Here is a 71,452-nt window from a genome sequence, read left to right as displayed (position 1 = left end):
TATCAAGACTAGAACTAATAAACTGAAAACTATAAATAAAAACAAGATTATAACCAAGCATGAAAGCCATATATTTTTCCATATTATTTGGAATTGCATTAATCTTCATTTCTTTTTTCTCTCATTTCTTATTAGTGTAGGTCTTATTTTTAGCTATCTGACCAATCTGCTGCATGATAAAATGACTGTCATATCCCCTCAGATTATGAAATATAACTGGTATCTTGTCAGTTAATTGAAAATTCAGATTACAAGCTTCCTGAGCTGATCCACGGTATTTACCTGTCACATGGCAATGATCTCTTGCTCTCGCATCGTCTTCAATGTACTTTTTACCACAAATATGGCACTCATCAGCATTTTTAAAATTCTCTTTATCAACAGAAGTCATCTTAATTGGTTTATTGAACTTATATTTGATTGTATTTTAACAATATCTGACCTCATCAAGCATCTTTTCCATAAACTTATACACAGCATTTGGTCCACGATAATACTGGACAGGTTTAGTATATTTATCATCATATGCACAAACTACTTTATAACCATACCCACAATCGGTACGTTTTTGATAAGCTTCAGTATATGAATCATTATCATTTGGTTTACATGAATCTACATTTTCAGTGATGGCCTCGAAATCAGCATGAATAAAACATGGTGCTTGTAACTCTCTATGATAATTTTTAAACACTACTTTTTCTCTGGCATTTTAATAGCTTGTTTACCATTAATTACAAGACATTCAGTTTCATGTTTAGTTAGATTATCTTCTGAACTGAAACACTGAAGCCAGTGCATACAAAGGTGTTTTTTATGCTCATGTTTCGTTTGATTAAACATAAATCTGTTGAAGTCTTTGATCAGCACATAATGTTCATTTTCATTTTCAGTTATCAATAATGAATTCAAATTATCATTAAACTTTTCCTTTGAAACATAAATTGGGAAAGCTTGTTTGTTTTCATAGCCGAAGACATTTATTCGGATACTATTCTGTTTTTCAATTTTATTGAAATCATTGATTTAACAGGAAATTCAACATTAGAATAATCTAACTTATGATTTCTCTTGAGGATTAATATGCCTGATATGACACCAGCGAAAGTATTCATTCATTATCCTTATTTTTCATATTGATGAGGCCTTTCGATGAGTTTCTCAACTCTTTTGGAAGCTGGATATATGATTTACCCTTCATCGGTCTATATTTGATAATATTCAAATAATGGTTATCAATTTTATCGATTATCCATCCAGATCCTTCAGATAGCCATTGTGCGATCTTTTTCAAAATCTCTTCCTGGGTAATTTTCAGTTGCTGATTTGAATCGATGGTGTTAGTAACAGTCTTGGCTTTACTATTGAAGTGAGCAGCTTTATGCTTCAAATAATGCTCACCACCGGCAGCATCAATTTCAACTTCAACATCATCATCATTTTGTTCATTATCAGGTACTTCTTTGATGAAAGTCATTTTCATGGACTCATAAAATTTAATTTTTTTTTATTTTTTACCAAGTGAGATTTAATGAAATGATGATTAATTGCTTGTCTAGTATTTTGCAGCTGAACCAGCGGATCACTTTTATTTTTCAAACCAATCTCATATGTTTCAACAGCATCTTTCAAAGCCAGCTTAATGGGCGTTATTTTAGTTCTCGGTGCTGGTATTGGTCTTTTAGATTTAACACGAGGTTTAGCTACTGGTTTTTCTATCTTAAACATAGCACCAATAGGTAATTCCACTATTCTTGTTCTTGGTTCTGGAACAGGTTTAATTGTTCGAGGTTTTGGAACTGGTTTATCGCTAAACTCGAGAGGTGGCGCAATTATATTTTCCTGGTAATCATGTACCATCTGCTTCACGCTTTTTCGTGGTACTGGAATAGGTTTTTTCGATTTTTGTTGATCTTTTAACAATAGATCAACTAATTGTTTTTTTGTCAATTTATTCAATTCGGATTTATTCATCTCCATTATAATATGGCTAGATAATTTTTTATTCTTATAATTTATATTTTTCATATTATTCTCATTATACTTATTCATACTATTACAGTTATATATATAGTTTTCTCTTTAAGTAATTTTTGTTTTTTGTGAAACGTGTTTTTGCTCTCAGGAGAAGCCGTTGGGTGAGGAAAAATAGATTGGAAACAGTGAATGGTGACTCCAGGATGAACAGATGGAGAAGCATTTTTGATTCTCAGGGGGGCTGGGAGACATAAAATGAGCTCAGGAGAAGGCTTTCCATGAAGTTGCTCAGAGAGGCCTGAAAATGCACTTTTCGAAATAGGGCCTGCGTGAGCATTTTTTGGTCAGGAGAGGCCGTTGGTGGCCGTTTTTTGGTAAAGTGCGCTCGTACCGCCATCTGTTATACTACCCAGAAGAGTTATTTGCTGTTATTTGCGCTACGATAAGCCCTGTGGAAAGCTAGCTCTAGAGCACAATTGTATCAAGATTATCAGTGACAAGTCAAATTCTGTGGCTATGTTTTTGCGAGTCCAGGCAAAATTATTGAAATTAAATGTCACGTAAAGGCTACTTTTTCGCTGAAATATAGAGGTAAATAACCGATTCCACTTCTTATCATGCTCTTGTTACCATGATTGGCTAATTTAAGCCTCAGTAAAGACATAGTGAGGTCATTTAGGTGGAATCTCAGAGGTTAAGCCTGCCTAAATTAGTGCCGCGAGTCAAATGATCAATTTAAGCTGTAATTTAGCTTTGTTTGGCCCGTTGGACTCATTTGCAGCGACTTCAAAAGCTTGTATAGGCATGGTATGGACTCTATTAAGAGTACACGAGGTAGATAGCACTCTCAGTACGACATGGCCATATTTATGTACACTTTCTGACCGATTTTCCAAAAACATGCCCGCTATTTTGGTGCAAAGTCTTTAACACGGTTTTCATAAATCGAGACATATATATATATACCTGATGTTTTGAAAACCAGGTCCGAACAGCCCAATAACAGCTGGTGCCTAATAGAGTCATGTAAGCAGTGCTTACCAAGTTCCGCACTCCACACTTCATCTAGTGCAAAAAGGAAATGACACTAGAATCTCTGGGCCACCTGTGGATGAATTCAGGCTTAACTGTCATCATATCAGATAAAAGCTCCTTGCAAGCATAACTTAATGACAACAAACTAAAGTGCCTTTAAATCTCCCCCTCCCCCCGGGGGTCAGGTACCACTCCGCACATATCAGCCCCCCCCCCCCCTCATTACAATAGTGGAACCTTCTGCCAAGGCAATAAACCCACTCAGCTTTGGGAAATTCCGGGCACTTTAAGGGTTGTGTCACGTCGGACAGCTTAGTACATACCCAGCCGTCAGACTGACTTGAGACTATGGACACAAGTTCAAACCGACCCCACCCCCCTGGATTAAGGGCCAGGGACCCCAAAGAGGTATCCACAATTAGCCACACTCCTGTAGATGTCTCCAGACTTTCCGGTAACGGAGTCCCCCCTGGAAAATAATGTGCTACGCTAAGCTGAAATCGATGCCTGCGGCATCGATTTCAGTACAGCTCGCGGAGTAAAATTAGGTATGCGTTTTTCAAAACTTCAAGGAAAAGTGCAATTGTAATGGCTCTATGTTTCCATGTCATGCATTTCCTGTAAAACAACATGTCCTTTTGCACTCAGATTAAGTCACTGTCTGAGCCCATGTAGGGTTGACCCGCCCGTCGGCTTGGAGAAGTAAGATCAGTACATTATAGTAACCCCGTTGTGCTTACAAAATTTACCTTTGGCTTCAACTTTATAACAAACCAGTTTGATTTTGACAGTGTGGCATGTTTATGATCTACAGCCCCTACCTTCATCTAGAAAAACCAGACTCAAATTGAAAATGAAAACAAGAAAATCCAAAAGACTATTAATCAAGTCAAACTGGTTTGAAAAGTTTACCAACAAAAATAACTTCACAGCACAATTGACAGACCCCTTTTTCAAAACTGCTGGTAGATATCTCTTGTGAAAATTCACTAACTCTTTTCAGTGTGAAAGTCGTGCCTCTGCAACCTATTGTCATTGTGGCTTTGCCTCTTTTTCCACTAAAAGGTCATATTTTGCCCTGCAAAACAGCATCTCGGTAATCGATCAAGAGCTTATTACCAGCAGTTTCTGCTCTATCTTGTCAAAATTCACCGATTCTTTTCAGTGTAAAACTCATGCCTCTGCAACCTATCATCACTCTGGTTTTTCCTCTTTTTTCATTAAAAGGTCATATTTTAGCATGCGAAACAGCCTCTCGGTAATCGATCAAGAGCTTATTACAAGCAATTTCTGCTCTAGCCACTGATATATGACGATATATACCTGATGTTTTGAAAACCAGGTCCGAACAGCCCAATAACAGCTGGTGCCTAATAGAGTCATGTAAGCAGTGCTTACCAAGTTCCGCACTCCACACTTCATCTAGTGCAAAAAGGAAATGATACTAGAATCTCTGGGCCACCTGTGGATGAATTCAGGCTTAACTGTCATCATATTAAATAAAAGCTCTTTGCCAGCATAACTTAATGACAGCAAACTAAAGTGCCTTGAAATCTCCCCCTCCCCCCGGGGGTCAGGTACCACTCCGCACATATCAGTACAAATTGATATAACAAAAAAATGTTGAAAAAAATATCGAGTGTTTAGAGTTCGAGAGTGATCGTCGTCACTATAAATTTTTCTGGAATAACAGAGATGAGAAACTTTTATTAATTTACCTTGTTAAAGTGAACTCTCGACTAACTAAAAACATATTACGGAATTTCTTTCCCTTGAGTAAGTTGCACTGTAACAGTATTTACTTATTAAAATTACGTAAATCGATACAGCAGGGAATCACCCAGACCACAAGACTGAATAAAAACAATCTCGCTTCAGAACCTCTCAAAAGTTAAAGACGGCAAATAAATAGCATAATGGGCGCCCTTCTGGATATGAATATTTAATGACAGACTTATGGATAAATACTTACCACTATAAACGTTTTTGTAGACTTCTGACCTTTCTCCATCTTTTGCTTACTGCTTACTTGTACGTTCGGCTATTCTGCGAAAAACTTGTTTTGTTCTTACTATCGAGTCTCTCAAGAGGTTCCTGTTTGGTGTTTTCTGGGAGATGGAACGATAAAACTAAAAAATCCGAACAAATTTATCTCCGGCCCACCCGGACTGACGTAAAGTTACTCGCACTAGAAACCTCTATGCACTCAACAACCGCCATATTTTAGACCGCAGTGCGACTCGCGCCAGTCTACAAGTGTTAAGATTGGCTAATACGCTCGACTCATTTGCCCTAGTGGGTACTTCCCGGCAAATTTTTTCCATCGATGTTGACACTTCGTAAAACATAATTCCTATTTTTCTTCTCCTTAAATATGGAAAAATCTAATAATTCTTCCGGAGACGAGAAATATTATTCCTGTGAGCTACCAAATTTCGAGCTTAAGTTTTTTGCCGGGCCTCGAATTTAAGCGAGCAGGAGTTGAATCAGCTGGTTGAACAAAGACACTCGGTACTCGGAAACGGACCCAAAAAACAACAAACTGGTCTGTATCAAAAATGAATGCGTTCCCAGAGAGACTGCATAGCAACGAAAAAGAGTTTCTCTTGGAGTTACTCCACCCCGACCAAATGGAACACGAAACCCGTGTTAGCCACAAATTCCCGTGCTTTTGAATAAATTTAAGGCCCATGTGAAGTTTCTGTGGGAAAATATTCATTGGCACTTGTATGTAACCTATCTTGCCATTAAGGAGCAGAGAGGTTCTTCGTAAAAGTCCGCAGGGTAATGCTTAAGCACAAAAGAGGGGTTAAATGTCCACTTCTAGTTAAATTTTTGTCTTCTTGCGTGGAGCAAAGCCCGGGTAACTTTGTGTCCACGGCCGAGATTTTCGAGGCCTGCGAAAGCGCGGTTAGAGTGTGGATGGACAACGACAGTGTTAGCGGCCAAACAAAGTTTTTAACGAAGAGAAACAGTTTTAACAGAGTAAGTATTTTGCTGCGATCATTGCTTTAAAATTTGCTTCGTTTATAGGTCTGTGATTCTATGTTTCAAACAAGAGTGAAGAGAATGAAATAGATATTTTTTTGAACGAATGAATGAATGAATCGCGTCAAAGATCAGAGTATTTAGCTATAGAAAGGAACTAATTGGGGACACTATTTGCACATTTAACGCGTTTTTTTTTTTTTTATTTTTTTTATTTTTTATTTTTTTTTACAGCAACTGAAAAACGCCATTTCGACTCACAGTCAACTTAAGGGATGGCAAGTGAGGACAGAGATGAGCAACCACGTTCGCGGATACCGAGGACTTAAACTCCGCCGCGCTCGTCGGACTCGCCCAGGATATGAATTTGGTGGGCGTGACACCCAACAACGGGTTCAAAAATACATAGCCGCAAATCCTCCACCATTACCCCCGATAGAGGTGAGTTTTATTTTACCAACCAAAGCAAAAGATTTTTCAAGGGTTTTTTTTTTTTTTTTTTTTTTTTTTTTTTTTTTAACAGCGATAGCTATTTATTACATGTACCATACAAACCAAGGAGGCAATACCATATATAATTTACTTGCGAATGATATGAGATCACTTTTCCAACATAATCCGAAGTATTCCGAAGATGAATAACAACCACTGGAAGGCTTCCGAATATCACGGGAGGCCATCCGATTTTTTTCAACAAAGATTGGCCAAGTTTGCCTAAACGCAACCGAAAATTTAGAATATTTCCCAAGGTTACAGAGAAACATCCAAAGAATATCGAAAGTCATGAAAGCTATTCCGAAGATTTCTAAACGAAGCTAAGGCTGTATACGAAGTTTCCCGAGTCAAACAAGGTTTTTTTAATGTTTTTACTAACATGTTTTGTCATCTTCCTGAATATTTATCCCATTCTTTCATTTTACAGATCCATGATGTTCCCAGTGACCCCAGAGGGGCAGGTCGCTGTGCGTTTGCAAACCGCGACATCGAAAGGGGCGAAATAGTGGTAGAATATCAAGGGGAGCATGTTTCAATGGTAGAAGCGGCCACGCGCGAGGAGAAATACGCCAGGGAGGGCAAAATTTGCACTCTGATGGTCATTGAAAATGGAGGCCGCCAAATTGCGTAAGTACCTTGTTTGACGTAAGATCTTCAAAAGGCGTTTCATTAACAGAGCTATCTCAACAACCATCGCGACCCTTAGTATAATTAATGGTAACTTGAAAAATGAAACGAGTTTGATCAATTTGTCTATATGAGTCAAGACTAATTAAACCTATAGCCACGGCTGAAATACAAGTATACACGATTTAATAATGCGCATTATTTGTTTTATATTTTGTTTTTAGGATCGATCCCTACCAAGGAAACGAAGAAACCGGGCCGACTTGGGGGGCACTGATCAACCACTCTCGAAACCACGCAAATTTGAGACCCTTCGTAGCGTTAAAAAAATTCAGGAAGACCGAGAGTGTTTTTGGTTGCCTTGCATGATATTCCCGAAACCGTAGAGTTCCTATGGAACTACAACGATACGGATTGGGAATGTCATGCAGACAGTCAAACTATTCCCTCTCAAGCCCTTTAAGGCCTGGATCAAGAATTTAACGGGAAACAGCAGAACCTGAGTAGTCACGCGGGTTATGGTTATCCTGAATTGTTTTACTAAGCTGACATGTATATTTTCTTCTGCTAAAAACTAAATTGGACTCCTTTTTTACATGTCGGTGAAATCGAATTGGCATAGACTTCCACTCTTGTTGGTCAATAACGCAGGCTTTTTTTAATTACGTTTAGAATGGAGTGTACTTGATTTCGTATTAAAGAGTGGTGTAGGTTTTTGGGGGAAATTAGTGACCTTCGACCATCGCAAAACGAGGGATACGCTAATTCCAAACATTACAGGACCGAAATGGTTGACCTGCTTCTTTGTCAACCACCACCAATTCCTTAAATGTTGGGTACACTTGAAAATGTTGACGAGGTTAAGTAGGCAGAACTGCTAAATTTTGTTCCACTGACATTTTCATGAATCAACTATTTGCTATGATCCAGACCTTAATGTGCTTGAACTCTAATTAACAATTACATTATGAGCTCGAGATTTCTACGAGTTGATAGCTGATGAGGCCGTAGGCCGAATCAAATATCGCCTCTTAGTATAAATCTACTAGCGTTCTATCACGAATACCGTTCTCTGATTGGCTACGCTTCTCACTAGCTACTTTGTGATCGATAGATAATGAGTAGCGTAGTAGTGTGCCCGTGTTAACAAATTGACGGCCACTTCTTTCGAAGTGTCTGCGAGGAGGATTTCAATAAGAGATTTTTTGAAATCTCGAGCTCGTAATCTAATTGTTAAATAGAAATCGAGGGCGAGTAATCTAATTATTTTAGTAGAATTCTAACTGAAATTTCTTTCAAGTAACGGTTCTAATTATTTCTGGTCTTAGTGTTAAACTTCTCGCTTTAGGGAATTCGCGCGGACTGAATTAATTGTCAGTTTGACATTTGCAGTTGTATACGCGCGCTTATCAGTATCTTTCAAACATTTCGACCTTTTTTAATTCAAGAAACCGCACGTAAATACCCTCCTTTTAGTCTTCTCAGGAATTTTGTTTATCCATTTGTTTCTGAATGCTCTTTGAAAACTTCGTAGAATCGAGGAAACGTTGCAATGTTGTCGACCAACCAAGCTACTGCACACTAATGCATGATAGTGTGCAGTGGCTCAGCCAATCAGATTACAGCATTTTCATTAGTATAGTAGTAGAATTCTACTAAAGAATCTTAGGGTATGACTTGAACCAGAGTATTGGACTAATTTGTGACCCTTCTCTAGACCGTAATTTATAGGCCTGGTTCATGCCTTAATTTTCGTGAGTAAAAATTGTCCCCACCCCCTTCAAACAAAGTGTAACTTTATACACGTTTATATGGAAACGTTTCATTGCGTCTAACTAATTAGCAAGTGTACAAACGCATTTTCCGGATTCTGATGTAATGCCTCTCATCCTGAACTGCATCCCTTTCAATTTCTTACGAATTATTTAAATACTTAGCCACCTACTAATAGCAAAAACGAAGTTACTGTTATATAGTTGTATACTGTTATATATACTGTTTCATATAGATAATGGTGAACAGAGCGCAGTCAGGAAAAGAGTTAAACTAATTAGTAGATTTTTTTTTTATTAAAATACACGTGATAATAAACCTTGCATTTGGCTTGACTGATTTTTTTCTGACTGATCATGGCCTGCAGTGGGCCAGCTAAAACCACTAACCCAACATGAGTTATTCGTGAGCAAGAGTTATGTTTCTCTTGTCTCAAAACTTTTGACACAGAGGCAATCTCGTTCCCAAAGTCTTCGTTCCCCTCGACCAGCGGTCGGAAAACGAGAGCTCTGGAAGCAACCATTTTGAAATAACCGAATTCTGCCCATCCTTTTTTACTGCGCAGTCTGCATCTATGGCGCAGGCCTGAAATGGTTGCTCCCAGGGCTCTCATTTCCGATCGCTGGTCAAGGGGATGACCAAGACTCTGGGAACGAGATTGACATTGAGGCTAAATACCTATTATTGTTACTTATTTCGCCGGGTCCTATTTACTCGAAAGTGGAATCGAGTGGGTAAATTTCGCGAGTCTGAAATATTATCCATTTGTTATAAAAAAAGTCGTCATTGTTTATAGCTAACTAGATATTTTAGAAAATTTCAACAAATGGCAGTCCTTATTAGCAAACGGGTACTCAGAATCGTAGGCAATCGCGAAAACCGTTCAAATTTAACCCAACGAAAGGAAGAAACAGTACTGAAGGTGTCAACATTATAGATAAATAATAAATCCTTCTAAAAAAATGGAATTCAATTGGAAATCATCTTCAATAAGCAATAACCAAAAACGCAATTTTTTACCCGCCATTACCGTGAAAGCTTTTGTCACTTTAAGTGTGATATGCAATCCAATTGTGTTTGGTTTCGCTGGTAGTGTGGTAAAAGTTGAATTTAAAACTCACAAGTTGGAATGATACTACTTTTCTTTGGATCTGAATTTCTAAGTTAGCACCCTACGGACATTATACGACCAAGAAAATTACTTCATTGCGATTGGCTAAGAGCTATGGGGCGCCGTTTGTAAAAAAATTATTTAGCTTAATTTTATCATTCGTTTTCGTTATTTACTAAATAAAGTTTTGTGATATGAAATCATGTATTTATGATTTGATATAATAAATTACTATTTTAAATCAAGGCGTCCACCATAGCCGCCGTTAGGAGTTTGTCGGAGCGACACAGGCACTTTGCGAATTCTTTGGGATTTTATTTTATTTTTTCGTATACCCCCAATGCGCACAAACCATTTATCAGTTCTTCCAAAAGGTATCGCGAACTATCCAAAAGGACGTGGCGAGAAATTATTTTTACGAAGTGGTCCTTTTCACCGGTGTTGGTTGCTTGTGTCTTGGACCCTAGCGCAAGCAAAATTTCCTGAACATGGACATCCTGTAAAACTGCGTTGAGCTCTTCTATGTCGTTTGCGGTTGCTATCTAAAAAGTGAATAGAACCAAAGCTGTTACTTAATCATAATTTCAAGAGTAATAGTGATCCTTTGCTTCAAAGAGTGCCGATTAAGTGTTACAAGTGGTGCTTTGCGGAGACAGTTCGATATTGTAGTTGTACAGCATTAGTTTACCTTTGACAGGGAGTCCGACAACCGATCGTCATGGATGTCGTTGACGTCTGCCTTAGGGAAGTCGACACCGTGTGCTATGGCGTGGTACAGAGTTGGGCTCAGGAAGCTGCCACCGGGGCCTCCGTGTACAAGTGACCAGGCCAAAATTACACCCACAAGGCGATAGTGTCCCTTTTCCCTTGCTAGAAAAATGGGTTAATTAGTTACCTTCACGCAATACATGCATATAAAGCCAAAGTAGTAGAACTACTTGTACGTTGTGATTTACCGTTTGAGTTGGGCACGAGAACGCGTCTATCTGCTGGTCCACCAAAAATCCCTGAATGTTCATTCGCGGCCTTTACCAGCAAACGATGAAATTCCCTGCGAGGTCCACTGATGTCAACGGCACCTTCGCTGTTCCCAAAATCGTCCACGAAACAGACGGAAATGATTGCGCCTGGACTGAAACGTTTCCTCTGCAAACATCGGCAGGAATCTTCCCAGATGTGACCGTGCCTAACATTGACTATGGTTCTCCCCTCATTATTGACTCGAGCTGTTCTTAACTCCTGCAGTATTTCCTCCAGGTCTCGTCCAGGATTGCTGTCTCTGTGACGTATTGAAAGACCAGCCGTGATAATTATCACATTAATCACGAAAATAATCAACATGAAAAAAATCACCAGGCATACATAATAGCCATTTGTAGTCAAAATATCAAATGTAATATAATCACGGACCTCAGTCTCCGTAATAACGACATGGTCTGTATGTTAAGAGAATTACCTTGCGCTGAGCTCCAGTGCAAGCAGTACGTCCCGTTGGTACTCCTCTTCCTCGTCACTGAGGTTTGGAAAAGGGTCGTCGTTCAGTAGTGTGACATAAGAGCTGCGTTAACAAAAGCAACATTTACCAAAGTAAATCGATAGGCGCACAAAAAACTACCTCGTTTTATCGTCGCTTAACTACCTAGGAGTGTCGAAAATAGATCGACGCCCAATTGTGAGTGGCGGCAAAGAACTTCGATGATACCCATTCGCTAATTGTACAGAGATCGAACGCTGTTTCAATTTTGTAATGTTTGAATGAAGAACCACTTTCCGTGCCAGTCAGAAAAGGTTCAACAATAGAATTATTTCGGTGTATTTTTCCTTGAAAAAAAAAACATTCAAACAGAGGAAGGGGGAGAAGCGTTGCGTGACGACCGTAATAACGGCTGTGGAGGAGACTAATTAATCTCAGGTTTGATTGGTTTTCTCTCATGGGCAAATACGAAACCCAGAAATAATTGTGCAATAATCCTACGCATTTGCGCGTGTTTGAAAATGATATATTTACCTGTAAGAACCCGGCTCACTTTGACTTGTTGTAGTACTTGTAGTGCTTCCGCCTCCTGTGGTACTTGTTTTGTCTAAAGTACTTTCAGTACGTGCATCACTTATCGTGCTCATAGAACTTGAAGTGCTCGCAGGGCTTGCTGTGCTTGTGGTACCGGAAGTGTCCCGTGTACTTGTGGTATCTGAAATTTCCAACTGAGATGGCAAATCAGGCATACTGTCGTATATGGTAAGCTGGTATGGGTCATCCTAAAGTTGAGAAAAGGAGAAACGTGGTAAGAAACCATAGTGTTTGATATGGACATTCCAGGTATACTACTTAGTACAAGAGAGTGTTTACTGCCTTCTTTTCTATTTATTTTTGGGTTTTGTGTCAAGTATGACAGGAACATTACTGAAACTCTTTTACCTAAAATCGCCATGCTCAAAAACACAATACAATTTGTTTCCGGGTGGAGTCAAAGAAGAAAGAAGTAAGAATAGTAACCTACATTTTCACCTGGCTACATCAATGGAAGTCTCTTTGCCATTATGTATAGAGATCTCTGTGAGCACAGAGAGACAACCTCGGGAGCGTTCCATTGAAAAGAACTCGACGTTTGTGGGACTGTTAACTTTTTGGTTCCTGCCATAGTACTGAGGGAAAAGAAAAACGGTGAACAAAGCCATCAGTCAATTAGACACACATCTGACAGTTGTTAACAACACCAAACCTAGTCTGCGAACGCAGACGGATTCCCGGTCGTTGTTTCACACAACCACAGTAAATCCGTCTACTTTCGCAGGCTACACAAAACCCAGTGAGTGTGGTACCTCAAATAGATATAAGGCAATACTTCGCCCTGAGACAGGCCAAACGCAGAGGCGAAAACGCTGCTGACTTCTGCCTCTACTTGTGCAGCTTGCCATACAGAGTGTAATGCTATTTTCCCAATAAGGCCCATTTCCGCTAGTTTCGACCTTTTCTCTCCGCGAGGAATCGGAATGAGGACATTGTCGCCCAGTTCATGAGGAAGGCAGATGATGTCCTTGTTATAAATTTTCACTGGCCTCGGTGTATTACTCTTTTTTTTCGTTTAGTTGGCGGCGGCAGACATCCTGGCGCGCCACAAAAAACGGTCGGTAGTGGAGGTCGCCTTTCCAATGCTGTAGTCCTCCCATTCTACAGTAGTCTCCTCCGCAGCCGTTTTTTTGGGATGTCACGCAACGCTCCCCCCAAAGAAACGGCTGCTCACATCCGAGCCACATTCTTTTCCTTTTGTGTTTGTGGTTTGTTTGCGCTCCGTTGAACAGACCAATCACATAATAGCAAAGTGTGAATGACGTAAGCTTTCGCGCGGAAGGTCTACGGTGCGAACACGCGAGGAATTTCTGGCTTTTGTTTCACGCCGCACGTCGCCAAAAATAGGCGGTGTTCGCAGGTTACGATCATGACGGACGAAAAAAATTGTAAATGAAAGTCCTAAGTACAAGTGCTTCATGTGCTCATCGCTATGTTCAGCTATAAATGAGACGATATATATTTTCTCGAAATGTCAAATTGTAAGCGTCAATCAAGGGCCAAACGCTTCCTACAGATTGTAATCAGGCCGGAAAGAGCGGCATTCAGAACTCGATGTCAACAAATCGAGCGAAGCTACTTGATTTCCTGGTTCCTTTATTAAGTTAAAATAGATATCTTCCTTCTCGACAGTAATTTTTTGAGTTTAAAGTTTCTAATAATTAACTTGAACTTTGAAGAGTCTTCAGCTTCATAGAAAGCTCGTTCAAGCGTCGCCGGTATTTTTCGGCGTCCCTAAACAAAAGCCGGAAATCTGTATGTTTATTTGTGACATCTCCCACGACGGGATACAACGATAAAAAACATTCCCTGATTGGACAAGTTTCAAAGGGCGAATTTGGCGCGAAAACGTTCTTGAAAATGTAACGGAAGCGGTGATTGGTTAATTTCGTGAAAGGAATGTTGTTCGGATGTGAGCAGCCGTTTCTTTGGGGGGAGCGTTGCGTGACATCCCAAAAAACGGCTGCGGAGGAGACTAATTCTACAGATGAACAACCGAAATGTCATTCGCCTTTTTAAACATGCAATAAAACCTTTGTTCACTTATGTGTGACGTAATTCAAAACAGCAAGAGACAGTTTCTTTAAGAGTAACCTAATATCATCGATGGTTGCTGTGAGGTTTCGTTTCAACTCGTCGAAGAGCGATAACCTGGCGACTATCAACAAAGTCACGCAACAGTGAGAAAATACAATGTGTAAAAGACGGGGGATTTCCGTTCAAAACGCAGCTTTTATAGAGCTGCTGGAACAACATGCAAATCACAGGAACCAGCATCAAAAAATACAGTAAGTCAGGAAAATTGAAAATGGCTAAATATTCAGTATTGAATAACACACTAGATTTCAGAGGAACACAAGGACTGTTTGCCGGCCAGCACATGTACGTACCTCTTGAGAATTTGAATTTGAGCTCGATGTGGAGATCGAGGTCGAGCTTGAGGTGGAGCTTGAACTTGCTGAAGTGACTGCCTGACTTGGGAGACGCGATAGAGCCTCATCGACGGCCCTTTGAACTGCCTGGGATACGGCAGAAGCTATTGACCTTGAAAGTTCATCCGACATGTTTGTGTTTTCCCGCGCAATAGATGATCATGTGACTTGTCACATGTCCTCGCTCGCGCGGATTATGTATTAAGTTAAATCATACTTATTAAGTTAAATCATGATTTCACTGATATCAAATGTGAAAGTTTAATTTAAATCATGAAGTCGTGATTTCAAATCATAGACGCATGATATGAAACCAGGATTTATTATATCAAACCATGAACACATGATTTGAAATCAGAATTTATTATATCAAATCATAGACGCATGATATGAAACCAGGATTTATTATATCAAACCATGAACACATGATTTGAAATCAGGATTTATCATATCAAATCATAAACCCATGATTTAAAATAGTAATTTATTATATCAAATCATAAATACATGATTTCATATCACAAAACTTTATTTAGTAAATAACGAAAACAAATGATAAAATTAAACTAAATAATTTTTTTACAAACGGCGCCCCATAAAGAGCAGGCTAATTTGTCGTTAATTCTTAATTTGCACTTCAGTACAAATCAACGCGCGGGCGTTCGCAATTTTCTCAGTCATATAATAAATAAGTAATTGTATGAGAGCTTAAGCAATTAAGGACTTACACTACTCCTGATATTGGAAAATTCTTTCAAATCGCACTCGCCTAAAGGCTTGTGCAATTTTGAGAGAATTTTCAAATATAAGGAGTAGTGTAAATCGTATGAATGCACTCCCATTCATACGATTACCTATACTAACACTAACTTCATTCTTCGGGGGTAAATGTTTCAGTCGTCATCGTCATCCATGTCTTGATCAGAGCTTGCTGGTAATGAGGCGTAGAAACGTTTTGCAGTTTCAGATAAATATTTCTGAGCTAGCTTTATATAGTCTTACTTAACATCATCGCGAATGGGTTTCTTTTCTAGTCTCACTGGAACCAAATGTTCAGCCGCATTCAATTCCACGCCTTGCGTTTTCCTCAGAAACGAGACAATTCTCGGCTTTTCTTTCGTATCCATTGTAAACCTTATAAATGGGGTTTCCGGATGCCAGCTTAGTTGTAAGTTCTCATCCTGATCGGTTATTTCTCCAGAACCAAAATTGATAAACGCGATCTTCCTTACTTCGAATTTCTCGCGTTCAATGTCCTCGCTTCTAGCAACGTACTTCATTATTAGAAAGCTTTTATAGCTCATAATCCAATCCAAATTCACCCAGTAACTTTTAACGTTATTTAAGCGGCTGTTTCGTAGTGTCGTTTCCCACTCCTGTGGAGTTTCAATTTTTTCTTTGGTGTTAAAGAATTGCTGAATACAGCCAAACCGTCTGTCACAAATTGAAAATGAGTGTCTCTCCAGTAGGAATTTAAGGTCTACTCTTCGAAACTCTCCCTTTCTAACAATACGGTCTAGGTAAAAAAATAAGTAGGATTCTTTAAACTGAGCCGGCGAGTTATCTGCCCACAGTATAAGGTGATGGAATTTACCGTATTTTTCCTGAAGGCTTTTCAGAAGATAGTTCAGCAGAGATATTACCTCGTTTGGACCGCTTCCTCCAATAGATTCATCATAGAAGAAACAATGAATGATGTCCTCGTTGGCACAATAGATCCCGAAAAGGTTAGTCCGTAGCTTCCTCGCGTAAAAGCCATCCTGAGAAGAAACTTTTGGTGTCCGTAAGCACTTATGGTAATCCATTTGGAGAGTTAACACCCTCGGTAACATATTTCAGGCAGGATTTATTATTTATCTTGTTGGCTTGTTGTTTATCTTGTTGGCCCGCACGCGACGTTGCGCACGTAATAACTTCGAGCATAAACTTTAGTAGGTTTTGTCGACGGTAAGTCCGCTCGGTCGGATATAGAGATTAGCTCAACCATATACCCGACTTGTGTGCTTAGAGGACAAAGGGCAAAGCTATTTAGCAACGCTGGTTACGCCGCAAAATTGCAGAAAAATGCTTTGAAATCTTACTTTCATGTACTTTTGCATCAGACCAAATAAAGGAAGAGAGCAACAAAATTTTCTTTTTGATTTCTTTGGAGCAACTTTGAGAAACATTTATAGAAATTGCGGGAAACTTTTTGGGAAATCTTGAACAACTTGTGGAAAGCCCTAGCTACGCCATAGAAAACGCATATCTGTAAGAGCGCGCGCGCGACAGTGCGCGCGTAATAACTTCGGGCGTAAACGTAACTTCAGTAGCTTTTGTCGACGTAAAGTCCGTTCGGTCGGGTATAGAGATTAACTCAATCATATACCTGACTTGTGTGCTTAGACAGACCTTAGAGTGCCTATAGATTGATTTGTAACATGTTGCGTCCTACTCATCAAGTAAATGCAGAGCGCAGAGGCACAGATGATATTGATTTCCACCTACTTGTGTACAAATTTGATGCGGCAAAACCATGGCAACATTTTAAGGAAGGTCATCCCGTTGCAAGTTCAGTGGAAAGAGGGAGAAGAAAATTGAACTCTAACAAGTTAAGAAGGGTCTACCTGCCAAAGAAAAAAGCGTGGACAAGACGTAAAAATGGAGCTTTTAAAGACTTGTACCAGTTGGAATTCACATGCTGCGACAGTGGTTGTCTCTTAAAAGAAGGCTTATACAATATTAGAAGCATTGCACGACAGCAAAGAAACTTGCTATACCAGAAATGTTATAATGAACAGAACTACCTTTTGTCAAAGCTCATGGAATTGAAACTGACATTCAGTGGCGTACGGAAAATTTCGTATCATGTACCATCGCTCGGAAAAGTTTGCAAGACTGCGTTCCGGAAAGTATACGAAATTTCTAAGAGCAAAATTGAAGTTTTGCTTAAAAAGATCGACCAAGACGGGTTGTTCATAGAACCAGACAAAAGGGGACAGAAGACTCCTCGGAAACTTCTACCCGAGGCGAGAGATGCTGTCATGGACTTCATATTATCTTACGAGGCTACAGAATCACACTTTCGGAGAGCAAGAAGTGGGTGCAAGAAATATTTTGATTCTAACATTTCGATGCGCCAGATGTGGTCTGAATTCGTCCGTGAACACCCTAATTTAACGACAACCAGCTTAAAAAACAAAACTAGTGGACCTGTAATTATTTTTTCAACTTTTAGAAATATATTTAACAGGGAACTGAAAGACGTTCTAAGTTTTAGAAAGTTTAGGGTTGATACTTGTCAAGAGTGTGACAAATGTAAGAACAGGCTTGACAACCTACGATCGTTGACCAATCGATCTAGCAAGCAAGACGACGAAATTCGTGACCTGATAACTCGTCGGAGCCTACACCTTCGAGAAAGTGAGGTCAGATTTGGGTCCTTGAGATATGAAGTCACAGTTCTAGCTGAAAAAGTGTATTGAATGTAGTGAGATAGCTCGGATGAGGACGGTTTATCGGAGCTCACAAAATAAACAGGAACAAAAAAAAAAAACGTAGATTGTTGTATTGTTAAGTTTTTTCCCAAGCATAACCAGAAACTGAAAATGTTTGAAATTTATTACAAAACCGATCGGATCTCGGTGAAAAACGGGTAAGGGCTCTTTTTATGACTGGATATGTCGTATACGAGCACACTGACAAGACTCAACATCTGAGACGTTATCAGATGTGATACTGTCAAACAAACCGCAACTCTTTAAACAATGTGTGGCCATAAATTTACTTTGACTTTTATCCAGAATGCCCAGGGGGTAATGGCCGGACGTCCATAAATTACTTACGAGTAATTAGTCAACAAGAATTGCAAGCTTGGTTAAGAGGGGATTTATTACGCAACTGAAAATGTTCAGAAAAATGCCACGATCACAAACTGGGGAGACATTGCAAACTTCAAACGCGCAATTCTGACCGGAAGCCGACTAGTCGCATACTCGCGCCTGATGTTAAACAAAACAGAAGGGAAAGAGAGTTGGAAACAAAATAAAAGGAGTGTCTCGTGTGATCAAAGCAAGTTCTTTCAGAAACGCCATTAACACTAACAAAAATCTTTAACAGTGATCGTGCGGGATCATCCTGGACACTGCCCGGTCCAATATTTAAAGAATATTGTGCCAGCAATAAAGCAATCTGATTGGCTGATTTGACTTCCTAGCCCTCTAAATTAACTTGGGGGTGAAATATAAACTAGCTATGTAACGCTTTCTCTTGGTATACATTGGAATATCCCACTTGTATTCACTTGGTATATATACCAAGAAAATACAAGTGACAATAGAGAAAGCGCTGCATAAGCGTTGCGTGGGAAAGGATACCCCTTATTCCCTCCCCGTTTACACCTGGTATGCAGGATATGAATGAATGAATGAATGAATGAATGAATGAATGAATGAATGGTTTATTTAACGTGGATATACGCTTAGCTTGAGAGCTAGTTTACAGGTGTTCCATCTAATAACTAATGAGAACCTAACAACTAAACAACGATAATATCACAATTCATCAGGTGAAAATCACAAATTAAATACTGATTAAAACTATTCAAAACTATTATTACAATATTACCGCCGCAGTCAAAATACTATTAAAACTAATGTCACAAATTTACTAATCCCCGAAATTTAGCGATCTAATTCTGTTCACTATTTCATTGGTGCCTACTTTAATTCTACTGTCATTTGATAGTTCATTCCATATCTTGGCTCCAAAATATCTCAATGACTTGAGTCCATATATGGTAGTGTTAACTTTAGGTAAAGATAAAACATATTCTTGGCGCCTGAGATTGTACTTAAATGAGCGTAAATTAATAAGGTTCCTAATTGCCCGTGGTGCTTTTTTCGATATGCTATTATGTATTGTCAATAACATGTCTTGAATTCTTCGAGATTCCATGGAGGGTAGTCTTATCCTGTCCAAGAGATGCTGATAGGATGCATGTTTATCATTATAGACATATCTCAACGCCCTTCCGTTGACTTTTTCGATTTTTGTAGTGTTTCTTTTCCCGCAATGGTGCCAAACTTGGTGGCAGTAATAAAAATTTGGTAGTATGAACGAACGATATAACGATTCCTTGGTTTTAAGTGGTAAAATGTTTTTCAGTCTATTAAGGGCGTTTATTTGAGCACTCACTTAAGTAAGGCAAATACTCGACACAAGATCGTCAAATTTTAGCTTACTGTCAAGTACAACCCCCAAGAGGTTAGTCGTTTCTGTGGTCCTAACATCAATATTACCCGATTTAAGGAGTAGCTGTTCCTCTGTTCTATTTAACAATTAGACCCGTAGCCCGCAAGCTTCGCCTCATGGGCTATTGACCCGTGGCCCTTGAGGGCGAAGGGTCTAATTGTTTTAGTATCACCCAACTAGTCGGACAGAAAAGGTAATAATAAAGTTAGCAAATGCAAGTTGAAGAAATATTTATTTGGGAATAAAACGAAAGAAAACGTCACGCTCGATGGCGCCAATTTCGCTACTCGAGGACTATTACTAATAGTCCCCTAGTAGCGTAGCCAATCAAAATGCAGGATTTGCATTAGTCCACTAGTTGGGTGATACTAAATATATATATACATGGCTTATCGTTATAAGAATATTAAAAATACTATTACAGCAGAAAAATAATGTTTTCAGTGACACTGCAGCAAAAGCAACAAAAAAGAAATACCACAATGTACAGAAAACAAAAATTAATTTTCATACCTAAAACATTCCAAAGCAAACAAAGTATGGCATTATTATCCAAAAAACTCTGGAAACACATCCATGTCTACAATAAGGGACAGAACAGAAGCAATGTCAATAATAACGACTAATAAATGGCTTATAGCACTAGCTAGCACAACGAAAAGGCCAAAAATACTCCAATATTTCTCATAAACACTACTATTAATCTACACTTAGCCAAGTCTTGCCATAATCTTAAATATTCCTCTTTTTTATTGAAATCTCATATTTTACCATGCAAAACAACCTTTCGGTTATCGATCAAGAGCTTATTACAAGCAATTTCTGCTCTAGCCACTGATACATTGACGATAATTATCTCTTGTGGAAATTCACCAACTCTTTTCAGTGTGAAAGTCATGCCTGTGCAATCTATTTTCATCCTGGCTTTGCCTCTTTTTTCACTAAAAGGTCATATTTTGCCCTGCAAAACAGCATCTCGGTAATCAATTAAGAGCTTATTACCAGCAGTTTCTGCTCTATCTTGTCAAAATTCACCGATTCTTTTCAGTGTAAAACTCATGCCTCTGCAACCTATCATCACTCTGGTTTTTCCTCTTTTTTCATTAAAAGGTCATATTTTAGCATGCGAAACAGCCTCTCGGTAATCGATCAAGAGCTTATTACAAGCAATTTCTGCTCTAGCCACTGATACATTGACGATATATACCTGATGTTTTGAAAACCAGGTCCGAAGAGCCCAATAACAGCTGGTGCCTAATAGAGTCATGTAAGCAGTGCTTACCAAGTTCCGCACTCCACACTTCACCTAGTGCAAAAAGGAAGTGACACTAGAATCTCTGGGCCACCTGTGGATGAATTCAGGCTTAACTGTCATCATATCAGATAAAAGCTCTTTGCCAGCATAACTTAATGACAGCAAACTAAAGTGCCTTGAAATCTCCCCCTCCCCCCGGGGGTCAGTTACCACTCGGCACATATCAGCTCCCCCCCCCCTCACGACAACAATGGAACCTTCTGCCAAGGCAATAAACCCACTCAGCTTTGGGAAATTCCGTGCACTTTAAGGATTGTGTCACGTCGGACAGCTAAGTACATACCCAGCGCTCAGACTGACTTGAGACTATGGACACAAGTTCAAACCGACCCCACCCCCCTGGATTAAGGGCCAGGGACCCCAAAGAGGTATCCACAATTAGCCACACTCCTGTAGATGTCTCCAGCCTTTCCGGTAACGGAGCCCCCCCCCCCCGGAAAATAACGTGCTACGCTAAGCTGAAATCGATGCCTGCGGCATCGATTTCAGCACAGCTCGCGGAGTAAAATTAGGTATGCGTTTTTCAAAACTTCAAGGAAAAGTGCAATTGTAATGGCTCTATGTTTCAAGGTCATGCATTTTCTGTAAAACAACATGTCCTTTTGCACTCAGATTAAGTCACTGTCTGAGCCCATGTAGGGTTGACCCGCCCGTCGACTTGGAGAGGTAAGATCAGTACATTATAACAGCCCCGTTCTGCTAACAAAATTTACCTTTGGCTTCAACTTTATAACAAACCAGTTTGATTTTGACAGTGTGGCATGTTTATGATCTACAGCCCCTACCTTCATCTAGAAAAACCAAACTCAAATTGAAAATGAAAACAAGAAAATCCAAAAGACTATTAATCAAGTCAAACTGGTTTGAAAAGTTTACCAACAAAAATAACTTCACAGCACAATTGACAGACCCCTTTTTCAAAACTGCAGGTATATATATATATATATATATATATATATACATACATACATACATACATACATACATATATATATATATATATATATATATATATATATATATGTATACAATTGTGGAAAACGAGGACGGACAACTTCGAGCGAAAAAAAAATATATATATATACAGTAAAAAATCTAAGAAATCTAAAAAAAGGTTTAAAAATTTAATAAATTTATATATATATGTATATATATATATAAAAAGTTAAGATGCTTCGAGCCAACAGGGATGCCACGCGCCAGAAGGATCCAAAAGGATTCGTAGTCCAAACCTCGAGTAATGAAATTTGTAGGCAATTGTGGAAAACGAGGACGGACAACTTCGAGCGAAAAAAATATATATATACAGTAAAAAATCTAAGAAATCTAAAAAAAAGTTTAAAAATTTAATAAAAATAAACGTTTCGGTCAAAGACCTTCATCAGTTGCAGTGCCTACTTTTTGTTGTCCGTCCTCGTTTTCCACAATTGCCTATATATATATATATATATATATATATATATATATATATATATATATGTATATATAGTCAAACATAAACTCACAATGAAGCATCAAACGAACAAGATTTAGGTTTGGGTTTCAGACCTCTCAGCGTGACTGCGTGACATTTCTCAGAAAGACCAGATGTCATTCTCACTAAGACGGGAAGCATATCCGCGGGACTTTCCCAAGGAAATGAGTCATCATTGACCAATCATATTTTGACAAAATTACAAATATAAACTTTTCTACAAGAATTTATTATAAAGTTTACTCTAAATTTTTACTTGAAAGTTTATAAAAATGCCGGAGTCTTGGACCACAATCAAAGATCAACTCACAACATGTGAAAGGAATATGCAGACGTGTGTTGGGAAGGCCGTTTTTTTGAAAAATGGTCCAAAAATATATTTTCAAATAGTGAGCGATTTTTTGATTTCTGGAGGGTTGGGAAGGTTATTTTTTTTGCTTACGAGCGGACATGCTCTAAGTGCTTGAAAATAGGGTTTTCACGATTTGCAAATGGCGGGCCATTTTTTGATTTCTGGAATGGTGGGAAGGCTGTTGTTTTGTATAATGTGCTCGTAACCCCATTTCCCATACTACTTCCGACAAAATATATATATATATATATATATATATATATATATATATATATATATATATATATATATAAACGGTTATAAAATGCCTCAAGCCAACAAAGAATGCCACTGCGTCAGGAGGATCAATGAAGATTCACAGTCCAAGCCTCACCGCAAAAATGAATTTAAAAACGTTTGATAAAGCAAGGACGGACAACTTCTGACGGTAAAAAAAGTTAAAAAGTTAAAAATTTAATAGAAAAACGTTTCGGTCTTAGACCTTCATCAGTTACAAGAGAAAAAGGACGAAAACTAAGTTTAAATACGGTTACAGTGTGGGAGATTACGTAACGAAATGAAAAATACAATATTGTGCTATTAATACATCGTGACAGCAGCCATAATCGGGGACGGAGACCGTCTCTCTCTGTGACCCACCCCACCCCCCTGGGGTTAGCTCCTGGCAGCCCCGCTTGGTATCAGCGGGTAGCCAGGTCCCAGGGCTATCTTCCCCCACCCTGCTTGACGGAAGCCCCCCTGGCTTTTCAAGCACCGCAAAGGCCTCCCTGCCGGCTATCGCCGGCAGGCAGGCGCGAAAGTTTTGGCCCAAATTTGACACGGTTTTCATAAATTCAGACATATATATATATATATATATATATATATATATATATATATATATATATATATATATTATATATATAAACGTTTGATAAAGCAAGGACGGACAACTTCTGACGGTAAAAAAAGTTAAAAAGTTAAAAATTTAATAGAAAAGCGTTTCGGTCTTAGACCTTCATCAGTTACAAGAGAAAAAGGACGAAAACTAAGTTTAAATACGGTTACAGTGTGGGAGATTACGTAACGAAATGAAAAATACAATATTGTGCTATTAATACATCGTGACAGCAGCCATAATCGGGGACGGAGACCGTTAGTCTTGGGATCCGCGCGCACCTATGATATGGGACAATTTTTCTATTTTTAGAACAAATTGCGCCATCCTGACGTCATATATCCGCGCGGATCCACGCACATGTCGGGGGTTCTCGTGTGGATGTTGTCACGTTGCATGATCAAATGGTGAGAGTTGAGAGATTCTCTTGCGTATCTTTCACAGCGGTGGCAGGGAATAAGACAGGGACTAAGAACCAGGGCGCTTATATGTAGTTTTATGCTCTGAGCCAACGGAAAAGGTGGGTTTTTCGGGGTCGAAAACAAGACTTCAATCTCGCGCTGGGAATGAATAATAAGATCTGCTCGCGCTAGTTGTAAGCTTATGCATATGTTTTTGTGTTTGTTCTGACTTAAGAATATAGCAAGAAAACTCTCTACTCTGGTATCGAGTTAATTTGTGAGTTTCTCGGACAATGGTTAATCATAACCAAAACCTGTTTTGATGGTTTCTTATTGTTTCTGCTTGTTTGGTGAGTTTGCAAAAGTTTTTGAAAGGAAAGTCTGACGCGTACAATTAGCTCATTTGCATAGTGCGGCTCGTGCACTTTCAAGTCCGAGTCGTTGTTTTCAATTGTCAACAAATCTTGACAAAGATTTCTTTCGTTATCTTTTCTGCTGAGATGCTGCAACAAATTTCACGAACGCAAAAAAGGCTACTAACATCATGTATGTTTCTTCAACATAAGCATAGTGAAGTTTTACACTGCGAAAATGGAAATAGACAAGGAGTTTGATAACTCGATCAACAAAATCGAAATGGTTATTCGAAGTTGATTAAAGAAAGCGTCATCGTAACTTTGCTGATTATTTCTGCTTTATTCGCATATTTTCAGCTTAGCTTTTAATATGTTCTCAAACATTTATCAAGCTTAAACATATTTAAAAACTATAGAGTTATTGTTTGAGTTCGATGTACGCTTTCAGAAAGTGCGGCGGAAGTACAATTTGTCATGTTTATTGACTGTACAAAACACGCATCGGCGGGCGCTCTCATTCATCGACAACAGAGAATTTACTGGATTTTTACACGAATGAAACTGAGCGGTATCTACGGACGTAAAGTTATTGGGCCTTAATGAAACATCAAGCGTTGCTTACAATTCAGGCGAAACTCAAACTAGCAATTATTTTGTTTTACTTTTCGGTCGCGATAGACTGGCAAATTCCTCGGAAGCGTGTGGCAAGAGGAGCTAGGAAACTATGAGGTCCTGAAGCTCTGCTATATCTAAATATATCGAGCTAGTTTTTTGTTGTGTAATGGAAAAGCTGTTAATCTTTAACATATGTGAAATTTAAAGTGGAGTAATGTGCAGCTCATGTAAAAGAAGCATCCGTCAGAACACAACTTGGTCAGCGATATATATCTAAGCTTAAAGCGGAACGTACCCAAATTCGACACTGTCTTACTTCACTCAAACTGGAGCAGCTTACGACGAAAATACTTAGGCAAAATTCCAACAGACGTAAACGCGTTGAGTTGTGGGCCAAAAACATAAAAAATATCGGGAATTTCGGACGCCATTTCCCCCGCGCGACATCCGCAAAAATCCTCGCAGCATGTACGCGCGTGTGCCGCAGGCGATGGCGCAATTTGTTCTAAAAATAGAATTATTGTCCCATATCATGGGGACAACCCCAATACTAGAAATGGCGCGCGCTTACGGTCTCCGTCCCCGATTATGGCTCCTGATCGTGATTAATACAATACAGGAAGAAAATGCAAAACGAGAAATACAATGCTGTACTATAAATTGCGTCATACAGGGTGATAATTAATAGACCAAACGAAAAGAATACAATACTGTGCATAAATTACATTATAGAGCGTGATAATTGCAGAACTAGGTTAAATTCAACCTAAAAACTAAAAGAGTTAAAATAGATAAAACGGATTCTTGCAATGCGGTAAATATAACGGGAAAAATAGTTTGCAAAGATAAGCAGAAGAAACCTACGTTTACGCTGGACAAGGTTAATAACAAAATCCCAAATCGAGGCCTTTGGAGCATTAAAGGGTTGACAAACAACAAAATCCCTGGAGGGGCCCTTAAACAATAAGCTGTAATAAGATCCCAGGCAGGGCCTTTGAGCATATCTAACACCCAAAAAGCTGACAAAATCCAAGGAAGGGCCTTTGAACTGCCTTATGGCAGATATGGGAGATTAGCACCATCTCGTTTTAAAACCGCCGATGAGGGACAAACAATTCAGCCAAACAATGGCTGCTTTAAATGTGAAAGAAATAGATGCGATCTCTGTCGAAATTTCTTTGTTGAATCTAAATCATTTCTAAGTTTTAAAACGGGCAGAAAATACACCATTCATTCAAGGCTTTCTTGTGATTCTAAAAACGTGATCTATTTAGTTTCCCGCAAGAAATGTCGTTTACAGTACATAGGATCAACTACCACCGATTTTCGGGTTAGGTTTCGTAACCACAAGTCTGCTATGCTCACAAACAAAACCACTTGTGAGGTAGCAGTACATTTCAATAAAATCCCACACTCCTTGGATGATTTTGAATTCCAATGCATTGATCAGGTGCAGGCCCCTAATGACTCAGACGAGATCGATAGGTTTTTCATTACGAAAGAGGCTTATTGGAGTGCTCAACTGTTCTCTTTGGCTCCCCATGGCTTAAATAAAAGAAAAGAATTTCACTCCAAAAACAGAATTTGTTATAATTAACTTTCTCTTGTGTAAATATGCGTTCGCGCCATAAGGCAGTTCAAAGGCCCTTCCTTGGATTTTGTCAGCTTTTTGGGTGTTAGGTATGCTCAAAGGCCCTGCCTGGGATCTTATTACAGCTTATTGTTTAAGGGCCCCTCCAGGGATTTTGTTGTTTGTCAACCCTTTAATGCTCCAAAGACCTCGATTTGGGATTTTGTTATTAACCTTGTCCAGCGTAAACGTAGGTTTCTTCTGCTTATCTTTGCAAACTATTTTTCCCGTTATATTTACCGCATTGCAAGAGTCCGTTTTATCTATTTTAACTCTTTTAGTTTTTAGGTTGAATTTAACCTAGTTCTGCAATTATCACGCTCTATAATGTAATTTATGCACAGTATTGTATTCTTTTCGTTTGGTCTATTAATTATCACCCTGTATGACGCAATTTATAGTACAGCATTGTATTTCTCGTTTTGCATTTTCTTCCTGTATTGTATTAATCACGATGTATTAATAGCACAATATTGTATTTTTCATTTCGTTACGTAATCTCCCACACTGTAACCGTATTTAAACTTAGTTTTCGTCCTTTTTCTCTTGTAACTGATGAAGGTCTAAGACCGAAACGTTTTTCTATTAAATTTTTAACTTTTTAACTTTTTTTACCGTCAGAAGTTGTCCGTCCTTGCTTTATCAAACGTTTATATATATATATATATATATATATATATATATATATATATATATATATATATATATATATATATATGTCTGAATTTATGAAAACCGTGTCAAATTTGGGCCAAAACTTTCGCGCCTGCCTGCCGGCGATAGCCGGCAGGGAGGCCTTTGCGGTGCTTGAAAAGCCAGGGGGGCTTCCGTCAAGCAGGGTGGGGGAAGATAGCCCTGGGACCTGGCTACCCGCTGATACCAAGCGGGGCTGCCAGGAGCTAACCCCAGGGGGGTGGGGTGGGTCACAGAGAGAGGCACATTCCTCAGTTAAAACTGCTCATTTTCTTTGCAGGACAGCCTTGGCAGGCAATGCCCTGCAGTCTTAGGGGCTGGCAGCCAGCCAGCCAGACACAAGCAAGGTGGGTGAGTAGGCTGTGTGTTGACAGAGTGCCTGTGGTTGATCGAGTGAAAAAGCCTGTGTATTTTCTTGGAAAAGTGTCAGGGTGGTTGTGTTGAAATTAGCACGGTTTTCATAAATCCAGACATATATTGGGGCAGAATGATTTAGGGGGGGCTCCAGTTTAGATGCTGTGGCCCCAAACCAGTCATGGGAATCACTTCCAGCCGGCAGGTGCATGCTGGGGGCATTTCCCGGGCATTCCCCGCCAATATATGTCTGAATTTATGAAAACCGTGTCAAATTTGGGCCAAAACTTTCGCGCCTGCCTGCCTGCCTGCGGTGCTTGAAAAGCCAGGGGGGCTTCCGTCAAGCAGGGTGGGGGAAGATAGCCCTGGGACCTGGCTACCCGCTGATACCAAGCGGGGCTGCCAGGAGCTAACCCCAGGGGGGTGGGGTGGGTCACAGAGAGAGGCACATTCCTCAGTTAAAACTGCTCATTTTCTTTGCAGGACAGCCTTGGCGGGCAATGCCCTGCAGTCTTAGGGGCTGGCAGCCAGCCAGTCAGACACAAGCAAGTGGACTTTGATCGTAGACGTTGAAGTTCTATTTGTAAATTTTAAAAAATACTTATCACTAAAGACATGTTTTTGTGTGGGAAGGCACTTTTTCCTGCAACAACTGAGGTTGTAGGTGTTGGATCTAGGTTTTAGAATACAATGCCCTTTCTTGTTCTCTTTAGTTCTATAGGAAATGTATTGCTTATTTATTGCTTACTCTTGGATTTCTTGAGTCTTAGATAAAGAGGAAGATTTTGACATTTGCATTTTTCCGCGAATAATTTAATGTTGGATCCTACGTAATTAACTCGGTATACAATCATACAATGATCAACTAAGGCGGCTTATATTAAGGAATCTCTTATTCTGTGTTAAGCTTTCCTCAAATTCATTGGATTGACTTGTTCAATGTAATGTAATTTGGAATTTGTCTGAAAGATTAAAGATTAAAGATTAAATTCGCGCTTGACATTGCCTCTTTATGGATCAATCCTAAGTATATACTAAAAAAATTAGCATTACACGGTGTCTCGTACTACTCTTTATAACACCGAGGAATAGAAAATATTTAATAGTTTGAAGCATTTTCCACAACTTTGCACTGAAGCACATGTACATTCGCTGATCCGTACATAACCAGCCTCCTAACATATGTACATCTTATTTAGTGAGCCCTTTTATTGTGTAGCATCGCTTTATAAATTTAATTCTACCCTTAGAGCTCGAAATAAAAGGGATGAGTACGTTGCAGGTCAAAGGAGATAGAAATATTTCCAAAGAGCGAAAAGCTGGAAAAAACCGTGTTCAAATTAACCGGTGCTAAACGCCTAAAAGATAATAGGCAAACCCAACGAAATTGATCAGAGTTCGAAATAACGGAGAGAAGTTTCTTTCTTCGAGTTAGCCTAGTAGGGATTAAGTTAAATTTGCAACTTACACTACCCGCGTTGATCAGAAGTTCCAGGTGCAATCTGCCTTGATACTTCACTGAGAGATGGATTTGAGAATGGATGTCACGATGTTTTTTTTTTTCGCCTTTCGCGACTTCTTCGCGAAGAAATAGTTCAATTCCGTTAAAGTCGTTTGGATTGGTCACATTCCATTGCAGCTCTGCAGCATCTAACGGGCTGGGGGTTTTCCAGCTGCTCGTATATTTTCTTACGATAAAGCGGTGTTTTTGGCAAAGTTTTGAATTGGCGATTATCGGTATCTTTTAGTCACCATTAGGAAAGGCAAGGAGTTTATCTTTTTTATATAACAAAGGGCTTGTAAGTGGTTTTACTTTATTTAGGTGGGGCAGTAAAAACTTAGAATTTCAAAAGGTACCACCGTGTGCATTTATATTACAAGCTAACATTTTCCGATAAAATCATTCCTTCATATGTCCCATCTAAATTTCGTTTTTCGGCCTTTTACCTGGTGCCGCGAGTTAACTTTTATGTAATGCGTTAACTTGTACCCGGCCAACAGCATTGTTTTGGCTAGCACGCCTTCAAAACGTTCCGCGACAGTATGTTCTTTTCATCCTTAGTTAGCACGTACAATCTTTTTTAAAAGAATATTGTTTTTAGGCCCAGGCTGAGTATTCTTATCAGTTTTCTGCTTATTCTAGGCTGAAAAAATTCTTGTGAATATTCCTAGATTAGATAAAGGAATACAAAGTCGACTTTGCCGATAAAACTTCAAATTTTAGCTGATCTAATCTTTTCCCCTCTTCCAAGAGAATTCAGCATTAGGTTGATATACTATTCCATTTAAAAATTATCAGTACTGAAGTAAGAAGATAGTATATTTCGGGATGGTATCTTTAACCCCCAGGAAACGTATTTGTGCTTGTAGTATTCACAACGAAATGGCAAGGTGCCTGCCGGTTACACTCTTTCTCTTTAGAATATTGAGGCTGAACTTTGCGAAATTTTAAGAATATTTTAAGCATGAACCCGAGGCTGCGATTTTGAAGCATGGCTCTGTTCTGTCATACACTATAATGTCTATATTCTAAGAATATTCACAATAATATTTTCAGCCTACAATCGGCAGAAAGACAAGAACATTCAGCCAGGAAAAAAAAACAATATCCTTATAAAAAAGGAGTGTAATGTCCCGTGTTTAATGCCCGTTTTATCTATATCTCGGCCAACCTAAAGCCTTCATTTTCCTCCGAAAGGTTTGCTTGTTTATTTCCAACTTAACGTTTCTTGCAACTGTGAAGTTCAAGAATGGCTTACAAAATCAGTATGCGTGTTTGCACAGGTCGAGCAATCTTTATTTGTTTTTGTTGAGGTTTGAATCCCTCGATACGGGGTTTCGCTGTATTTAAAATTGAAAGAGTTTTATATTAGTCAATTGTTTCTTTATCTCATGAGCTCACTTGTTTTGTTTATCTTACCAGCCAAGCTAAGTATCCACTCCGCACTATATAAATTGTAAGAAAGAATCTACGTCTCCGGAAAGAGATCATTCAATTGCATAAACGTGACCCATTGACCTTCCAAGTGTCAACACTCTGATAGGTCCTTATAGACGTCACCCAGAATCAGTACGTGTCTTAGTGAAGCAACTCCCAACAACTTCCAACGTAGATTAAGTAAAACGCTTTACCGCGAAGAATCGTGAACTTTCTCCGTTAAAAATGCAAATCACGTAGTCGAACGAATAAACAGATACATAAACGCACTCTAAAAGCAATGACAATTCACAAACTTAAAAATATGTTCCCAAAAGCACTCGTCTTGCAACTTGATTATCACAAGACTTTGCCCTGTCCAAAGATCTCAGCACAAGATAGCCACTATTCGAGGAAAATAAGAACCAATCTTCTCGGAATATACTGTGCAAATGAAGAAACTATTCACTGCTTCCTCTACGATGACAGTGTTGGTGGAGCAGGACCGAACGAGGTAACATCTTTGTTGAACAATCTACTCGAAAAAATGGAAACAAAATATGGCAGATTTGATCAGCTAACAATCTGGTGTGATAACTCTCCGGGCCAATTTAAAGAATGCTTCTTGTTTTTTTACCTCGATTACCTGGTGAAAAAGGGACAGTTTCTGAGAATAGACCTCAAGTTTCTTTTAGAGGGACATTCCTACTCGATATGCGACAGGCGTTTTGACTGTATTCAGAAGTTTTTTGACACAGTAGAGAGGGTTGAGTTACCACAAGAATGGGCAACTTTGCTGAAGAACAGTCCTTTAAAAAATATCGAGGTACACTGGGCAACTTTAAACATGATCAAGGACTACAAATCCTGGCTTAGGATGCAGTATATATCCAGGTGTGAGGGTCTAGATAAGGAGAAATTTGAAGTCAGAAGGTTAGCGTGGCTAAATTTTGGTTATGGAGAAGTCGCAGATTTCGAGGGGAAATTGGAACTTGTACACCATCCTGAGACTGTGCTTATACGGTTTAATATTGACACTAAAGAGAAGCCAAGAATGGTTTCGTTCTACAAAAAAAAGCAAATGACGGAATTGAATTCCGATTTACTCGTACCTGCAAGACATGAACAGAGGCCTGTAAATAATCAAGTGAAAAAAGACTGTTTAAAGTTGGCGCGAAAATATTTATCTGAACGCGCACAAGCTTTTTATGCCTCACTAGCTTGTGAAGAAGACTCCTCAGATGATGAAAGTTAATAACTTTTATTATACTTTTTCTACCGAGGATGTTCACTTTATCCACAAACTTGAATAAATACACAATACTTTTTTATACATGTATTTGTGCCACTAGAACTGAAGTTACTGGCCATGGGGAAGGGTCTGGCTATTGGAATACAACGCCCACTCTTTGTCATTGTAGTCCCATAGTAGCTCTACTGTTTCTGGGATGTCATGCAGGGCGACAAGAAAAACCCTTGGATTTCTTGAGTTTTTGTTGGCGATGAAGGGCCTTACATTAGCGTTGTTCCTCGAGTGATTCAATGTTGCACCCCACGGTAATTCGCCCCTCACATTGCCTCTATATGGATCAATCCTAAATATAAATACAAAAAAGAGAACATTACACAGTGTTTCGCACTACTCTTTATAAAATGAGGAACAGAAAAACATTTCATTGTTTGATGCAGGTTTCAACAACGTAGCACTGAAGTACATGTACATATGTATATCCGTACCCAGCAAGCCTCCCAACAGATATGCATCTTATTCAGTGAGCCCTTTTTAGAGTGTAGTATCGCTTTATAAATTTATGTTTACGAGACTTGTGGCTCTTTTGGCGAACACTTAGCACGAAGGGCAAGCAAAGATGCAAATTGCGAGTTAAACGTACCAAGTGCTAGCGTTTTCAAGTGCCACTTGATTCATGGCACTCTAGAACAAGGAAATGTATCGCTTATGTCGGGAAGCGCTCTGAAATGTCACTCGTGCTTCATCAGTTAATGTTGCGTCGTGTTAAAACAAAATCCGCAGAATTTCATCAAGTAGCAGGAACGTACTATCGCAAACTTTGATTCAAATTAACTTCATTTTAAGCAGGAGCGTATAAGAGGGAAAGTTTCTTCAATTTTATATTGAAAATTCGACCATCGCACTGAGATATGATACTGCGAACTAACATAGCAGTGCGTGATGAAGTAGAAACAGTTTACGGTATCTGACTAGCTTTCCTGACGAATCACTGTAACACGGTCTACGCATGAAGAGCCCACCCATATGGCAGCAACATAGATTTAAGCTAGAACGAAGAATTGTGTCTCATATTTTGAGTACTTTTTTAACGAATTTCCGTCTTTTATTTCGTAAAAAGATCTCATTCCTACCACTCTCGAAAACCATGAGGGCGCAAACTTTCCCTTCCTCTCGGTAGATCTCCTCACGCCTCTTAGCTTCTTCCAAAGTCAGCACTTCTCCTTCATATTCACATAGGACCTCGCACTTTTTAATGTCCCGCGAGGCGAAGGCGCATTTTCCCGCTTTTCTTACCGGGTCACTCGGCACATCGTGGAGCTTTAGAAATAAACATAATGTTCAGCATTCCGGCGACAGGTTAAATGTCCAGAAAGATAACACGAGATAGCTGATATTATGCATAACTGCTTACCTCAATTGGTGGAGCAGGTTTGGGGTTGAGGGACATATAATGCCGAACTCTCTCAGCCATTATACGCCCCCCAAATTCAACGGCTGGCTCTCTCTTTGGACGCTGTAGGGCTATCCCCGTATACCCTCGAATGTTTCCACCAGCTTGGGTAGTTGATGCTATTGGCCATAGCCTCTGTTGGCCATATACAAGAACCGCTTTCTTAAATTGCTGATAAACACAAGATAAAAAACATACAATGTTTAAATGCTGATAATGGTTCGCTCAATTTACATACATTTTTTCTCGATTACTATCATTCTTAACGACTTAGGAAACTGAGTTAAAATCGGGCCTACAATTACACAGGGCGGACATATATCTTAAACTGTTGAACTACTTGTACAAAGAACGAAGTAGGTAATCCGTAAAGATCAGCTACAGTTGGACTCTGCTATTTCGAACTCTCTGATGAAAAGAAACCCTCATCGTTTAGCTTATCTCTAGTTTAAAAGTCATAGCTCCTAGTATCAATAATATGTAAATAATAACCAGTCAAAAATAGTTCGTAACGCTTGTAATAAACATTTTCGTAAATCTTTCTCTAAGTAGTTGGATAGTAAGCTTATTGTATATTAATGGTATAATTAACAATTAGACCCGTAGCCTGCAAGGGCTACGGGTCAATAGCCCATGAGGCGAAGCCGAATGGGCTATTAACCCGTGGCCCTTGAGGGCGAAGGGTCTAATTGTTTTAGTATCACCCAACTAGTCGGACAGAAAAGGCAATAATAAAGTTAGCAAATGCAAGTTGAAGAAATATTTGTTTGGGAATAAAACGAAAGAAAGCGTCATGCTCGATTGCGCCAATTTCGCTACTCGAGGACTATTACTAATAGTCCTCTACTAGCGTAGCCAATTAAAATGAAGGATTTGCATTAGTCCACTAGTTGGGTGATACTAATATAAAATAGATCGATGTGCGGGTTCATGCTGTTATTATATTTACGTTTCTAACTCAATTATTTTTAATTATAAAGTGTAGATGAAAGACAACTCATTTGACTTTTTGAAGCGCTTAATTTGCGTTAGCTAACCATCTGCAATAGCAGCTCGTTTTGTGTGCGATATCGCAGCGTGTTCAAATGGAGAGAGGATTATTATTGGAGCATGTACACACAACTTATAAACAAGAAAAGGTGATATCATGGTGAAATGAAGACCGAATCGTACCGAAAATAGTTAAAACTTTAGGCTCGACAAAAATAAGGCCACCATAAATCGTCTGTGTAAACGGGCTTTAAATGAGCCTAAAGTTGAGGAGGTAATTGATAATTGGTAATTCTTTATTTATCGTGACAACTCCGCTTAGCTAAAAAGCTACTTTGCAGGAAGAACATTAAGGTAAAAGATTAAAGTACGATCACATTAGTTTCTCAACGGTGATCTGATATATGTTTCAATGTTGATATAGTTTTCAATTGTATCATTGCAGTTGGAAATAAAAGGGATTGGTACGTCGCAGGTCATGGGACACAAAAATCAATTCCAAAGAGCGGAAAGTTTGAAATAACCGAGTTCGAATTAACCGTTGCTAAATGCCTAAAATAACACCGGGGCACACCCAAGGGAAACAGATTAGAGTTCGAAAAAACGGGGAGTACAGTTTTTTTTTCGGGTTAGCCTAGTAGGGATTAAGTTAAATTTGTAGGGTCCAACGGTAGTCACAATAGTTTAATGAATCGGGTTCCAAGAATTTTAATACTTACCCTGTAAAAACTTCCCTTTTTCATGAGATACTGAGTTTGCCCGCGCGTACTGTCCTCTTCTGTCCACAATGAGACGACCCTGCAATATTCCTTAAAAATTTCTTCAGAAGAAACAAAACTTGTCTCTTCTGCCAAAGCAACAGATTTAAGGATAAACTCTTGTAAAAACGGACATTTTGCTGCTCGTTTGTGCTTAAGCATAACTCTTCTAACATTCGCAAATTTGGGCGGCATCTTTGCAGTGCTCCTACAGGTGTTTGTGAGCTGACGATCAAAGCGTTTTATTTATAGGTACTGAGATTTACCCATAAAAATCGTAGGAAACAACTGGTGCTGACTGATTAGCCAATCAGAAACGCGAATCAGAAATTTCACTAGTGAAGAAAAATCAGCAACTGAACCGGAGCAATGAATTTTCACTAGTGATACTAGTAAATATGCATACATGCCGTTGGTCTATCGTAGAGTGTTGTTTAGCCCAGAAAACAATAATTGCTATTTACAAAACTAAACAACAAATCAAATTGCTGGAAAGCTACTCGAGGAAAACGATTTAATGCTTCGAGGACGGTAGAAGATTTCTGTATGGGATGAGGCCGGGGTGGGGGTAGCGGAGGGGGGTTGTTTGCACAACCTTGGCCAAAGTGGACGAAGCAATCAAAATGTACTTATTGATTGTCTGAGGCGTTTATTTAGGATAGTAGCAACTTTATGGACCTATGAAACATTCAGTGAAAACATTGACCTGTAAGCTTTCTTTATTTTTTTTTTTATTTTCCTGTTCGGTGTTTACCATACAAAGTAACATCGGAACTCGTGCAAAAAAGAATTCAAAGGCGACGCGTCAGGAGACATATCTAGCAAAACCCGTGAGAGCGCTCTCCGCTATTGTCACCTTCTAAAAGCAACTCAATTGGATCATTTCTAATTTTGAATTTCTTGTTCAGCTTTGATGGAACCACCGACGTTTTCAAGTCGTTTTGTTTACTTTTTAATCTTGAAATATCCAAGTACCGATGAAATAAACAAATTACCAACGCAGCTGTTTCTAAATTGCTGTGAAGTTGCACACGGAAAGTCTCTATAAACATAAAAAGGAGAGCATTTATTATTGGAATGTTAGTTACAATTCTTAAGTTTGATTCCTGTAAACTGGAGGTATATTTCGTGACAGGGTCAATCAGTTGCCACCGCCTCGTATTTCGTTGACGGCCCGTCAGGATTTTTCAGCTAAATTAATCTTATCAGGCTTCATCATAATTCGAACTCCGTCAGCAAATAAACGTGTCTACACACTTAGCCTAGTAAGTGTATAACAGCGAGGGTACTTGTAAAACAGCGAAGTACATGCGTATAGATAATTTGTCTGTGTAAATATTCCGCGAGGTTGAAGATATTAAGACCCGGTAAAGGTACCGACTTAGTGATGTCAGTCGAATGAGGGTCCTGTTAAATTTCTCAACTTCAGAAAGATTGTATCTATATTTAACACATTTTGGGATTTGGGTTTGAAGTTGAATGCATCAGTCTCTAATGATCAAGCTACAATAAATCAAAAACAGGAACAAGAAGTCCATTTCAATATAATTTTTATTTATTAAATGGCCTGTTGAACTTTTGTAGCGAGAATAGTTACATCGTATTTTAAGGAAGCGAATCTAGCCTCGCTTTCTCTTAAGTGAGACTGGCGTTGAGTTCTCAGCCGACAAATTTCATCTTCGGACCTGTGCCGCCCAGTTTTCCTCAATTGTTCCTTCAATTTATTGGAATTATTGTCGCAAGTTTGACAGGTATCTTGTCTCGCTTTTCTAAAACTAAGCATTTCCTTCAATTCACTGTTAAATATGTTTCTAAATGACGAAAAACTTAAAACTGGACCTTTATTGTAAACTGGTTGTCTTTAAATCTGGGTTTTCCTTAAGGAACTCAGACCACATTTGACGCATGGACACTTTTGAGTCAAAATACTTCTTAGCATTAGTTCGTGACTTCCGGTAATGGGATTCGCTTGCCTCGTATGAGCAAATAAAGTTTATCACCATGTTTTTCACGAGGGGCAAAAATTTTCTTGGCGTTCTCTGGCCCCTCTGGTCGGGTTCTACGGAAGGATTATCCAGATGAATTTTTTTCAGCAACACTTGTATCTTGCTTGATGACAATCCATAGCATTTTCTAAATGCGGTCCGACATACCTTTCCCAGTGGTGGTATGGTATAATTTACCCTCCGTTTTCCTCCTACGGTTACTCTTATTTCCATGAGCTTGGAAAAGAGGTAATTCTGTTCATTGTATGACTTTCGATAAACCGTGTTTCTTTGACCTCGTATAATAATTCTTGTTTGGAATGGACCTCTCCTCAAAAGGCAACCACTGTGACAGCAGGTCAAAAGTAGCCGATTTATATCTCTGAAAGCAGCATTTTTTCGTCTCAATATCGTTCGCCTATCCTTTGCCACGTAAGTCTTCTGGAGCTTGTGGCTGGTAACCAATTTCCTCCTTCCCTTTTCGACTGAACTCGCGATTGGATCACCATGGACAAAATACTGCCACGGCCTTGCGGAATCGAATTTGTATACAAGGTTGTTTAGGTCTTTTCCATCGCCATGGAGAGCGCCTGTTAGAATCGAGGGATTGTTGGAAGTCGTCATATTGTGAACGCAGTTTTGGCGAGCTTTCTGAAACGTAAAAAGCCGGCGTTTTTATTCTATGGCCTGACGTGACCGAACGAATGTACGAGCATTGTCCAGTTTGTTTACAAGCCTGACACGTCGACTGGCTGTCAAAAATTGCGAAATAGAACAGTCTGGAATCAGCCGTCAGCGAACACGCCCACCTATTTAACTCAGGCGAACACGTCCCTTATTTTCATCGCAAATATTCTGGAAAATATTACTTCCTTAAATTAAACCAAATCCATGTTTTGAAAAACAAATCTCCAACGAACTCGAAGGCAGAGGTATAATAATTAAACATTATACGAGGCTTGAATTACTTTCGCAGCCTCTGGGGTGGACCACAGCCTGCTGTGAATATTTTTTTTCTTCTGTCGCCGATTTGCAGGAGATAAGTTTGAAATACACTACAAAGTGGTACACCGCATTAATTATTAAATACTTCCCTCAACGGACATTTAATAAAGTTCTTTATTATATGGATGAACATGAACTAGTCCGCAATGAAAAACAAAAACTTCGTGAGCAGTCGATCTGCAGTCCATATTTTGTAATATGGACCGCTGAGAAGGACCGCCCACGAACCAATTACGGCAAATTGCGTTTTCAATTCATTCCGCAAAATAAAGAGTTTTTTTTAAGAAGAAATCTTGTTACCTTCATACCACAAAAGCGACGCGAGAAACGTAAATAAATGTTTACCTTTCACGCGCTCATTACCGGGAATGCCTATTCGGAGACGCATACTTGGAGAGGCGCATCAATTTATCAGTCCGACATTACATAGAAGCAAATCAGATAAAGTAGACTGTTCAACAGCCTCTCTATTTACGCACGCGAAAGAAAACGCGAGCTCGAAATAAAAAGCGAGATCCCTTTGTTCAAGTCGATTTTATGCGCGAGTTCGACGATAGGCTCGATTACCAGCCGCTGTTCGGGAAAGGAGCCTAGTTCGACGATCGAATAAAAAAACGTGAAAATAGAGGGCCGTGAACAGTCTAAGATAAATAGAAAACTTTTATATAGCAGTCTTATACACCGAAATCCAAAGTGCTTAACACCCAAGAAATTTATCAAAACCATCTCCATAGAGATAAACTATTTTGAGTGTTGTTTCTGACTATAGTTTGCCTGTGAATTTTCGCTCATACGCGGGAAAGACCGCGCGCAGGACTGGAAATTGGCGAACATGATAACTTCTGATTGTAAGCTCGTGGCGGTCAAATTAAATCGTGCTATGAAATGATATTTTTCGATGGTTTCACAAAGGTAACCACCTGAACGACGGCCATAATTCCATTCTATAAAGCTACACGGAATAGACTGACTTCGGGCGTGGATTATAAGCTCCCGTTTTAGCTCTGCTGGGATACCTGGACTGAGCGGTAAGTTTGCTTGCAATCTGATAATCTTTAGCTTATCTGAGTTATCGGCTTATGTTTTTAGCAAAGAACTGGGTAAAAGCCTGGCGAAATTTCCTCCACTACTGAGTAATATACATCCTGGGATATAATTTTCAGCCTAAATGTGTTAAATGCAAGGCGAACCGAAGTGGAAAAACCGCGAATCTTTACTACCGAAGCCCGAAGCCTGCAAAATTGTTGTCAAATGAGTCAGAGCTGTCGCCAATGAAATACTTCTTTAACCACGTTCTTTGTCTGAAGTTACAGAAAGCAGGAATAGCCATCATCCGATTGTAGCTGTTGTTGAGAATGACAAATGTCAAAAAGTGAGTTTGAGCGTTGAATAGTAGTGACACATGCTAAGTTGTTACCGTTGAAACCAATTATCCTTAACGGTACAGTTGAACCTTTATTTTCGAATATAGTTTCCTGTATGTTCGCTATAAAGCTAAGTTGTGAAAAACGGCCTTCGTAGCTTTCCTCGGCATAATGCTCAGTTAGGCTGACATATTATTATGATTTTAAAAGATAAAATAAGTTGTCACTACAGCTGATTTATGTGAGTTTCAATCCTTCGTCAGCTAAGAATGAACAGAATGAAGTCGTGAAATATTGGCCAAGCTTATTTTGGCCCGTCTATTTTCTACACGTTTATCACTAGAAATAAATCGATAAATGTATACCCTCTTGATTTAAAAGACCCTTTAAGCAATCTCCCGTTCGTTTTGTTATCGAGTGACCCGGCCTAGTAATTGGGCAACTATAATAAGCTAAGTTTAAATTTAAGCTTAAATACGGGTTATTCAACGATCACGGACGTTACATTTGCACGAATATGGCAAGAGAAAAAGCATTAAAAAAGATACAAAAAAAATCATTCCCTCTGACTTAAATTCTTTATGACAGATAGAGAAGAGTTGCATGTTTAGTTGAGAACCCGTCAAATTGACTCTTTTCCAAAAAAAAAATATATTGAAGCTTAAATAAATGGAGCTTTCATGGACGTTTAACAGCTGAGTCAACCAAGTTCTCAAGTGCAAATCTTAAACCGTAATCTCCTGTGAATTGTGAAAACATAAAAACCATTGATATTGTTTGTTTAGGTACAAGGTAACACTTAAATTATGTACTGATAAATATTTCTTTCAATTGGTGCTTTTTATTTGATAATAAAACATTGTCATGGACGTCACATTCCAGATCATGGACTTAATACAGTGTTTCAAAAAGAAAATGAAATTAATGATGTTGAAAATATAATTTCCCTGTTCCTTCTTGACTTTTCCCACATTTATTAGAAAACTGGCCAAATGAAGCAAATATCAATCGGTTCAAGCAGCTTGTAAAGACATACAATGTTATGTTTAGCTTTTTATTGATATCTGGTTAGCTATTTTATTTGAAATTGTACCATGTTTTGTACTTTTTAGCAATCATTGCATGGTACATCTACGTCTTTAAAGATTAATTTTAGTTTCATTTTTATGATGTAAACCATACTTAAAAATTTCATGGAAAGCTGCACTATTAAATTTTTTTAATATTAGGGCCTGTTTACAAGGAGAGAGGGTTACCTTAGAAGGCGGGTTACCCTAGCACTCACACATTTCCTTTTTTTTTCTTCATGTTTACAAGGCAGCTAGGGTAAACCCAGTAGGTGGGTTACCCTATCTACGTGCTAGGGTTACCCTGGCAGGCGGGTTAATTTTTTCCCTCTATAAACACTCCAGGTAGGGTTAACCCGCCTACCCCGATTAACTTTCTAATTGTTTCCAGACACTTTGAATATAACCGTGCATTAAGTTCTCCCTGGTTGTAGGGTTACCCAACCTGTAAAATTTTGCTTGTAAACCCGGGCTATCTTTTGCCTTGCAGTTAGGTTTAACCCGCTCGCTAGGGTAACTCTCCCTCCTTGTAAACAGGCCCTTATTATTATTATTATTATTATTGTTATTATTATTACTATTATTATTATTATTAGAAAAGGTTTTTCTAAAAAACTGCATTGTTTCAAGCTCTTTTTGAACATAGCTAATTTGATCTAGAATGGATAATAAGTTACTAGGTCTTTTGTTGAGAGTATGTTTGCATGGTTTCAGACTAATAACCTTTGTTCAGTTCCAAATTCTTAAACTTAAGAGACAAACACAAGTCTTATATTCAATGACATTAAATTTTAATCACAGAGCTATAATGACCATTTGTTGTGTTCACTTCAAGAGAGGAAAAAAACTTACGCTAATTACTGTGATGATCAATCATGTCTTCATACTTTGACATTTTGTTGACTATTACATGTATATTATTGTGTTGTTGCTATTATTATTATTCTACTTATTATTATTATTATTATTATTATTAATTCAACGGTAATTGCTCGAGTTCTAAGTCCTAATTTTTTGTTGAACAAAAAACTAACTTTTAGAACCAAGCTTTTTGGGCAATTATTACGAAGCCTCTTGCATTTACTGTTGTTCATGATATATCACATCCATGAATGTAACATTCATGACAAATTTAACGGCAAGTTTTTTGAGTGACCTTTTGGAACTGATAAGTTTTGTTGCCACAGATGTATGTTACTTGGTCAAGTAATAAAAAAAAACATCTAGTATGTTATTTTTATATCGGGCTTAGATACAAGCCATGAGAAAAAACAAATTGCTCTAAATTATATGGAATACTTTACTTGACATCCATGACAAAATTTTTGGCAGTTACACATTTCTTTAAGAATAGGTAAGATGAAAATACTTTGGTTCTAACCTGGACATTTAATATTACATTTAATGTGTACTAAACTCAGTTGTTTGACTTATGGTTAAAAGATTATTGCATCCATAATGCCAAAATACAAGGAGTCTACTAGTAGTCCCTTAGTTTGGGGAGGCCCCCCCACCCCCCCCCCCCCAACCCCTCAGTAATGCATGATGATTTTTAAAACAGCAGTCCTTGTGCATTTTGGCTATGGACTTAAAATACTAGAATAAGGTATTTTTAAAATGGTCCTTTCCTTTATTCTCATGTGGAATGGGCCATACATACAAGAAAATTTAATAGAAGCAGCAAAAAGAAACAAAATAAACTTGAGTGTAAAAGAAAACTGAGAAACACTCATCCTTTGTATTTCAAGTTCAAAACACACAAAATTTGTTAATTTTATAATGATAACATTAATTTCCAGCTAAGAAAATACATTGTGTTGCACTGTGCACCTGTTCATTAAAACTGCTCATTTTCTTTGCAGGACAGCCTTGGCCGGCAATGCCCTGCAGTCTTAGGGGCTGGCAGCCAGCCAGCCAGACACAAGCAAGGTGGGTGAGTAGGCTGTGTGTTGACAGAGTGCCTGTGGTTGATCGAGTGAAAAAGCCTGTGTATTTTCTTGGAAAAGTGTCAGGGTGGTTGTGTTGAAATTAGCACGGTTTTCATAAATCCAGACATATATATATATATATATATATATTAAATTAATTAATATTAAATATATGAGACCGCTACAGAAGACGTTTTAATGGAACCTTCCCCACCTATCTTGAACTTCAATTAAACTTCTCCCAAGGGTTGGCTAAATAGTAAATTTGTCATGACAGCACTAAGCATTTTTTCTGCCAGGTTACCGATCATTGTCTTCGACGTGTTTCCTTCACGCCCATTGACTGGAAATGCACGTGTGATAAGGCACTAAGTTTATACATTTATCATGTTTCACTTCCCATCATTTCCTCAGTGAAAAATATTGTATGTAAAGAATTTTCAACACACAGACCATCAACGCAGCAATATTTAGGGCATGTTATTTTGATATCATGACACTCCATGTATACTTCATACTGTTTCCTGTCCACGACTATAAGTTTACTTCTTAATTGGCTAGGACCCAGAATACAGTATCCAATATTTGAATCACAAAACTGAAGGAAGGTGTTCTTTTTTATCGTCCAGGATGTAAATGGGTGTCTCAAAACACAGTTTAACGTGACTGATGCAGATGGCTCGTCTTGCAAAAACTGTCCAAAATGTCCTCCAGGGGAAGAACTTTCACATGTGTGGAACAAGCATACCACCAAATGCCATGTTAATATGCGTCCGCAGCAAACCAGGAGTCTCGTTTTCGAGCAGTTGTGATACCTCTACCTGTACTCCTTGTTCGCCAAGCTGCTTAGAGGACCAAGTAGTACTTGAGTGCTGTGCACCTACTGGAAATATCAGATGGAGCAAACAGTGTAACAGTAAACGCAAGTATATTTCCTCTTTTTCTGGCAATGCCATCACTCTTTTGCTTTTTTGAAGTGTTGATGTGTTTGATCGTAATATTTTCATCAGCACTGATAATGCTTTATTCAAATCTGCACAGTTTGGACCATCCCTACTGTAATGACCGTTTTCGGTTTATGTCCATTTCTGGTCATGTGACGTGTCGCGCGCTACTGTAGCGATTTGCATCACACACGTAAAATGGTATGTTTTTGGTGTTTCGAGTCGACATTACAGGTTGTTTTAACGCACCTTTTGGCTAGTTTATTAACTCAACACCTACCAATCTTTATACCTTACATTACGTGGTATCAAACAAATGGCTAATCATTGGTGAATAAGTTATGCAAATATTTTCCACTCCATTAGGTTTCCAAAGCAACACTACAACCCATAATAACCAACCCTAATTCAAGCTTAGAGCTTATTTGAAAAGGAAAACCCTGCAGTCGGTAAAACTGAACCCATCATTCCTCTTGGCATACATAACAACAAACCACAGCAGTGGTCCCTCAACACATTATACTGAAAAAAGGGAAAAGGACCGCAAAACAAAACTGAAACTATCTGTTGGTAGAATGTGTCATAAACCTCATGAAGACAATTTTAATTTCAAAATTGTTGAAAGTGGTAAAAGAATTCAATTATCATAGGGGGTTGGGCTGTACCTCAACAAGCCCAGGCCAGTTATCTTTTGCTGTGTGTTTAACTGTAGGAGGGGTGGTTACAAATGCTATTGCAAGTTTAAAGAAGTAGTATTTTTGAATGTGCTAATAATTACACTAGTTGTATTGTTTGAAGTACTAGTGTAGGTGGGAAGTGTTAGATGGAAGCTCCCTGCAGGTTACACGTATTTATATAATTATTTGTAGGGCTTTATGGATGATCAATATATTTAATATGTCTTGATAGGTATTACGACCACACATCACGATCTGTGGATTGCCTAGCCTGTTCAACTGTTGAGGCGATGACAGGGATGTGGTAATGCATGAATGCAAAAAGAAATTGGGAGCAGCCTCCAACACGATGTTCCTTTCACAGCAGCGGTCACCGCTGTGACACAACCACAGCATCTGTTCATGATCAACGTGGCACCGCAGTCCCAACCAGTCCAATCAATTCCTTGGCGACTCCAAGTGACACCATTCATTTCATACATTTTATCCGTGAAGAGGATCCCACATCCACCTACCCAAAAATTTCCACACATTCGGAAGGAAGGATTCCCCTTTCTCGAAGCAGGCTCAAAAGATACCTACGTTCTTGGGGGAGTATTAGGGGGTGTTCTATTAGCCCTGTAATTTGGTTCTGACACTTACTTCCTTCGCACTAGGAAAAGATGCAGTTTCTCAAGATGTAATGGGGCATAGAAACAGGATGCCATCATCCAGCAGCGCCGGATTTCTAGCAAACTACGTTTGGGAGTTGTGTCTTTTAAAATCAAAATGTTAATTCCATTCCTTTCCTTCAAAGTTATAGCGTTTGCAAAGTCAGGAAATTTTACACACCTTTGGATACCTCAGCGTACCATCATGTGCAAAATTTCCAGACTTTGTGGAGCCATTTTTATTATTTTACAAGATAATCTGTACCATACATTTTTAATATGTTTGGCCGGGTTGAAGAGTATAATTCGTTATACGAGGGACTTTGTTATGTAGAGGTTCATTAAATCAAGATTTCAGTAGCTTCTCATCGGCTTGAAGCATAATTTATAACAAGTCATCTATCTAAAGTTGGGTGTGGCTCCACTTGTGCTTGAAAATAATCATGCTGATTGCAGCTTCCTATTTCTCAGAATGAGGTTACGATGCCTGTGAAATTACTGACAATATTATGGAAGTGATATAATTTATTTACACATTACCATATACAGCCTGTATATCATGCTATTCCTTGTAGGTTGTGATTTTTACAGTCATATAACACCATACTGTAGAGAGTCTTGTAAGAATTGAAGCCACTTTTCTTGCTTGACAATTTTTCAAGTCCCATATCAACATTACAATTTTCTTTCTTAGTCCCAAACTTGCAAAATCAATTTTAGTTTCTCTTGAATTCTTGTCAACTCTACATCTAATAACACTTAGACATCTCATTGTGATTAGGAATACTTGCCATCTACTTGCTGTTATTTAAATTAATTAATTAAACGACTGCAAAACATGATTTTTGAGCTTGATAGTTGAGTGCGTCAGTTTGTTATCAGAAATGTCCCTGATGATTCATACTCTAAGCTGAGTTTCTACCTTTTTAATTGATCCTGACTGATTATTTTTGCCTTGTATGTATCAAACTTGCTCTAACTCCTTGGTGCATATGTACATCTTAAAAGGCTACCCTGTTAGAATGGAGGTACAATGTACATGTGTCCCCGAGTTTCAAACTGACTGCTTTTGGGTAAAAATTTTGATGTAATTCACCATCGACTTATACGCCTCTGTTTGCTTTAGTTCTTCCTCAGTTAGGCCTTCCTCCTCTTCACTTTCCTCTGAATCCTGATTGGAAAAAAAATCAGATATCAGCAAATGAAAATACAGTACAGCCCTGCAACAAAGTACCTGGATTTTTCCAAGATAGCCTAAGCAGGTTCCTATATAAATTGTATTTAGCACAAGTTCAGGCTATTGACCACTCCATAAACTTAGAGGAATCTGGGTATGAAATTGATTCATAGGGGCTTATGGGATCGTTTGAACAGGGTGGAAGAAAAAAATGGCGCCTGCAAGGAAGTGTTGCGTGATTTATTTGTCTTGTGTCCACGTAAACATGCCGAAACCCGCGAATTGCTGTGTACCCTGCTGCCCTAATAATTTTCAGAACAATCCTGAACTCAAGTAGTATCAAATTCCCAAAGAAATGAGGATAAGACAGCACAAGATCTTGATTGGTAATGCAATACTGAAACTGAAGTCTGTCAACACTCGTATTTGTGCAAATCACTTTGAAGGTGGAACTAAGAGAAGTAGGCATGATTTACCGTCGAAGCGAGCTATCACAGACCGACGATAAACTGGCCTGAACTGAGCAGGGTACTGCAACATTTTGGAGTGAGGACGAACGAGAAAAGGAGGAAGCTACACAAACCGAATTTCTAGAGCATGCAAAGGTGGAGTTTGGCACACAAACAGAATTGTTTAACCTTAGATTTGACATTGAACGGTTTCAAGAAAAGGCCTCAGATGTTGCTTTTTATACAAGATTTCCCAACTCTAAAACGTTAATGCTTTGTTATGATTTGGTAAAGGATTCAGCTCAGAACATTAGCTATGGTGGCTATGAGAGGAATTTTGGTTGCCCAGCCCTTTTGCAGCCGACAAGACCAAGAGCCCTTACAACACCCCAGGAATTTATTCTTGTGCTAATGCAACTACGACTTGGTCTGTTTGAAAAGGATTTGGCTCAGAGGTTCAGAATTGCAGAGTCGACAATCTCCATCATAATTTTTTCAACCATCGATTCGGTTTCTACGACTTGAATTACAGGTGGAACTGGTTGTTGTTCAACCAAGGGATGTACAGCTGTACTACAAGAACATGTGCCAACACTTTTCAAAGAACTTTATCCCAACACAGTTTTAATTATCGACTGTACGGAGGTGCAGATGGAAAGGCCCTCAGCTCTGGATAATCAGTCTTCCTGTTACTCATCCTACAAGTCAAGGCGAACCATGAAAGTCCTTGTCAGAATCACTCCAAGTGGTGTCATTGGATTTGTCGATGAACTTTATCCTGGCAGCATCACAGACAAGGAAATCAGTTAGAGCGTGGTGATGAAGTAATGACTGATAACGGTTTTCTTATCCAAGATGAGCTTGCAGCCATTGGTGCAACCCTTACAATTCCAGCTCTTTTAACAGGAAAAAAAAAGCAGTTTTCGAGAGAAGCAGAGAAAAACAAAAAAAGCTGCTAGCTTAAGGGTTCACGTTGAAAGATGAACGGAACAAATTCAAAATTGGCATATCCTGTCCAGACAGACCAAATACCGTCTCTCCTTCAGGCTTAGCTTCTGACATTTTTATAGCCTGAATCTCAGCCGCCTCCTCCGCTCGCTAAGTCACTCGGGGTGAGAGACGTAATGCAATTTTAATTTAGGCCTTCATTTATACAGCGGTTGTCAATCACACGCGACCTTCAGGGCAAAAGCGTCTAGACAAAACCTAAGTTTTAGGGGACGTCAATTATCTCCGCCTCCTTACCGACTGTATACAAAATTTACAAAAAAAGTCTCAAACCTTGCAGCGGTTCACCCGTAAAAATTATCATTTTACTTTAGTATGCTCGGCTACCTCACTAAATACTTGAAATTTGTAACTGAAGACGGGCGGATCGGGTTTCCCAACAGCCATTCGCATGCATGAATGACCCCGAAATCAAGCAAATCTACACGCGAACTAAATTATTTCATTTATAGATTTCAAGGAATGTTTGATGCCAATGTAGTGAGCTAGCCGTACATACCGAAAGTAAAATGATAATTCTTCCGAGTGGACTGCTGCAAGGTTTCACACTTTTTTTTCAGGTAAATTTTGCATACAGTCGGCAAGGAGGCGGAGATGATTGACGTGCACTACTTTTTAGGTTTTGTTGAGTCGTTTTTGCGCTGAAGGTCGCGTGTGATTGATAACTGATAACCACTGTAAAGCACTGACGAAATAATAACTATACTTTCGTTTGGAAAACGGCTGTGCTGCTTTGAAAGTTCAATTGCCACGAGTGGAGCCATCTGATATATTAAGGACCTTCCATATCCCGTAGGCAAGTTTACGACTACATCGCTCCCGCTAAGAAATTCTGAAAGTGCCTTTTCTTATTGCGGATTAAGTTTTGGAACCCTAAATGTCGAGCATACATTAGAAACGGCTTTAAGTCTTGCTGTGCTAGATCACGATTTTCTTCCGCCATCTTGAGCGCGCGAATTTGGCAATAAAATTATTCTGAATTATTCGAGTCGGGCGAATAAATTAACACGGCAACCAATCAGAAGCACTACCAGGTTTTTGGGTAATGAAGTCACCGGATAGCATTATCGACCAGTGCTTTCAGACGTCTCTGTCCCCGATTGACTTAGCGAGCGGAGGAGGCGGCTGAAATTCAGGCTAACATTTTTATTGTAATTGCAGCAATCACAAATTTTCTTCCTCCACTTACATGTATTTCGTGGGTACCTGAAATTTGAAAAAAATTCTGTAGTTGACAGCTGTTTTTCAAAAGCCTTTAAGCCATGCAGATTCTGGTTACAGTTGTGTTGTAGGTTTTCTATAACACTAATTACTGTCAAAGCAAGAGAGTAGAGTATATTAGGAATGTCCTGGTTTTTGAAGTCACAGTAACAAGGGTAAAATAATTCCAGTGCCCGCGCAGTTAATAAGTTGACAGTTGGCGATGTACATCGGGCGTTGTATAAACAAAAGCAAACTTCTGCTTTATGTGCGACGAAAGGTGACAGAAACAGGTCAAATCGGCTTTTGGACCTGCCTTTTACAGCAAATAAGGTTAGAACATTTCGAAATTATCAGCTCTGTGTCTATTTCAACTTAACATAGCTCACGACATGTGACGCGTGCTAAAATATATGTCTAACCCGTAAATTGAAATTAAACGACGGATGGTCAAATATCTGCATTTTTAACGTACTTTGGAAAGCTCTCGCGTCGCTCACAATCATTTGCCCAAAAAATTTTTAACAAGAATCTGTAGACTATCCTTCTGCGATTCAACCACCAGAAGCTTAATCCATTTGAAGGTTTCGCACATGGTGAAAATCAATTATTTTTACGAAGTACTTTTAAGTGAATGAAATACGTCTTCGAAATTTAATTATTTTGCACCCAACAAAAGCCGCAGCATTCCCCAAAATCAACCCAGTACACAACTAAACATTGCACAAAAATATTTGAGTGTGTTAAAGACGGAAGAATGATGTGGTTTTGCATGCGAAGCTCTCAAACTTGTTTAATAAAATGGTGCGTCAAATGACGATTTTAACGGAATTTGGTCATTTGCATATTTCTTTGAAATAAAAGGATATTTTGTCAAAAAAACTATCCAGTAGTTTTTGTCATGTCCTAGCCTATTTACCGTAAAAATATGAGCGAAATCGAATTTTCGACCCTTGCCGAGTTATTTTCCATATTTATGGGCAGGGACTCTTAAGCACATCTGTAACACTTTGAGGCTGTGATCCGTTGGTTTCGATTCTCATGCCAGAGAGTTTGTTGATTGGCCCCGTGTATTTTTTTCTAATTCCACTGCTTCATTTCAAGAAAGAAATAATCTCCGCTTGACGTTTTCGCGTTCACTGCGGAGCACGTCCACCGAACGTGGCGGCATGTTTATCAGGAGTTTCAACAAGTTTTGAAATAGTCTTTCAACCTAAAGCCGAGAACAGTGAAAGAAATGAACAATGTCTTGAACAGGTTCATAAAACAAATGTAGCGAGGTACAAATTAAAGTCTGGATTGTTGTATACATACATGTAGTCATGCAAACCTTTTAATGAGATTGACTTTCTTTCCGCTTGCTTTCACTCCATGGCACAATACCTACTAGCTGAGACACAGTGCACTCCTTGGGGTTTTCTCCAGGCAGCTTTGCTCCAGGTATGTCTTACTCGTATATAACAACCTGTTTTGAACAGCTGGTTCTCTCTACCGCCATTTTGAAATTTAGAGCATCTAACCAAACAATCCCATAAGCCCCTATGAATCAAATTCGTACCCAGATTCCTCATACCTTATGGAGTGGGCAATTAACACATAGATTCTGATTTTCTGAAGAAAAAAAAAATACAATATAGCTAAGAGTATTTACATGTAGTGGTTCAGCTTATTCCTCATAGAGGTATATAAAATCTCCATACCAAATTAGAGCTTATGTAAAAATGACCATTAAAAGAACTATTTAAAGCATTGACCTCAAGAATTTTGAAGTCCTACACTGCAGTTGGAGTGATAAGGCACTTATGGCTCCAAAGAGGATTCTCAATGTTGACTTATTTTATTTGCCCAAGTGTACAGAATGTTTTTCATAGATTTTAGAAAATAAGAACCTGTTTCAACTTCTAGGCTAACCAGGTTCCTATATAGAGAGGGCTTAACTGGCAAATTATGGCCAAACAGGTTCTTAAAATCCAGGTTCTTAGTTGCGGGGTTTTACTGTATTCCACATAACCTAGCCTGTAAGCAGGTTCTCGTAAGGGCTGCAGCACAAGCGGTTTTTCCATGAGACACTGCCCATAAACCAACAGAGCTGCCACTGAGCTGGACAGTACTTTATATTAATGACATTAACCGTACTGCACAATTGCTTCTCATGGTCATGGACACTAATAAAACCCATTTAGATAAATAATATACCAGCTACATGTATATATTAAGCAGAAACATCCTGTTGTATGGCCGATTGTCCTGCAAAGGTGTTTAACTTCTAAGTTTGTGATGTCAATAAATTATTACTGTACCAATCAAAAGCTACTGAGCAGTACTCCAATGTTGTACCCTTTGGTACATGTAGGTAAGAAACCATAACTGAATACAATTTGCGCACATGCCACAATTCTACTTGTTTTCGTGAGTCAATAGATGTGAAAGCGCTGAAGCAGGCCTCTTATACATAATGCTCTTTGTTAGATCAGTGTGGAGAGGTTTTCAAGTTTGCTATGAAATAATATCAATATCAATAACATTGTTTATTAAAACTCATGTTGTCAAAATCTGAAATCTGACCCAAACAAAGAAAATCCAAGGCTGCTGCCTAACGGGCGCCCGGCTGTCTGAGGCGCCTAAGTGTACGAGTGCGGGCGACTACAGTTTTGTTCAAAGAGCCTGAGTGGGCGCCTAAACATGGAGTTTTCATTCCCATCTAATCTGTCTGATGACAAAAAATCATTCACACAATAAATTAAACGGGAAACAACAGCTACTCTTGCCCTGTTTTGCTTTTTTCACGAGAAATGTGGGCCACAACACGAGAACAAAGTCTCTTGCCGCTCACAAAACAGCCGAAAACAGCCATATTTGAAAATCACCCTATAATGCATTGCAAGCTCAGTATTGAATAAATGTACATCACGTATGCCAATGAATTACGTCTCTGTTGATGCCTTACTGATTCCAGTTGCAAAATAACTACTTTCATTGATAACAACTATTTTTGGAATTGGAGTGATGATGCTACTGACATTATATTTACAATTGAACACAGATAAATGTGTCTCAATTCTTGGGCTTTTTTTTGTCCGATACTTACTTGTACTGAACGAATTTCTTTAATTCCTGAAAGGATATTTGCGACTTAAAAGTTGAAATATTCAACTAACTAGCCAGCAAAAAGAAAACATCATTGCAATTCTTTTTACATACTAAGGTTTGATATTTTAAAATGTCAAACAAATTGTCATGAATCTGCCTGATATATGAGAACATATTTTCTCCAAAGAAGCAGCCAATGTAATGCAACAATCAGCTGCCTCAAAATCACCTTTAGTTTATACTCATGTCCCAAGCCCGAGATAGGAAAGCACATTTCAGTGAGGCAAAATTCAAACCCCCCAAATGCCTCTTTCATTTTTCTTTGTTTTTATGTGCAGCTTGGATTTTCATGATTGGTACAATGTATTTTGTTTTGCTAAAATAGAATTGCAAAACTCAAAAACAGAAGCAGCAATATAAATGTTTGCAAAAAAAGCTGTAGCTTTGCACGGATACACCAATTATTGAATTTATTTGACCATAAATAGTATTCTTTCAGTCATGGCCTGATCACTCACTCAGTCCGATTGATATCAAAGCTTATAATCCATCAAATATCTTTGCTCCTGCAAGATCGGTCTAAACACGTCATGTGACCGAATATCCAAGAATATTCTCCTGCGCGAAAAATATATGAAGGATAATAAACACAATAGCCTCCATTTGACTTTGAAAATATGCTCGGACATTTGTCCTTGGACATTATCTGTTCCTTTAAGTTCACAGTTTTCCTCGAGCTACACTCTCGGAAAAGTGTTCGTTTCTCGGAACAGATAATGTGAGCAGACAAACACCCGAACATATCGTCAGGCCAAATGGAGGCTATTGTTTATATATCAGTGTCTCATGAAAAATCTCTGCCTCTGGACCCCTCCCCTAGATTTCTACAACTCACTCTACCCCAACCCCCCACCTCCCCGTCTTCCCCAACCTCCCCGACCCCCTGGACTGACCAAGGCAAATTTTATCCTGGGCTCCTTAAAAATTTCCTTAGGCAACAGCCTTGTAATTAGCTTGTCGCCCTCTTGGACCTCAATTTGTACATCGAGTAATGACTCCAGAGCAGATTCTAGTCTCAATGGCCGCAAGCCGTCACGAAAAGATTTAAAAAATATGAGCCTTCTTGATGCAAAAATTTACAAGGCAAAGTAAGTTGGAGTCCTGTATGTTTTATTTTATTAATTATATGTATTAAACTTGACTGTCTGCATTCAAGAAATAAACACTCTTCAGTTTATAAGAAATGCAGGTAAAGAATAGAACCGTGTTATAAATGTTGGCAGAAATATCTCAACATTTTTGCTTTCAACTCATTGGGAAGAACAGCAGTAATAAACATGACACATGAACAACACATTGGACCAAATTAAAATTATGAAGCTTAAGAAGCTTCTTCGTACAGTACGTAACCTGTTCTTCGTGCGTACAGTTTGATATGGGAACATTCAGATTCTCCAAAATCACCTCAAGAGGTTGGCTGACAGTGTGAAAAGCTTCTTAAAATAAAGTTAAGTAATTGCCCCAAAATTAACAGAGGATTTTACTGCAACTACTGAAAACTTAATTATAATAAAAACAAGAAAAGGTAGTTCTGTATTTCATTCTTTAGTTCTTTTACTGCAAGTGTCTATTAAAATTTATCACTGGTTGTTAATACTCAAGAAGTGATGAAAGAAATGACAAGAGCAACATACTGAAATTTAATTTTTGTTTCGTTTTGTTTTTTGTTTTTTGTTTTTCATTAAAAGGAGGCGCACTGTTCAAGAGCATACAGTACAAAAATGGCCTGGAAATGACATACCAATATTTCGAAAAAATCAAACAGCTTTAAAGGAACTCAATGCTTTGGTAGATGAACTATCTGAAACATGTTCATATGCCCCTGCAGGCTTGGGTAAGATTGGAATTCGGCAGTACATCCTTGACACGCTCAATGAACGAAGGAGGAGGGTTCACAGTGGCCACGATTTTGATATGGTACCCACTGAACTCCATTTGTGTTTATAAACATAACCTCTATTGAATTCCTTGATAATCAATAAATTCTTCCTTTTTCCAACTTGGCACTGACATAAGTTTAACTCTCTTTAGGGAGATCTTCGAACAAAGAATGCAAAATCCAAAACATTGGAAGAAAAATGTACGATCAGCTGCGAGAGTAGTGTTACTGAGTATAATCACGACAAGCCAAAAGGTGGATTGGCCTATAAAGAAAAGGTGTGTTTATTATAAGCCTAATATAGGCACTTAATGAATTTCATTTGTGTTAATAACCATAACCTTAATGGTATTCCATGATTGTTAATTAATTCTCTCTTTTTCCCACTTTCATTCACATAAGGGAGATGGTCAAACAAGGAATACAAAATCCAAAGCATTGGAAGAAAAATGTGCAGGTAGCCGTGAGAGTTGTCTTAAAAAGTACAGTCATGAGCCAAAAGGTCAAGTGGCCTGCAAAAGAAAGGTGTGTTTATTATAAGGTTAATATTTTAAATTGTCTATCTCCAGTGCTGATAGGTTTCTTCTTTGAAAATCAAAATACTTGATAAGTGAAATCGCAGCTTGATAATAACAATGTTAAGGACATTTTCATTCTTGGCAGGCTCTGAAGCAAACAAATGAAAGATTGCCTGATCTCAATCCGTTTGCAAATATTTGTCAATGCTTAGCATGATTTAGTATTTACATCAGATCAAGGTTCATATGCTTGAAAAAAACTGAGAATAAATATCATATCAAACTAAAAAAATCAGCATCATCAGCTAGTCTTGATCACTGAGGGTTGTGTAGTTTCAGAAAATATCCATACCCACATGTGCCCAAGGGAAGGTTATTGGATTTCAGGGGGTAGATGAGGGACTCCACCATAAAAACCTTTGGGGCATATGGTTATTTTCTGGAGCCTCATTCCCCAAACCAATATAAGGTAACAAACTAATAGAAACTAATGAAAGAACACTCATATGAAGTATGAAGTTGCAAAACTTATTTGGCATGAAAAAATAAAATGGTCTGTCTCTTGGCACGATTTTATTCCTAGGGTGATGCTCAGGAGGCAAAGACCGAATTATTAAAGGTGGCAAAAGAAGGCAGAAATATGGCCATTGCCAATGTTGTTCAAGACAAAGGAGCCTGTAAAGAAAAGGTGTGTACTTATCAAAGGTGACTTGCATTGATGCAGATCAAAAGTAACCAGTATATCACCTGATCAGAGACAAAAGTCAGTTTTAATTATTAAATCTGTCTTAGGAATTGATCGAAAGTGATGACAACAGTGTGTATGATGGAGACAATGATGAGTCAGAAGCAAAAATTTACAAAGATAAAGGTGAGTTCAGACTTATGGTTGGTTTCCATAAGACAACACTCCCACTGCTTAATTAATCAATATGCTTTTTACTTGCACACGACCACACAGCACAAGTAGCATGAGAATTCTGTTATTACATCTTTTATGACTAAACAACAATAATTTATTATTAAATATATGAAAAACTTTGCACTTAGCAAAAAGAAATGGTTGGCAGCACAATGATTGTACTTTTAGGTGTCATAAGTTGTTAATATGTGTAGCAAATGCTCAATTTTCTCACTAAAACTTTTCTTTTTTTGTAACAGATAATAAAACTGCAGCTACAGGAAATGCTATTTTAGCTTTGACTGCCAGTGTGATCATTGCTGTAGCTTTTAATGCTATAAGTACAAAATTCATTTCAAGATCACAGCTGGTATCAGCAACCAAAACCCTGAAGCTGAAAATCAAGCCCTCTTTACCGAAGGATGATTACTTTGTGCCTGTGGCCACAGCTCTTATGGAGCAAGGTCTTGTAAAAGTGAACAGATCTACAAGTGAAGGGCCAAACAATATTAATAGAGATGATATTGTAATGTTGAAGTCTTTCTAAGTAAGACACAGAGTGTTAACAGTTAGTTGGGTCAGTTATGGAAGCCCTGGTATTGAGATGCAAATAAATGTTGAGTTAAAATTTGCAAACAATGTATTCCTCTAGTCTGAGAATTAAAGCAGAGTCTAGCTAAAATCAAATCCTGATAACTCATGGTAAAAGTACGAAAACCATAATGTAATTCAGGTATTTCCCATTTATAGCAACAATGGTTATAACAAATAAACCATCAAGTATTCCATGTATTTCCCATTCATAATATTAATGGTATTATCACAATAACCATCATGTAATTCAGGTATTTTCCATTTACAACATTAATGGTATAATAACAATAACCATCATGTATTGAAGGCATTTCCCATTCAAACCATAAATGGTATTTCAACAATAACCATAAAGTATTTAGGCATTTCCCATTACCAGAGAGGTCGCTTTTCAACATGGAAATAAGGCAATAACCATGGTGTTAACTGAAATTCCATTAATGGAAAAAACATTTTTCTCACAATTTTGCATAAAGTGTAATCCACTCATTTCCCATTACTGTTAAATAGATTCCCATTAATGGAAATAACAAGAAACCATTGATGGCAATTATTCGCCTTTACCATTAATGGGAATTCACAATGGTAAAAGTACTTTTTCCCATCTTCAAAACCATTAATGGGTTTTTGAATTTTTTTCCCTGTGAAAACCTGAATGATATACTACTATTACAGCTAACAAGCCAATGAAAAGTCCAACTGTATTATGCAATGATCCAGTTTTAAATCAAACTGATTGTATATATGGCTTACCAAATTTAAATAAGACAGATCCATACATCGCATCAATGTATGGTCAACAATGTTAATTAACAAAAATAGCGCAGAAATCATTGTCTAAATCTCCAAATAATTATAATAAGCTTACTTTTCGAACAATGTGATTATGATTTCTAAATACAGTAAACAAATGCAAATCAACTCTAATATGGTAATTTCTTTCACTTTTGAATATCTAATTTAGACAAAGAGAAAAGGTCACAGTTCATATTCAAACTGAGGCGAAGAAGCGTACTTACTCAAAAGGGCAAAAATATATTCTGCAAATCGACGGCTTTACAGTCAACTGATCGTTGAATGACCTCTTCCATGACTTACATTTGTAAACAAGTAATTCCACTAATTTCATCCACAACGTAAAGCGATGAAATATCACCAATGGAGACATTTTAAACTTCTGACCGTTCAAAGCAATGAATATTGGCTTTTAAAAGTACAACTGCTCCTGCAGAACCTACACTGGACACATGCCAAGTCTGTCGTAACTTTCGCGAGGAACTTTACTCCCATTGCCCGATTTGTCGACTTGCATGAACACCTGAAAGCGAAACAACAATTGCAAATGGGTTTTGTTATTTGTACTTAATTACGAAGCTAGATTTTCGACACGTAAAAGAAATGATAACATGCAGAACTCAAGACCAAGCTCAAAATGAAAAACGACTTACCTTTAAAACTAAAAGCAGGGGAAACTAGAGCCTGGTATGATGAAATGGCTGCTTTCTGAAGTTTTGAAGCTTACGTAACTTAGCTGAGCGTAGACTGGAATCCTATCCTCGACAACAGTAAACCACGTCACAAGTGCTCTGTTCACCGTGACAAATCCAGGAATAGATATCTTGGACCATGACATAGCGTGGTTTACGCTTCACGTAAGCCACACAAAAAAGAATTGCAGCCAAATTTCAGTTGAGTCTTATAGCCAGTATACCAACCAACAATGTCTTAGCACTACTGTGACTGCCCAATTTTAGCAATGATACATGTAAATGAGATAAAGAAGACACAGAACTGTGTTCAGTCACCTTCAAGTGTTGCAGTGGACAACAGTGATAATCCAAAAGGATTGACAATAATGCTCAAGGTCATGGATATTATGGTACTGTAGATAGCTTACAAACCATACCTCAACGCTACTCTTTCTTATCACAGGCCTTCGTTGTCTTCCACCGTAGATTTTCTTTAACTCTTCCTAGGAAAAAAGTGAATGTAGGAATGAATTTCTTAAATTTTGAACACTTCTATCAGGGCTGTGTGTAGCAGAGCCTGGTGAACGTCCCTCGTGACATACTTTTGACTTAAAGTGCCACTAAATCCCCCAAATTTTTTTCGCTAATATCAATTTCTTTTTTCACCTGATCACCACTGCGCAAAATTATTGTTGCACATGTAGCTAATTTCGTTAATTTTGTATGAATTTTCAAAGTTTCTAAATTTGCCCTTTTCCATGTTCACGACCAAGGAATAGCAGAGAATGGGACAAGTTGGCTTCTGGTGTCATTTTGGGAATAACAATATTTTGTTTCTGAGAAGAATATATGCTAACATGCGATAGTGTGTATCAAAATTGTTGCAGAATGCAAGGAAGAGATGTTGTTGGAGGCTGTAGCAATACAGGATGCGTGGAATAGACTATTCCTATACATTCAATACCCCTATTTGATGAAACTTGACCAGAAACGAGAAAAAGACCAAAGAAGTGGGCTGATCTGTGAGAGGAGCCATCAAGGATTTCTTCAATCTCGGGTTAGCAACCTCTGTAAAAACCTAGAGATTTTCATGGCCTGTATATTCTTCTCTATCTCTAGTGGAAAGCTTGAAATTGTCAAGATACTGCATAAGACATCAATTTGGGATAAGCTAGAAGCCATCTGATTATTTTGAGCGCAAACGATCCTCCAAATCCTAGACGACACTATAGGTGAGGAAATTACACGGTAAATTAACACATCGCGTTTTTTGTACTCGAAATAGAGACTTTTCTAAACGAAGGGTAAACGAAACCTTTGTTCTTTAACGAGGCGAATAGGATTGTTGAGGCTGCTAACTGTAACTAGCTATGTATTTGTGGATTTCACAATCCGGCCGTGTTTCTCAATGGGTGTATGTAAAATGCGGAACCCACCTGGAATCTACCAGAACCTGCTGGAACAACCCAGAATCCCCAAGAACTGCCCCTGAACTAGCTGAGACCCCCCAGAACCTACCCAGAACCCACCCGGAACCTTGACAAAAAACCAAAATGATAAAAATCAAATACAAATAATACAAATAATACAAATCAAATAATAAAAATCAAATAAAAATATTAAAAATAAGTAGTTTTCACCTTAAATATACTTTAACAGGATGGCACAGGACTAATGGAGTGTTTGCCATGCCAAAGGTCAAAGTACAAAGTGTTTTTTACGACTCAAAACCATGTACGTTGCGCAAGTCAGCGACACAGCTTCCACATTTTTTTAATGCGACCATGGGTGAGGCGAAAGAGACTATTACCATAGAAGATGATTCTGGAGATGACGATACTGAAGAACTATATCAGTCAGTTTTCATCAAAACCGAGGAAACGTATCCTAATGCCAGGTAACATTTCCTTCGTACAAACAGAAATTTAACTTTTTCCCAAGTTACGTAAGCTTAAAAGCTGATCGCTTTCGTAGAAATCTGCTCACGAGTTTACACAGTTTCGTTTCATTTCAACAAGACAAGCTAATCGAAAACCTTTCCTTGCCAGAAACAAGTCCAGAAAAGAAGAGGTAAGCGCAGGTTCATTAACTTTTCGTAGGGGCATAACGAATTACATTAAAAAAACAACCAGAACTAAACGAAGTCACTCAGGAATTGTTTTTTCCAAGGTAATTTGTTTTCATTAAATAATGGTAAAACTGCCTTATGTTTATGTTGAACTGGGTCAGGGTGTGTGTGCATATTATAAACTAATTGCGATTTTTAGGCGGCTGGTTGGGGATAAAATATAACCTTAAGCTTATACTGTAGCGGGCTGAGTCGCGAAGCTGTGTCAAAATTGCACTTAGTTTTGTATCACGACTCAACTATTCTGTTTTAAAACCAAGGGACAATGAACACAATATTGTTGTTCATTGAGTTGTGAACTCTTACTACTGCTGAAGAGCTTTACATGAATACCGAACACACAATAGGCCTTATCGCAGTTTCCGATGCCATCTACAGTACGTAGATGGCAGGGTACCTAGCCAGTAGGGTACATAGGCAAAGTGGTCAGAAATCACAGTTCTTGTGTGGGAAACCGATGACAAATAACTTTTTCAAAAACTAAATTCTGCAGAATTTGTGAATTGCAACGTTAAGATACTGGGTAGAAGATTGTATTCACCAAGTTTGAGGGATGTAGCTTGGCTAGAAGACACTCAGTTGAATTTTCTCAATTTTCCATACATTTGTTTGTAAATTTGGCTGGGTAGATGTGGTTCACTGGAAAACAAAATTGTAGACAAATATATAGGAAATTAAAAATTAACCGGAGCTCCTTCTAGCCCAGCTACGTCCTTCATATTTGGCTAATACAATCTGCTACTTAGTATGGTATAATTTGTGATTCATACGTTCTGCAAAATCAATATCTTAAAAAGGTTATTTGCCATCGGATTTGCATACAAACACTGTAATTTCTGACCACTTTACCTACCCGCCAAGATAGCATAGAAAACTGTGATAAGGCTTATTACAGTTTTTGTTTAGCCGGCTTAAACCCGTAACTTTTCTCACAGAGACTGACAGAGGTAAAAGACTGAAAAAATATTACAGAAAAGTTGAGTTTGATGCGTACATGAGCAACCCAATTCAATGTAGCAATGTCCATGTCAATCCCAGGTCTGAAAAGTCTTTCTTTTTGAGTGACTTTGTTTAGATCTGGTTGTTTTTTAAATGCAAATTGCTATGCCTCTATGAAAAGTTAATGAACCTACACTTACCTCTTCTTTTCTGGACTTGTTTCCAGCAAGGAAAGGATTTCAATTAGCTCGTCATGATCGTTCCCTTCAGTCTTTACAGCACTGTTGAAGAGAAACGAAACTGCATAAACTCGTGAGCAGATTTTTATGAAAGCAATCAGCTTTTAAGCTTACATAACTCGGGAAACAGTCAAATTTCTGTTTGTACAAAGGAAATGTGACCTGGCAATAGGACATGTTTCCTCGGTTTTGAGGAAAACCAACTGATATAGTTCTTCAGTATCGTCATCTTCAGGTTCATCTTCTATGGTGATAGTCTCTTTTGCCTCACTCATGGTCATATTAAAAAAAATGTGGAAGCTCTCTCGCTGACTTGCACAATGCACATGGTTTCAAGTCGTAAAAAATACTTTGTCCTTTGACCTTTGGCATGGCAAACACTCCGTTAGTCATGTGCCGTCCTGTTCAAGTATTTTAAAGGTGAAAACTACTCACCAGTATTTTTATTATTTTCATTTCATTTTTATTATTTTTATTTGATTTGTATTATTTTTATTATTTTTATTTCATTTTTATCATTTTGTTTTTCTGTCAAGGTTCCACGTGGGTCCCAGGTGGTTCCGTGGGGTTCTGGCTAGTTCCGGGGCGGTTCCGGGTTGTTCCAGCAGGTTCCGGTAGGTTCCAGTAGATTCTGGGTGGGTTTCTTGTTTTGCATACACCCTTTCTCAAAGGCCATTCTGAATACACAGTTGTTTTGTTCTTTGAGCCCTGTCTTTGAGGAAAGAATTATATCTAAATTACAAACTTAGAATGGATCAAGCATTTATAAATATTTGACGAAAGTGAGACAAACGATTAAGATTTGACTCTATAACTACTGACGGAGATTGTCATGCTAATAGAAGAACACGCTTGTCAGTCAACCGAAATGCAAACTAATAAGTCGAGGACTCCCAGGTTATTAGCATACATAAAATGGACATTTCATTCAAAAGAACAGTGAAGTAGAAATGTATTCATTTAACTGATACTATACTGAACCTCTTTTCAAGATCTTGTCGAAGGATTTTCCATCATAATGATCTTAGTACTAAATATGCAAATTTGTGTAGCTTGTGTTCACACACAGTATTATGCATATGCTACGGTTGGTCGACAATAACAAAGCGAAAAATTACCTCACCTTCAAATATTGTTTGCCGATATCTCTGCTTATCTCTTATGTTAAAACTATTTTTAATCATTGATCTGGAAAAGTAGGCAGGAGTGGCCTACAACTGCATCGCATTTTAACTTGTATTTCGGGGGAAATCAATGTTTGAATCTACAAATGTTTCGACACTCCAAAATCTGCACATTCCGTAATGTCAAATATCCAACTCTTTGTGTTCATTGACATCTTTATAACTCTTAAGAGCTCTTCAGTCATTATTTGTACTTTTATAACCCAAATGGACCAGCAAATTGTCGATCCCGGCCTAAATATAACTATACAACGCAGCGATCTTGACTGGCGACCTGCAATTCGAAATGGAAATACCCTTGAAGTTCAGTCCAAAGTCTCTTGAGTGTTTTAGTGTGGTTCCAGAAGTGATGTCACTACTGTAGCCTGACTCAGATCCCACTTTGCACGTTCGTGAAAACAGAAATTACATATTTAAACGCCTGTGGAAATGCAGGGATTTTATCAATCGAGAGAATTTTTTGCTGAAGTAATCCAGGAAACTAGTAAGGGTTAGTGGCACTTCAAGGTGACCAGGAATTATTAGTTTTTGCACCAAACATATATGCTGGGCACCATGGATTTCAAGGGTTTTGAGATTTTGGGTGACCAGCCACTTTTCATAGAGGACAGCTTTCACTCCTGTCGTAAATAAGCTGGCTGGCCATTCTGATCAGTAATGATGCAAATAAAAGTTTGATGCCTTTTTCAACATACGTTTGGATTAAAAATTCAAGTCAACCAATGAAGTTAAAAATTGCTAAGTAATCCTAATAGACTGGCTTTCCAGGAAAAGGAGTGAATATTGCTCTTTGGCCTTAAAATCTACAATCCCTACAAACTTCCGCTACTTTGACATACAGTGTTCTCACCAGGATTTTGCCTTGGGGAGTCCCAGGACCCCCTCCGCTGAGAAATAGGGGCCCTGTAAGAACATTAGGGGGACAAAGTTACTCGCGGTCCAATGGTGGTCCTTCATCTGAAATCACCATTACGATGTCCAACCTCTCTGTTTGTAGCCTGTTTCCCTGACATCGTTTCTTTGTCAGCAAAAACCATGCGGTATGAATAACCAGAGCCCACACTCCAAAGGGTCTGTTACATGAAGTACCTACCTGATCCAATATGGTGGACGAGGTGTTTACAATTTGATAATGATGCATACCCCAATCTTTGGACATACAGAAGTTGGTGATGGTCTCAGAATCAGCCGCTGTCTTCCAAAATTTTCTATAGCTTTTTTACACTGAAATTTCTGATGCTTATTTTTCTGCACCATATATTTCTTCAAGTGAGAAAACAAGCCTTTGTTTGCTTTCCTTTCAAAAGAAATAATGAAAAAGCCGTGTTCTCTACTTGTAGTCCTTTGTTTTAAAATTTCGGTATTCACATGACTGTACAACAAAAATTTTTCTCGTACTGCTCTAGAAAAGCAAAGTATACCTTATTCACGTAGTACTCAGTAGTACTCAAAACTACATGTCGACACTCCATGAGCATAAACTGGGTTGCCTCTTCCTGTTCCTTAGCAATTTTTTTCCAGTTCTGAGTATAAGAATTTGAAGTATTCGAACACATGTAATACCTGTTGTCGAGTTAAATAAATGAGGCTGAGTTTCGTATAAACGGGCTCATTTTCATAACTGGCCTAGGTTGCTTTTATATACCCTTTAACTCCTGACATCATCATACATATTCTCAAAGAACTAAGCAAACATTTTCTGTCGTTAAAAGTTATGACTACCTATTAATCATCTGCCAGAAAGCACACATGGAAATACAAACTTGCTAAACATGTCTGTCATCTTTATGAAAACTGCTCGTATATCAAACTTCAACCCACATATGCAAATTAGTTAAGCTCAAAAATTACACAGCACGATGATCCGCAAAGACAGAAAAATCTCACAAAAACCTTTTCCAGCCAAAACTTTAATAGGTACAAACAACTTCATATTTGCTATTAGAGGAAAAAAAATTCCTGTTTGTGCAAACAGGCAACACACTGGGTGTAAAAAACCATACGCAACGCCTAAATAAATTTCTCACTGGAGTTTAGGATCAAACCCTTTTCTGAAGAAATTTTTCCTTGAATAATAAAGCTTTCTTTTAAATAATTCTTGACTAACAAGAAAATTACTCACATTTCCAATTATTTTTCTACATGAAGACTGTATAGATCAGAGTTCAGAACAAATGAATAAAATAGCCAGACAACAGAGATCTGACTTAAATAAACACAGATGCATTCAAGGTGTTTGATTCCTTCTCCGAGTTTGTTAAACCCATATCTAACCAGACAAAGTTACCAAAACATTTGCCATTTAGTTTCAGTGTTGTACATAACAGCACAGTTAGTAAAATGTTAGAAATAGAGATCACTTTGATATCTTACAGCTCGACGGGCAAAAGATGCAATTGTTGTCAAAGTCCATTATTCATTGCTTTTAAGATTCCAGATATTCATTTTTCACAGCTTGTGTTGTTTATCAAATTGACTTTGCATTGTTGAACTCCATTTAAGAAATAGAAAACATCTACCATGTTTCTATTGAGTTATAGAAACACGAGTGGAAGTTTGTGAGAATGAGAAATGCTGTGGGGACACGAACCGTAGGCGAGTGTTTCCACAAATTTTTCAAGTTCTCCCAAACTTTCACTCCTGTTTCTATAACTCAATAGAAACACGGAGAACATGTTTTCTTTTCCTTTTACAAAACACTGCGACAAAAAAAGGAAAACAACTTGTTAACAGCTTCTGTTAGTTCTTTGTTTCTATCGAGTTATAGAAACACAATTTTTAACCAGTCAGCATGCGTATTTTCCTAGGACTGTTTTCTAAAAGGGTATATTATCAAAGATCCAATAAAACACCAGATGTTGCATTACACTGAGTTCACTGCCATTACAGGTTAATCTCATATTCTCCTGTCGCTACTGGATAAAATCTACGTCTTTCTACTAACCCCTGAAACCTTTGCTTTTGTTGTGTTTACTTACATGAAGGAAGTGCAATGCAAGTGCAAGGCATCTATAAATTTTTTGGCGGTAATTATGCTCCCGTCCGCGTTTCCCTTGAGCTTCAGTGTTCAGCCTTGTTTTGCTTATATTTGCACTTTTACCTCTCATTATTGCAGGGTTTTTTCCCAAATTTTTGTCCACCAGTACCATTTCATCATTTCGTCATTTCACTATCGCGTCATTTGATTGTTTGGCTATTTCGCCACTTGTGTTTTAAACATGCCCTAACAATGACACAACTTCTGGTCTTACCTGAGACCGTCGTGGAAATTCAAAGGAAGTTTCGTTCGTACGTGTTGGATTGTAATCAGATAACGTGTTTTCCTTTACAGGCTGAAAGAAATCCAGTGACAACATTCAATAAAAAGAAACTCTACCCTTACCAAAACAGAGCACGTAAGAGAGTCAAACTTTGTTTAGCACTGTGCAGCGCTGTAGGCTAAACTACAGGATACTGGGCCACTTCTAAAGAATTATTACACAAGTAGCTCGGGGACTCGGTAGTCAACTGGGAGAAGTAATACACGACTGGCTCGGCAGCTCGATGGTTCGGCGGCTCGGTACTGTAGTCAAGTAGACCAACTATAACTCGAGTGACTCGAGAGCTCGGTAGTCAAATGGTGCAGTAGAGCAAGTATTTATATCTTCTACGTATCGGTTAAAATTTTAACCTCGCTTCAAAAGTCCTTACAACAACTGCATTCGTTTAAACGTGTCAAAAATCGTCTCCACTCAAAGCAGAGGACGATGGCCTTTCAGCTTAGTTCTTACCTCCTCATGGACAGGTTCACCGTTTGTAAAATACTCGACTTTGCACTTCTTTGTTACATGTGAAAAATGACCCGATGCCATCTCAGAATCTTTTCGGAACGGGATTTCCTTCCTTTTTATCGGAGAACAAGCCATCTTTCGCCACCCGTTGCTTCGCTAAGGTTTTTGAATAACCCATAATAACCCGAATCCTAACCATTTTTCAAGCGTCATCATCCAAGTTTGGATTACAACGTAATTGTGACGCAAACAGGGCAGGGCAGGGTTGTGCCTCAATCCTACCGCTCAGAAGGACAACCGAGGAGTACTGGGAGCGAGTTTCCGAATCGAGCGGTCATCGGAAATTGTCGGCTATTCCAATATGGCGGACTATACCAATCACATAAATATGCGAATTGCCAGTGGTAAAACTATGTTGATCAACAAGACAAGTACGTTTTTATTCACCTGACAAGTTAAGAATAATGTGTAGAGAGTAAAGCAGTGAGTTGTTCGGCAAATGCTGTATATTTCTTTAGATCTCTTCCCGTCTTGTTCGTAAACCGTAAATTTGTACGCCGGCTAACACATTGCACTGTAGACGTCTTTGACTTATAATAGGCAAAAGCGTTTTTAAATACGTCGTTCCTTCAGGACGAATTTTTTTATCGATTCGGCGGATCCCCGAATTCAAACTCTCTTTGCCTTGTCCCTCTGGCCTGTAGGACCTTGGAAATACTACCGCCCAGAGGGACAGCTTGCGTGTAAGGTAATTGGACTTAAGTCCAGGCACATTTTTATTTGTAGAATAGTTTGATACATTGCTCTTTAGCCTTGCACTACACTAGATTATCACTCTACAGTAATCTTTCAGTTTTCTGTGATCTTGTCTCTCTGGCCGATAGGATCTTGAAAATACTACCGGCCAGAGGGACAGCTTGTGTACAAGGTAATTGGACTTAAGTCCATGCTCAGTTTTATATGTAGAATAGTTTGATATATTGCTCGTAAGTTTTATACTAGACTAGAATCATTCTACAGTTGAATCTTTTCAGTTTTCTGTGATTTTGTCCCTCTGGCTGGTAGGATCTTGAAAATACTACCAGCCAGAGGGACAGCTTGTGTATAAGGTAACTGGACTCAAGTCGATGCACAGTTTTATTTGTAGAATGGTTTGATACATAGCTCTTTAGTCTTACACTACACTAGATTATCACTCTACAGTAATATTTTCAGTTTTCTGTGATCTTGTCCCTCTAGCCGGTAGGATCTTGCCAAAGTCTCCCTATTTCTATTTCTCTATGAGAGTCTCTGAGGATGTCAATTATCGAACTGTTTGGTCATATGCCACGTAAAAAGCTTAACTTTTCAGCGACTGTCTTAACGCAGGGCGTGAAAGGGAAAATTTCGTAAATTCAGACTTCATTAAGGGAACGTTTTGCCAGAAGCTGAGCACATGCCCCACCGTTTGCCAGCTGTGTGTACTGAGTAGGATTTTCTGTCATTTTTCAGGTTTATTTTAACATATTACCCATCATCAAAGTCCTGCTCCAAAAAATAACAAAAATACACTAAGAAAAGATAATTAAAAGCAAAAGCATACTGAACTTGACTATATTATTGTATGATCGATAGCATGCCGTGCAAAAAGTGTCAAGGTGTGACTGCTAATCTGTGCAAGAGTTCTATTATAAAAACACTTTCATGTACTTACTTGAAGATCGAGATTCTTCTAAAGAGGAAAGGTGATCAGCCACTCTCAACAGAGTGGCTCTAACGTCACTCAAACTAGATACAGTACATATATATTGTTGCTTTGGGATTATCAGTCTCTTTCTCTTCGGTGAGTGCTTTTAAAACGCCCAGTAAAAACTTCATTCACGGCATGGAAGCTTATGTCTCAGATCGAAATTTGAGGACGATTTTTAAGTTAGCTTAAGTTCTAGTCCTCTGTAAAAGTAATTAAATCACTTATTCAAATCCACGCCATCAGAGGGAATCTTCCATTAAAGCTGCCCTAAGTTAATGTCCTGTTTAAGGACCTTCCCCTTTGAAAATCGTGGGGGTGTTCTTTGAGGCAACACAGGTCCCATTTATATGGTCTCGGGTACCCGAGATAACCCTCCCCTAGAGGCAACTTTATTAATTGTTTGTATGTGAAAATGTAGCCCCTGTAGGCCAATTGAGTAAAAAGTTGACCCTGTATGATTACTCATAACTCTTATTGAATAATCAAAAGTGCAAATATCCATCTTTGTTTAAGTTTCCCTCAGTTAATTTCCTCTTCTGTGATATAAATTGCTGCTTTATATCTTAAATCTAGGCATTACATGACACTCGCCATGCCGAGAGTTGTTCCAGTTGGGCAAGCCAAAGTGTTTATGTATACTCAAAGAAAACTTGTTGGTTACTTTACCTGCCAAGGCAAGTCAACTTGCCCACCTGAATTGTCTTGCCCTCAAGTCTGGTTTGTGATCCTCGTGTAAACAGTTGATTGAATTAATTTTGCAAAGAAATTGGTGAAAAGCTAGCTCCGCCAGGGTAACTCTGGGGAAGGGTTGTCTCAGGTACACAAGAGCCATTCTATTTTATTTCCATTTTCCCTCTTACTCTTCCAACTAATCATGCAAAATATACTTTCCAAAATCTTTATGGGTACAGGTGTTTGAGAGTATCATCTTTATCACTACTGTGGAACTTACCTCACTTTACGGCCATGCACCCCCGTTAACACAGCCACCCCATTATTATGGCCACTCTTTTCTGGCTCAAACAAAAGCACAGTCAGTCATTTTCTTATTTATTAATTACATGTGTATACAGTCAGATTTTTCTGGCCTGTTGGTGACCAGATTAACAGAGTTCTGGTACATTGTAGGAGAAATGCAATTTACAGTAAGCATCAGGCATCATTTTGATAGTAAAGTCCCATGCATACATGTAACTCTTGATTATTTTCAGATTTTATCTTTATTATGCCATTAAGGCAATAATATTTTGATTCCTACTCCAGTGAGGGGGAGGGGGGGGGGGGACTCTCTTATATGGGCTGTATATAGCTATGTGTGGTCCCAAAGGGTATGGTTATTAAGCTGTTTTGGTCATAAATACACTAGGGTAAGGCTTTTGCCCTCTAGTCTTTAATTTGGTATGTTTTTCAGAATAAGCTACTTCAATTTTCATCATAAACAAAAGTCCTTCAAATGTAATGTTTAGGGCAACTGTAGCAGTCACAACAGTCATAAATGGGGTAAGGAAAATCGCAGATTTTGGTCATAAATAGGTACTTAAGGGTTTTGTGAAGCGGGCCGCACTGATGCCCACCCAATTTTTCAGGGATGTACCAAACGCATTTTCTTTGCAGTTACTACAGTCTTACTTCAGTAAATCAAAATAGTACTTGCTGCCCGGTACTTTATAAAAGTATAACCCCTCCAGAAGCCTTCACAAAGTACATGTAATATCAGGTGCTAACAATTGCTTTTTTGCGGCTGATTAAAATTTTGTATCAAATTGTACTGAATTGGTGCAGATTTAATATACATTATATTTTGTCACATTTAGTTCACTTATTGTAAGACTACTCAGCAGCAACTAGTGCCTCTTGTATGACCACGCAGTAACAGTATATTGCAAAAAACAAAACAAAACAAAAACATGTATATGTATTACTATTCTGCCTGGAAGAGTGTGTAGAGAGAGCACACAGTGCAGTGCCCTACAGTATGTCTTTTATTAGGTATAATAATCTTAAGTTTAGAAGACTCATATTGATCTTTTAGAAATCACAAAAAAGTTGATATCTTGACATTTCTCCTTTAGCTGTATCACTTCATAACAAATTAGCAGTTTGGTATGTTGTAGCATAGAACTTTAATTAATTAAGTTATTGCACTGGTATCACAGAGGTCATGGGTTAGAATCCAGTTCACACCTAATTTTTTTTTTCAGGCTATAAGTTCACCTTTGCTTAAGTTGTGTATAGTTTCAATGATCAGTCATGTCTTCATAAGTTAATCAATGTATATATGTCCCACTGACTTATACCGTTGATCTTAAAGTTTGTTTATTTGTTTTATTGTGTGGTTCTAGAAAATGTCCATACCCACCCCAACAAGATTATTGGGAATTCCAAGGATGGGGAGGGTCTTGAAAGCCAAACTTTTTAAAGAAAAGTTTGAATCAAAATTGGAATTTCCATAGGGATGGGATGGGGAGATCTCTGTTTAATAAATACATAAATAATATGTACAGACTCATTTATCTAATGTGAAGACTGAGCAACATGTCCCGTCCCACAATTTGCCAAGGTGTAGCATCCTTGTTATCAATTTCAAGTACCAAATTAAAGAAGATCAGCATGTTAGAGGGGAGAGGGGAATATTTCAAAATATCATAAATTAAAAGTATATATATTTTCCAAACTCAGTCATGTTAGTTTTGTTAATGTCTCATGAATACCTGTAAGGAGATAGTAATACATTCTTGTAAATATTCTGGGAGTCTCCCACATACCATTTAGATCATCCAGTCCCCCAGGAAAGTTATGAGATTTATTGTCCGAGTAAACTACTGGACCATGGGCTCCAGTGGGGACAGTGCTATTATGATCCAATTTGCAGATGTGCTGCATAATGTGAGCTTAGTACTTTTGTTACCATGGCAACAGACTGCATTTCAGACCTCCCCTGATATTCTAGGCTTTAATTTCTGACCACCTTTGCAGTTCCATTTTGATATTTGCCAATGGTGCTTCATCTGATCCAGCAAGCCTATCAAATAGTAAGGTCGAGGTCATGGCCTTGATTAATGTTTTTCGAGCTGAAAATCACCGTATTATTGAAATTGGGTTAGAGGGGACTGAAAAAGATTGAGTTGCCAATTGGGAACATATTTTTTATAGCCATAAATTTTATAAGTGTGTTGCCTGTAGAACTATAAGACTACCAAGTTTCAATGATCTCTGCTGTATATTTGGTCAACACTTCATGTAATATTGGGTTGGGTGTATGACATCATCAGTCCTGTCATTTGCTTATATTTTACACATTTTAAACTTAAATATCTCAAGGACTAATGCAGATATTTGCAAAGGTAAACAGCATTTGTAATCTATTGTGGAATTCTATGTGATACTCCTAAAACTCTGAATCAAAGGGATAAAAATTTGATGATAGTAGCATGCCAAATCATTGAGTTGAATTAATTATGCTGCTGACATTTACATGTACTGTAAGGTGTTGAAGAGGATTTTGGAGGGGAATTTGGTGTGTTTATTGAATTGCCAGAGGTTGGTTGGTTGGTTTTGTTATTGCTTTTGTCATTATCTTCCATGTATTTTTTCTTTTAAAGCAGAGTGGTTGGTAGCAAAAGCGAAACTGGCAATATCTGCACTAAACTGTTTCTAAAGTCATGTTTTTAGGTTTTTGTGGTCAATCTATTAGTAGCTGCACCATCTTAAATAACTATAGAAAAGATGTGATATTAATTATGTAAGATAAACTTTGGTATTGTTCATACTTTGGTATTGTTCATACCAAAATTATAGCAATTTTCTGGCTAAATGTTTGCCTCTGCTTTAATTTGATTAAACTACTGGAGTTAATTTTTTAACCGAATTTAATTCTGTGAAAATTAGGGAAGTGGGAATCTGAGAGCAATAATAAATTAGACCAACAAATATACGGAAATCTGCCACCATTGCTTTCATGGCTGAGTGGAGATGAATCTAAGTCAGAACTAAATTAGAAAAAAAATTACTGATTTAATGTGATTATGGAAATATTGGAGGGTTGAAATGGGATGCTGGCTGAGGGAGAGTAGGAATAGGGGGATGAGGGGGGTGGGTGGTGTGCTTGTGAATTTTAAGAACCTCTCTGAAAGCAAACATCTTGCTAATTATTAAGGTGGTAAATGAGCAAATGCCAACTTACGGTGAGCCATTGAAACAATGACGTAATTTAGGTTTGTCTTTTCTCAGGTGCTTACCTCCTGTCGTATAAACCCCGCGAAGGCATACAATGCTCATTTAGATGATGCAACCTGATTTTCCCACATTTAGCATACACATAAGAGT

General features: G+C 38.4%; 5 protein-coding genes, 2 long non-coding RNA genes and 3 pseudogenes across 9 annotated transcripts; 4 read left to right on the top strand and 6 right to left on the bottom strand.

Annotated features, from left to right (window-relative positions):
- Nucleotides 1–10,271: 10,271 nt before the first annotated feature.
- Nucleotides 10,272–12,256, bottom strand: LOC149113410 (G2/M phase-specific E3 ubiquitin-protein ligase-like). Its single transcript, XM_089288444.1, has 5 exons — nt 12,015–12,256; nt 11,463–11,564; nt 10,963–11,285; nt 10,695–10,876; nt 10,272–10,548 (listed from the first exon to the last, which is right to left on the bottom strand). Exons 1-5 carry the CDS (start codon nt 12,227–12,229, stop codon nt 10,321–10,323), a joined length of 1,050 nt encoding a protein of 349 aa, XP_089144570.1. The 5' UTR covers nt 12,230–12,256; the 3' UTR covers nt 10,272–10,320.
- A 101-nt stretch (nt 12,257–12,357) lies between these two features.
- LOC149113409 (uncharacterized) lies at nt 12,358–14,924 on the bottom strand. Its single transcript, XR_016206800.1, has 2 exons — nt 12,827–14,924; nt 12,358–12,649 (listed from the first exon to the last, which is right to left on the bottom strand). It is a non-coding gene; the product is annotated as an uncharacterized LOC149113409 (long non-coding RNA).
- Nucleotides 14,925–15,340: 416 nt separating this feature from the next.
- Nucleotides 15,341–16,501, bottom strand: LOC149113408 (uncharacterized; annotated as a pseudogene).
- A 425-nt stretch (nt 16,502–16,926) lies between these two features.
- Nucleotides 16,927–18,041, top strand: LOC149113407 (uncharacterized). The gene has a single exon (XM_089288467.1). It carries the CDS (start codon nt 16,927–16,929, stop codon nt 17,968–17,970), a length of 1,044 nt encoding a protein of 347 aa, XP_089144593.1. The 3' UTR covers nt 17,971–18,041.
- Nucleotides 18,042–27,688: 9,647 nt separating this feature from the next.
- Nucleotides 27,689–42,658, top strand: LOC149113403 (uncharacterized). Of its 2 annotated transcripts, none has more exons than XR_016206798.1 (2): nt 27,689–27,798; nt 42,456–42,658. It is a non-coding gene; the product is annotated as an uncharacterized LOC149113403 (long non-coding RNA). The 2 variants fall into 2 exon arrangements; XR_016206799.1 differs by lacking the exon at nt 27,689–27,798 and adding an exon at nt 39,488–39,534.
- LOC149113406 (uncharacterized) lies at nt 30,963–32,053 on the top strand. Its single transcript, XM_089288284.1, has one exon. The coding sequence runs from the start codon at nt 31,024–31,026 to the stop codon at nt 31,975–31,977; it is 954 nt and encodes a 317-aa protein (XP_089144410.1). The 5' UTR covers nt 30,963–31,023; the 3' UTR covers nt 31,978–32,053.
- LOC149113405 (uncharacterized) lies at nt 31,965–35,457 on the bottom strand. Its single transcript, XM_089288285.1, has 4 exons — nt 35,134–35,457; nt 33,386–33,595; nt 33,093–33,291; nt 31,965–32,321 (listed from the first exon to the last, which is right to left on the bottom strand). Exons 1-4 carry the CDS (start codon nt 35,365–35,367, stop codon nt 32,083–32,085), a joined length of 882 nt encoding a protein of 293 aa, XP_089144411.1. The 5' UTR covers nt 35,368–35,457; the 3' UTR covers nt 31,965–32,082.
- On the bottom strand, nt 36,706–38,531 carry LOC149113404 (uncharacterized; annotated as a pseudogene).
- A 2,268-nt stretch (nt 42,659–44,926) lies between the features above and the next one.
- Nucleotides 44,927–65,604, bottom strand: LOC149113401 (uncharacterized). 2 transcript variants are annotated; one of them, XM_089288286.1, is made up of 4 exons: nt 65,398–65,604; nt 64,879–64,959; nt 57,575–57,640; nt 44,927–45,963 (listed from the first exon to the last, which is right to left on the bottom strand). In XM_089288286.1, the coding sequence occupies exons 1-4, from the start codon at nt 65,530–65,532 to the stop codon at nt 45,847–45,849; spliced, it is 399 nt and encodes a 132-aa protein (XP_089144412.1). In that variant the 5' UTR covers nt 65,533–65,604; the 3' UTR covers nt 44,927–45,846. The 2 variants fall into 2 exon arrangements, with proteins under 2 accessions (XP_089144412.1, XP_089144413.1); XM_089288287.1 differs by lacking the exons at nt 64,879–64,959; nt 65,398–65,604 and adding an exon at nt 64,606–64,855.
- LOC149113402 (uncharacterized) lies at nt 46,689–47,477 on the top strand (annotated as a pseudogene).
- Nucleotides 65,605–71,452: the final 5,848 nt, after the last annotated feature.

The sequence above is a fragment of the Orbicella faveolata genome, unplaced genomic scaffold, assembly GCF_042242905.1.
Source record: "Orbicella faveolata isolate gen_17 unplaced genomic scaffold, um_ofav_v1 contig_15, whole genome shotgun sequence".
Classification (NCBI taxonomy): Eukaryota; Metazoa; Cnidaria; class Anthozoa; order Scleractinia; family Merulinidae; genus Orbicella; species Orbicella faveolata.
The sequence above is the reverse complement of the archived record's forward strand: the minus strand, read 5'-3'. Positions and strand labels throughout refer to the sequence as shown.

Bases quoted from the DNA above. Each gene is read 5' to 3' on its own strand.
- LOC149113407 (XM_089288467.1), top strand. From the start codon at position 16,927: ATGTTGCGTCCTACTCATCAAGTAAATGCAGAGCGCAGAGGCACAGAT.
- LOC149113401 (XM_089288286.1), bottom strand. From the start codon at position 65,532: ATGGCTTGTTCTCCGATAAAAAGGAAGGAAATCCCGTTCCGAAAAGAT. The intron at 57,641-64,878 runs GTAAGACCAGAA...CTTTTTTCCTAG, and splicing joins AATTTCCACGACGGTCTCAG to GAAGAGTTAAAGAAAATCTA. The intron at 45,964-57,574 runs GTATGGTTTGTA...TTTTCCAATCAG, and splicing joins TAAGAAAGAGTAGCGTTGAG to GATTCAGAGGAAAGTGAAGA.
- LOC149113405 (XM_089288285.1), bottom strand. From the start codon at position 35,367: ATGCCGCCCAAATTTGCGAATGTTAGAAGAGTTATGCTTAAGCACAAA. The intron at 33,292-33,385 runs GTAAGCAGTTAT...TTATTTCTAAAG, and splicing joins AACCTGCTCCACCAATTGAG to CTCCACGATGTGCCGAGTGA. The intron at 32,322-33,092 runs TCTTTTTACGAA...TTGTATTTATAT, and splicing joins CGAGAGTGGTAGGAATGAGA to TTAGGATTGATCCATATAGA.
- LOC149113410 (XM_089288444.1), bottom strand. From the start codon at position 12,229: ATGCCTGATTTGCCATCTCAGTTGGAAATTTCAGATACCACAAGTACA. The intron at 11,286-11,462 runs GTAATTCTCTTA...AATACGTCACAG, and splicing joins GCACTGGAGCTCAGCGCAAG to AGACAGCAATCCTGGACGAG. The intron at 10,549-10,694 runs GTAAACTAATGC...TTCACTTTTTAG, and splicing joins TGTCGGACTCCCTGTCAAAG to ATAGCAACCGCAAACGACAT.
- LOC149113406 (XM_089288284.1), top strand. From the start codon at position 31,024: ATGACAATTCACAAACTTAAAAATATGTTCCCAAAAGCACTCGTCTTG.